Source organism: Meles meles, chromosome 5 (genome assembly GCF_922984935.1).
Source record: "Meles meles chromosome 5, mMelMel3.1 paternal haplotype, whole genome shotgun sequence".
In the NCBI taxonomy this organism is placed as follows: Eukaryota; Metazoa; Chordata; class Mammalia; order Carnivora; family Mustelidae; genus Meles; species Meles meles.
In genome coordinates, this window is record NC_060070.1 from 43,916,200 (window position 1) to 43,977,147 (window position 60,948).

The 60,948-nt window shown below is 40.1% G+C and overlaps 1 protein-coding gene across 1 annotated transcript; it reads right to left on the bottom strand.

The window, feature by feature from the left end:
• Nucleotides 1-39,222: 39,222 nt before the first annotated feature.
• On the bottom strand, nucleotides 39,223-60,613 carry C5H6orf163 (chromosome 5 C6orf163 homolog). The gene is made up of 5 exons (XM_046006540.1): nucleotides 59,519-60,613; nucleotides 54,374-54,468; nucleotides 52,685-52,792; nucleotides 46,832-47,034; nucleotides 39,223-39,709 (listed from the first exon to the last, which is right to left on the bottom strand). Exons 1-5 carry the CDS (start codon nucleotides 59,664-59,666, stop codon nucleotides 39,274-39,276), a joined length of 990 nt encoding a protein of 329 aa, XP_045862496.1. The 5' UTR covers nucleotides 59,667-60,613; the 3' UTR covers nucleotides 39,223-39,273.
• Nucleotides 60,614-60,948: the final 335 nt, after the last annotated feature.

Below are 60,948 nucleotides of genomic sequence, written 5' to 3' on the forward strand. Positions count from 1 at the left end.
AAACATGTATACAAGGTTTGGAAGAAAAGGGAACACTTGTGCATTGCTGGTGGGAATGTGAATTGATATACCTACTGTGGAAAATTGTATACAGGCTTCTTTGAAAATTAAAAACAGAAATACCATATGATCATGTAATGCTACTCGTGAATATTTACTCAAAAAAAGTGAAAACACTAATTTAAAAAGATACATGCATGCCTATGTTTATTGCACCTTATTTACAAAAGCAAGATATGGAAGTAACACAAGAATCCATGGATAGATGAACGGATGAAGATGTGGTATATATATACAATGGACTATTACTCAGCCATAAAAAAGAATGACATCATGCCGTTTGCAATCACATAGATCAACCTAGATGGTATTACACTAAGTGAAAAAAGTCCAACAGAGAAAGATAAACACTGTATGATTTCACTTCCATGTGGAATCTAGAAAACAATAGTTGAACAAATAAAACAAAATAGAAATAGATTCATAGATACAGAGAACAAACTGGTGGTTGTCATAGGGGAGATTGGTGGAGGGATGGGTGAAGTGGGTAAAGGGAACTAAGAGGTACAAATTTCCAGTTAGAAAATAAATAAGTCACAAGTATGCAGGTATGCAAAGTATAGGCTAGGAAATATAGCCAATAATATATGATGACAAATGATGACAGATGATAACTGCATTTAGCTTGGTAAGCATTTCATGAGGTATATCAATGTCTAATCATTATGACATACACATGAAACTAATATTGCATGTCAACTATACATCCTACAAACAAACAGAATTATTTTTAAAAATCTACATTTCTTTATGATTATTAACTATCTCTAAAGGTAAAAAATGATGGGCAAAAACATTTATTCTTTGTTTCCCCTCTTTTTCTCCACCACATGAAGCAGCCAGTAGAGAAACAAAAAACCTTAGGATCAGATTTTCACCTCCTTAAATCAGGGAGAAATTGAACTCTCAGTATGAACGGCCTAAATGCTCCCATAAAAAGGCACAGGGTTGCAGACTGGATAAAACCACAGGATCTGTCCATATGCTGTCTACAAGAAACACACTTTGAACCTAAAGATACATCCAGACTGAAAGTGAAGGGATGGAGAAGCATCTTACATGCAAATGGGCCTCAAAAGAAAGCTGGGGTAGTGAGTCTCATATCAGATAAATTAGCTTTTTAAGCTAAAGACTATAGTCAGAGATAAAGAAGGACACTACATCCTCCTTAAAGGGTCTATCCACCAAGAAGATCTAACAATTGTAAATATTTGTGCCCCCAACATGGGAGCAGCCAACTACATGAGCCAACTGTTAAACAAAATGAAGAGTCATATTGATATGAATACATTAGTTGTAGGAGATCTGAACATGCCACTCTCAGTAATAGACAGATCATCCAAGCAGAAAATCAATAAAGAAACTAGAGCTTTGGGGGCGCCTGGGTGGCTCAGTGGATTAAGCCACTGCCTTCGGCTCAGGTCATGATCTCAGGGTCCTGGGATCGAGTCCCGCATCGGGCTCTCTACTCGGCAGTGAGCCTGCTTCCCTCTCTCTCTCTCTGCCTGCCTCTCTGTACACTTGTGGTCTCTCTCTGTCAAATAAATAAATAAATAAAAATCTTGAAAGAAAGGAAGAAAGAAAGAAACTAGAGCTTTGAATGACACATTGGACCAAATGTACCTCATAGATATATACACAGAACATTCCACCCTAAAACAAGAGAATACTCATTCTCCTTGAGCACACATGGAACTTTCTCCAGAATAGATCACATACTGGGTCACAAATCAGGACTCAACCTATATCAAAAGACTGAGATTATTCCCTGCATATTCTCAGACCACAATGCTTTGAAACTGGGATTCAATCACAAGAAAAACTTTAGAAGGAATTTGAACACTTGGAAGCTAAAGACCATCCTGCTCAAGAATGTTTGGATAACCAGGAAATCAGAGAAAAACTGAAACAATTCATGGAAACCAATGAGAATGAAGACAAATTGGTACAAAACCTATGGGATACAGCAAAGGCAGTCCTAAGGAGGAAATACATAGCCATCCAAACCTCACTCAAAAAAATTGAAAATTCCAGAATACACCAACTCTCTTTACACCTTAAAGTACTAGAAAATCAACAACAAATTAAACCAACCCCACACACAAGAAGGGAAATAATTAAGATTAGAGCAGAGATCAATGAGATAGAAACTAGAGATACGGAAGAACACATCAACAAAACTATAAGCTGGTTCTTTGAAAGAATCAACAAGATTGATAAACCAAATTAATCCAAAAGAAAAGAGAGAGGACCCAAATTAATAAAATTATGAATGAAAAGGGAGAGATCACAACTAACACCAAGGAAATAGAAACAATCATCAGAAATTATTATCAACAGTTATATGCCAGTAAGTTAGGCAACCTAGAAGAAGTGGATATATTCCTGAAAAGCTATAAACGTCCAAGACTTAAAGAGAAAGAAATTGACAGCCTGAATAGACCAATATCTAATAACAAGATTAAAACAGTGATCAAAAACCTCCCAAAAAAACAAGACCCCAGGACCTGATGGATTCCCTCAGGAATTCTGCCAACCATTCAAAGAAGAAATAATACCTATTCTCCTGAAGCTGTTTCAAAAAATAGAAACAGAAACAAAACTTCCAGACTCTTCTTTATGAAGCCAGCATTACCCTGATCCCCAAACCAGGCAAAGACCCCACCGAAAAGGAGAATTTCAGACCAATATCTCTGATGAATATGGATGCCAAGATTCTCAACAAGATCCTAGCTAACAGGATCCAACAGTACATTAAAAAGATTATCCACCATGACCAGGATTTATCCATGGGATGCAAGGGTAGTTCAACATTTGCAAATCAAGCAATTAATGTGATAGAACAAATCAATAAGAGAAGAGAGAAGAACCACATGGTCCTCTCAATTGATCCAGAAAAAGCATTTGACAAGATACAGCATCCATTCCTGATTAAAACTCTTCAAAGTATAAGGATAGAGGGGACATTCCTCAAACTCATAAAATCTATGAAAAACCCACAGTGAAAATCATCCTCAATGGCAAAAACTGACAGCCTTCCCACTGAGATCAGGAGCACAACAAGGATGCCCACTCTTGCCACTGTTGTTTAACATAGTACTAGAAGTCCTAGCAACAGCAATCAGACAAAAAGAAATAAAATGTATTCAAATTGGCAAAGAAGAAGTCAAACTCCCTCTCTTCTCAAATGATATGATACTTTATATGGAAAACCCAAAAGACTTCACCCCCAAGAACTCTTATAGCAATTCAGTAATGTGGCAGGATATAAAATCAATGTACAGAAATCAGTTTCTTTCTTATACACTAACAATGAAAATATAGAAAGGGAAATTAGAGAATCGATTCCGTTTACTATAGCACCAAGAACCAGAAGATACCTGGGAATAAACCTAACCAAAGAGGTAAAGGATCTGTACTCGAGGAACTACAGAACACTCATGAAAGAAATTGAAGAAGACAAAAAAATATGGAAGACCATTCCATGCTCATGGATTGGAAGAATAAACATTGTTAAAATGTCTATACTGCCTAGAGCAATCTATACTTTCAATGCCATCCCAATAAAAATTCCACTGACATTTCTCAAAGTGCTAGAACAAACAATCCCAAAATTTGTATGGAATCAGAAAAGACCCCAAATCACTAAGGAAATGTTCAAAAAGAAAAACGAAGCTGGGGGCATCATATTCCCTGATTTCAAGCTTTACTACAAATCTGTGATCACCAAGACAGCATGGTACTGGCACAAAAACAGACACATAGACCATGGAACAGAGTGGAGAGCCCAGATATGGACTCTCAACTCTATGGTTAAATAATCTTCGACAAAGCAGGAAAAAAAAAATCCAGTGGAAAAAAGCCAGTCTCTTCAACAAATGGCGCTGGGAAAATTGGACAGCTACGTGCAGAAGAATGAAACTCAACCATTCTCTTGCACCATACACAAAGATAAACTCGAAATGGATAAAAGACCTCAATGTGAGGCAGGAATCTATCAAAATCCTAGTGGAGAACATAGGCAGTAACCTCTTCAACATTGGCCACAGCAACTTCTTTCAAGACATGTCTCCAAAAGCAAAGGAAACAAAAGTGAAAATGAACTTTTGGGACTTCATCAAGATGAAAAGCTTCTGTACAACAAAGGAAAGAGGGGCGCCTGGGTGGCTCAGTGGGTTAAAGCCTCTGCCTTCGGCTCAGGTCATGATCCCAGGGTCCTGGGATCGAGCCCCGCATTGGGCTCTCTGCTCAGCAGGGAGCCTGCTTCCTCCTCTCTCTGCCTGCCTCTGCCTATTTGTGGTCTCTGTCTGTCAAATAAGTAAATAAAATCTTTAAAAAAAACAACAACAACAAAGGAAAGAGCCAACAAAACTAAGAGGCAACCCATGGAATGGGAGAAGACATTCAGAAATGACACTACAGACAAAGGGCTGATATCCAAGATCTATAAAGAACTCCTCAAACTCAACACCCAAAAAACAGATAATCATGTTAGAAAATGGGCAGAAGACATGAACAGACACTTCTCCAAAGAAGACATAAAAATGGCTAACAGGGGGCACCTGGGTGGCTCAGTGGGTTAAGGCCTCTGCCTTCAGCTCGGGTCATGATCTCAGGGTCCTGGGATCAAGCCCCGAATCTGGCTTTCTGCTCAGCGGGGAGCCTGTTTCCCCCTCTCTCTCTGCCTGCCTCTCTGCCTACTTGTGATCTCTGTCAAATAAACAAATAAAATATTTTTTAAAAATGGCTAACAGACACATGAGAAAATGTTCATCATCACTAGCCATCAGGGAAATTCAAATCAAAACCACACTGAGATACTACCTTACACCAGTTAGAATGGCCAAAACCAACAGGATAGCCAACAACAAGTGTTAGAGAGGATGTGGAGAGTCTCTTACGCTGTTGGTGGGAATGCAAGTTGGTGCAGCCACTTTGGAAAACAGTGTGGAGAGTCCTCAAAAAATTAAAAATAGAGCTTCCCTATGACCCTGCAATTGCACTAATGGATGTTTACCCCAAAGATACAGATGTAGTGAAAAAAAGGGTCATATGTACCCCAATGTTCATAGCAGCAATGGCCACGGTCGCCAAACTGTGGAAAGAACCAAAATACCCTTGAAGAGACGGATGGATAAAGAAGATGTGGTCCATATATACAATGGAGTATTATGCCTCCATCAGAAAGGATGAATACCCAACTTTTGTATCAGCATGGATGGGACTGAAGGAGATTATGCTGAGTGAAATAAGTCAAGCAGAGAGGGTCAAATATCTTATGGTTTCACTTACTTGTGAAGCATGAGGAATAACATGGAGGACATTAGGAGAAGGAAAGGAAAAGTGAACTGATGGAAACGGTGGGGGGGAGATGAAACATGAGAGACTGTGGACTCTGAGAAACAAACTGAGGGTTTTGGAAGAGAGGGGGATGAGTGGTTAGGTGAGCCTGGTGGTAGGTATTAAGGAGGGCACGTATTGCATGGAGCACTGGGTGTGGTGCATAAACAATGAATCTTGGAACACTGAAAAAAATTAAATTAAGATGTAAAAAAAAAAAATCAGGGAGAATTTGAAACTTTTACTGCAGACACCCAAACATGAGGTTCTGTGCTTTCATGTATTGCAAAAGAATCAATATTATAAAAACATAAAATGAATAAAAATTAAGTCAGTGAATTCTATTATAATCAAATTAAAGCCTCTATAAAATAAGTGGAGGCCGCCCATGGTTCTTTCTTATGGTAGACCGTAAGTTCTCATTTTTGTGAGGAGGGAATCTTTTGGACCCCCTTCCAGGATTGCTGAAATTATAAAAGAGCTACATTCTACTTTAAGCAGCTGTCTTCTTATGACCAAATAAAGGGCTAAGAGCCATCAGATTATTTCACTTCGTTAGTTTCTCTGATGGGGAAGGCTGGCCTGCCAGTTCCTCTGGGCCCACTGCAAGTAGTTCTGTATCACCTGGATTTCTCACTCCACACCAAGCTCATTAGCTCTGACACCAATCTGCTCTCCAAATCAGCCCCTCTCTCTGCATTCTTTATTGGGATGAATTGCCTTTGACTTCATAGCAGGCCCAGTGATTTAAACAGTCCCAAACCTGCTTTGGGTAACCCTGCTTCTCCCTCCCCCTAGCGCTTCACATTCATATCTGTCCTAAACCTTATCCATTCTACCTTTTTTTCTTTTTTCTTTCCTTTTTTTTTTTTTTAAGCACATCTCATATTCATTCTACTACTATGTTCTGAGGCCTGTTACTAGAATCTCTTAAAGGTTTCCTCTGCTTCCAGCCTGCTCCGCTCCCAGAGGCAAAGCTGATCCTATAAATCCCTATGTAAAATCCCTACGTATATCCCCTTGAAGACTTCCCATTACTTACAGAAGAAAATTCAACTCCCCTTGCGTGGGATGCAAGTTCCTCCTTGATCTTGCCTCTTTTTCACTAGACCTGCGCTTTTCAGTATGGTAGTCACCAACCACATGAGTCTGTTTACATTTGTTTTAAAGATTTTATTTATGTATTTGAGAAACAGTGAGAGAGAGAATGAGCTGGGGGAGAGGCAGACGGAGAAGGAAAGGCAGACTCCCCTACTGAGCATGGAGACTGAGTCGGGACTTGATCCCAAGACCCATGGATCATGACCTGAACTGAAGGCAAACACTTAACCAATGGAGCCACCATGGTGCCCCATGAAGGTAGACCTTTTGAAAAGAACAATATTAGGTTTACAGAAAAATTTAGCATAGAGTTCTCATTTATTCTCTTACCCTTCTCCCCAGGTTCTTCAACCCTTGCATTAGTGTGGTACATTTGTTACAACTGATGAGTCTATATGATACAATATTATTAATTAAAGTCCATAGTTTATATTAGGGTTCATTGGGTTGTATATTCTGTTTTTGACAAATATATAATGATAGGTATCCACCATTACAGTATCATACAGAATAGTTTGACTGCTCTTAAACTCCCAAGTGTTCCGCCTATACATCCTCCTCCTCCTCCTCCCCCAGTTCCTTCCTCCTCCCCCCAACCCTTAGCAAACGCCGACCTTTTTCTGTCTCCATAGTATTAGATTTACAAGAATGTCTTATGGTATGCAGGTTTTTCAGACAGGCTTCTTTCATTTAACAATATGCATTTGAGTTTCCTCCATGTCTTTTCCTGGTTTGATAGCTTGATTTCTTTTTAGTATTGAATAAAATTTCATTGCTTGGATGTGTCACAGTTTATTAATTCATCCATTGAAGGACATCTTGGTTGCTTCCACGTTTTGGAAATTGTGAATAAAGCTGCAGGTTTTTGTGTGCACATAAGTTTTCCACTCCTTTGGATAAATACTACTAAAGAGTGCAATTACCGAGTCATATTATAGGAGTAGGTTTAACTTTCTAAAACACTGTTCAACTATCTTCCAAGGTGGCTACCTCATTTTACATTCTCTCCAGCAACAGTGAGAGTTCCGTGTGCTTCAAATCCTTATCTGCATTTGATACTGTCAGCATTTTGGATCTTTGCCATTCTAATAGGTGTGTAGTCGTATCTCATTGTTTTAATTTTGCAACTCCCTAATGACATGTGATGTTAAACATCTTTTCAAATGCTGCTTGTTATCTGTATATCTGCTTTGGTGAGGAGTCTGTTCGTATTTTTTGCCCATTTAAAAAATCAAGTTGTTTGTTTTCTTGCTGTTGGGTTTCAAGAGTTCTTTGGATATTTTGAGAAATAGTCCTTTATCAGATAATGTGTTTTGCCAAGATTCTTCCAGTCTCTGGTTTGTCTTTTCATTCTCTTAACCAGCTCTTTTGCAGAACAGAGTTTTTAATTTTGATGAAGCCCAACTTAACCAATATTTTTCTTTCATGGTTGCGCTTTTGGTGCTTTATTTAAAAAGTTATTGCCAAACACAGAGCACCTGGATGGTCAGTCAGTAGAGCGTGTGTCTCTCAATCTCGGGTTCATGAGTTTAAGCCCCACATTGGGAGTGGCATCTACTCAAAAGACAAAGTTAAATTAAAAAATAAGAAGTTATCACCAAACCAAGAGCACTTAGGTTTTTTCCAGTGTTATCTTCCAGGAGGTCTTACAGTTTTGTATGGTCCATTTTGAGTTCATTATTGTGACAGGTTTAAGGTTTGTGTTTATTCATTTGTTTTTCTGTTCCCGATGTCTGGTTATTGCAGAATATTTTTTGAAAATATTATCCTGGGCTCCTGGGTGGCTCAGTGGGTTAAGCCTCTGCCTTCGGCTCAGGTCATGATCTGGGGGTCCTGGAATCGAGTTCCGCATCGGGCTTTCTGCTCAGCAGGGAGCGTGCTTCCTCCTCTCTCTCTGCTTGCCTCTCTGCCTACTTGTGATCTCTGTCTGTCAAATAAATAAATAAAATCTAAAAAAAAAAAGGAAATATTATCCTTTCTCCTTCGAATTGCCTTGGCTCCTTTGGTCAAAGATCGGTTTCCTGTAATTGTGTGGTCTCTCTAGTCTATTCCACAGCTCTGCTTGTTTATTCTGTGACCAGTACCACACTATCTTGTCTGCAGTAGCCCTGTAGCAAGTCCGAAAGTCAGGGACTGTCAGTTGTTCCATTTACTTTTCATGTCTTTTCATCTCTTGGTATGCGAATTCGGACTTCTGGTTAGATGTCGAATAGTAGTAATGGTAATACTGAGCTCCATTATTTTCAGAGAAATGCTTTATTTTGACATTAATCATAGTACTTCCTGAAAATAAATACCTTTTTGGGGGGTAGGGGGAGGGCTTAAGAAAGTTCCCTGCTATTCCTTAATGGGGATTTGCATTTTTGGGGGAAAGTAATAAAACTACTTAATTTTGTAGAAAATATTTGCAATGCATTGTTATTAACAAAATTGTGTTCTTAGATACATTTTAATTTTTTTAACACTTTAAAATTTAAATTCAATTAATTAACTCACAATGTATTATTGGTTTCAGAAGTACAGGTCTGTGATTCACCAGTCTTATATAATACCAGTGCTCTTTACATCACCTAGTTACCCCATCCCTCCACCCCGCCCCACCCCTTCAGTAACCCTCAGTTTGTTTCCCAGGATTAAGAGTCTCTAATGATTTGTCTCCCTCTCTGTTTTTGTCTTGTTTTATTTTTTCTCTCCTCCCCTATGATCCTGTTTTGTTTCTTAAATTCCACATTTTAATAAACGTTCCAAGTTATTCTAGTTCAAGTTGTCCAGAGACACACGCTTTGAAAAAAAAAATTACTATGAAAGAATTACCATGTCTGGCAAGGAATTGTCCATCTTTTCAGCACCATATATAAATTCCATCTTTGATTCTGATGGGTCATGATACACTTGTATATCAGACACTTTAAAAAATAGATTAGCCCTGTTGATGACTGAATAAGAAACATGACTTAAAATACCAAAAATGTTGTCATAATTTATTGATACTTACCTTTTTTTTTTACTAGTATTAGAATTGCTGAAGACTTCTAGTACAATAAACTGCATATAACTGCATATAAACACAATCAAGATAATGACCCTCCCGTCCCAAGGTAATCTCTTCTTGTCATTCCTCCCTTATGCTCCAGTCTTAGGCAACCCACTCATCTGCTTTTTGTCTCAATATATTAGTTTGCATTTTCTAGATTTTTATATGAAGGGAATCAGATGACATGTATTTTTTGCTTGTCTCGCTTCTTCAGATTGCATAACTGTTTTGTGATTCATCCATGTTTTGTGTATCAATGGTTCATTCCCATTTATTACTGATGAGTATTTCATTGTATGGATAGACCATGATTTTCTTATTACTAGTAAATCCAAGTTTTTAACATGGTAAAAATAGGTCCTTCCATATAAAACTTAAAATCATTTTCTTACTTTTCACGAAAGTATTTGTCCGGTTTTTGTTGGTGTCTACAGATGAATTAGAATCTATAGATTAATTTTTAACATCTTTATAATAGTGGGTCTTTCAATCCATGAACTTGGCGTATTTTTCGGTTTACTTAGTTCTTTAATTGCTCTCAATAATATTTTGTCATTTCCTATGTAAACGTGTAGTATATCTTTTGTTAATTTGAGGACCATTGGAAAAGTACTGGTGCTCAAGCCCCTCTCCCAGAGATTCTGAATCAGTTGGGCTGGTGTAGGGTCTGGGCATTGATAGTTCTCCAAGATGCCCAGGTGTTAAAGTGTGCAGCCACAGTTGAGAAGCACTGCTTTGGAAACCTCTCTCAAGACTGACAGTAATCTATTATCAGTATTCTTGAGGTGTTGTCATTCACCCAGTTAGAAACTGTTTACATATATTATCATCCAGCCTTGGCCCTTTATCTCTAGAACCTATCAATGTTATCTTATTTGGAAAGAGTTTTTGCAGGTGTAATTAAGTTAAGGATCTTGAGATGAGAAGATTACCCCAGATTATCCCGGTGGGGCCCTAAACACCATTCCAAGCGTCCTTATAAGAGAGAGAGGCAAAAGAAGATAACAGACACACTGAAGACACTGTGAAGACAGAGAGGTAGCTACAAGCCAATGGATGCCAATGACCTCCAGAAGCTGGAACAGGCAAGGAACAGATTTTCCCCTAAAGCTTCCAGAGGGAATATGGCCTGATAAGTTATTTTAGCTGTGAGAGAATAAATTTTTGTTGTTTTAAGTCACTTCATTCATGTTAAGTTGTTACTCTACCCCTAAGGAAATCAATACACAGCCTTTTCAGATAACATCTGCTCTTCTAAACCTACACACATTGAGTATTCCCGAAAAGAAACACATAAACTGATTGAATAAATTGATTGAGGCTTTGGACATGAACAGCTGTGTGAGCTTGGAAAAGTTACTAAAACCTCACGAGTCTTACTTTTCTAATCTGGGCAATAATACCTACCCACTGTATGTTTCTTGTGACGATTAAATTATTTAACGTACAGAAAGCCCTTGGGAGAGATCGTGGAACAAGGCTATAGAAATTAAGAAGTGTGAACAGTGGGGTGCCTGGGTAGCTCAGTCGGTTAAGCATATCACTCTCGCTTTGGGCTCAGATCGTGATCTCAGGGTGGTGGGGTAGAGCCCCACTTTGGGCTCTGCACTCAGTGGGGAATCTGCTTAAGGATTTTCTCTTTCTGTCCCTCCCCCCACTCATATGCACATGCTCAGTTGTGCACTCTCTCAAATAAATAAATAAATCTTAAAAAAAAAGAGGAAGTGCTAAACAGTTATTGTAGGGAAAAAACTCATAAAGAGAAAGAATGTGATATAGCAGATAGAGTGGTGGGTATTTTTTGTTTGTTTTGTTTTTGTTTTTTGAGGAGAAGTATTTCTTTTTCTAAGGCAGAGTTTTAATCAGAGGCACATAGGGAGCTTCTAAGGCTGTGTGACCCTGATACTATCTTCAAAGTGCTGTGCCCATGGGCATTTTTTTTTTTTCTGGAGAGAGGGGTCATGGTTATATCAGATCCTCAAAGAGTTTTATGATTATATAAAGGCTAAGGACTGAAAAGGCTGAAAGGGTGAGAATAGAGCGTGCCGTGGAGAGGACACGCCTGCTTCCCGACACTCCAGCCTCACTTTCTCCATCTTCTCATCGAAACAAACTTTACAGTTATCATGTTGGGCAGGGAGGCTGAGCAGCACAGCACGGTAGTGGAACCAAGGACTGGCTTGGGGACAATAGCACTAGATTCCTCTTACTTCCCCCCAAAATGCATCTAAGTAGACAGAGCAGTGTGATTTGTGGATACGGCTTCGAGACAAGTCCTCAGCTCCTTCCAGTGTGTTGCTGCCCTGGCCTAGCTTACATAGAACATTCTGGGTGCAGGCATCAGAATAAACAAGATAGTCAACAGTGCATGTGCCGGGAAGGGAGACTTAAGCTGGCCTACGGAGGCAAAGGTGGAATTGAAAGGCCAGGTAACCTTTCTTGTTTTGGAAGCGTTTTAGAAAACCATAAAAGGAGGAGTTGGAAGCAGAGGAGTCCTAGGTAATCTCCCAACACTATAATCCTGTTATTTTAAATCTGCAACGACCCAGATGTGCTCCATTTGCATACCTTCTCCAGCAGTACCCCGAGCAGAGGACACTAGCAAAGGTCAGACTGATTGGGAGAAATGGTATGGGAAAATGTGCCAAGCTGGCCAGGTTGGGGCGGAGTTTACCAAGCATGGATTTCAGGAGGTCCACTGGGCAGAAAAAGAGACTAGTTCTAATACTTCTGCTATGGAGTAAGATGCAGCTAAAGTCTGTGGAGTCTAAGATCAAGAAAGGGTGAAATGAAAACTTCCTGATGTCTGACCAGGGCTGTCGCTAAAACCGTACTCCCTGTTGGAATGGTTGGAAGCCCCAGTTTGTGCTGTCTACAGTGTGTATAAGTGAGGCACTGTTAAGGCTGAACAGCAGCCTCTCTGAGGGAATTATTAAGGGAGTACGTCCTGCCGAGTGTGTGACTGTCATTCCCAGAAAGAACAATAACCAGGGTGTGACCCTCAGAGGTGAGCATAGTTCTAAGAAGGAGGCTCCTCTGCTGCATTAATATCATCTTTCACACAAAAAAATCAATGCAAAGGATTATTTCCCAACTCAGTCCCCATGATATACGATATGTGGCAGCCACAAGAAGGACTGAAATGATTCCTACCACAGTGCTTCTTTCCTTACCTGTATGTAAGGGAGCCATCTGCTGTCAGAATAGGATCCTCCAGATACAAATTCTTCCATTTCCCTCTCTGGCTACGTACAGGGTAAGCAAGCTCCCTGCTAGCTTGAATTCTGTAGAATTCAAGAAACTGACATGAGATCACTGTCAGGGAGAAGTCACTCACAGTCCCCTGTCTCTTTTGCAAGTCCAAAAATATTCAGTAAGTGCTTAAATCCTTTTATGACACATTGCAATTCTCAAAGGGGTTCTGTCATGCTGAAATTAATAAGGTAGTCTGTAATAACAAATGTCCCTGCCAATTTCCTTCTTAGTGTTTTTGGTAATACAATTCCTTCCTGAACTTTTCTTTGTCTGTCCCCACCCTACCCAACCCACAACCTCAGCTCCTGTCTTATTTCTTTCGTGAAGGTTCTGTTATTGTTCAGCACATGGTGGCCTCTCCTGGGACCTCTGCTCTGTCTCCATGTCCCCACTCCTGTCTACACTTCATCATCCATACACTGCCTCACGATAACATACACTAACAGCCAGCATTTACCATATGTCTACACTGTTTTTTATTTTATTAACTTAGTTCTCATAACAACCCTATGAGGTGGTTACTATTATAATCTCCATTTTGCAAAAGAGGAAATTGAGGTCTAGCAAGGCTAAAAAAACTTTTGCCCAACATCATCAAGCCTATTACACAGCGTGGCCACCATTAAACCCACATCAGCTTTTCGGATGTGTTTGTAAGCACCCAGAGGACAAGAACCCTGTAAAATGATTTGGGAATTCTCACAGTGCCTAACCTAGCACTGGAATCTTACGGGCAGACATCCAGAGTTTTACTACAGTTTACAAATTTTACAGGAAGTCAGAAGATCCAAGAAAGAAGATAATTTTGTTCCATTAGTCAGGCTGATCAAAAAACTAGTCTGGCAAGATACTATAGTAACAACAGAAACTTGTACCGAGGATGAGCTATAAGCCCGGTGCTGTGGCAGGTATGTTTATATACTAACCTATTTCATCTCTGTATATGTCATTTCAGAGGGGTAGAGTTATATATATTTGATTGAGGAAGCTGAAGCACAGAGAGGTCAAGTAACTTGCTTGAGGTCACTAACGCCAGCCCATTGCCTAGTCCCCACGCTATCATGCTCATCTGTGAAGGAGTTTAGAAATACTGAAGACTATCCAATGAGGAAGATGGACTTCCCCATAGAATCCCAACTCCCCGTATGCAGGAACAGTGCAGGAGGGAGGCTCTCCGCATAGGCATTGCACAGTCCCGAAGTGGGGTCACTGGTTACTGCTGCCAGCCTGAGCTGGCCTCAGGGGGGCACTGCTCTCCTTTCAACACCTTGGTTCTACACTTTTCCTTTCAAAACTCACAGTGATCCTAAACCAAGGCTGGAACATTTTTGCTAGAATTTACAAAAGCCCAGAGTAATAAAACAAAGAAAGAAAGGGCAGAGCTAAGACCATAATGTGCTTACAAGATGTGTCCAGCTCTCCAAGGCTTAAACAAAATGGGTTCTTGACCTGCCTTCTGGCTGAGGCTCTGTTCTTGTGTTTACCCCACAGAAGCACTCACCTGGCACCTCTCCTCTAAGTCAGGCCCTTAGAGGGCTGGGTCCAGGACAAGTCAGACTTTTCCGTGGGGTGACACAGAACTCAGATTCCTGTTTCCTCCATAGACGATGGACACTGGCATTGACCACTTTCTTGGGGAGATGATTTCTGTCTAGCCACTCCCTCCAGGAATGAGACCTGTGTTTTATTTTTTGATTTTTAATTAAAAAAATTTTTTTAAAAGATTTTATTTATTTATTTGACAGAGAAAGAGACGAGAGAGGGAACACAAACAGGGGGAGTGGGAGAGGGAGAAGCAGGCTCTCCACTGAGCAGGGAGCCCCACATGGGGCTCAATCCCAGGACCCGGGGACCATGATCTGAGCCAAAGGCAGACACTTAACAACTGAGCCACCCAGGCTCCCTTTTAATTTTTAAATTTTTATCTATTTATTTTTGAGAACTGTTCTTAAACCTCAACAGGACATCCTAAATCTAATGTCTGTATAAGATGTTTATGTTTATAAGTAGGGGGACACAAACCAACTCTTTTCTTCAGGGTATCAAACAGTGAAGAGAACTCTCACAACAGAATGATTAAAGAAAGCAACAGTATGAATGCCCTCCAGCCAGGAACACATCTGACAAAACAGTACTTGCCTGTGCACGTGAGTTTTTGCACATGCATGGATTAGGGGGTGGTGGCGGACATTGTTTCTAGATACTGTAATTTGAGGTGCTAATGACTGGGAGATGGCCCAGAAGACTACACGTGGAGATAAAATCGAGGATGGGACTTTCACAATCACTTCTACTGAGGCTGCCTCCAAATCTGTCGTCCTTGACAGGAGCCTGATGACCTTGAGAACCCCAGACCCATAACTGTAGATGTTTAAAAAGCTATCCATAATTTTATTAAATGCCTGTTTAACGCTTTTATTTTTAAAAACCAACTCTTTCTGAATTTAGCAACATTGTTTTCTTTACCTAGAAGTTCCTCCCCCCCGCACCCCACCACCCTGGGCTTGCCATTGGGATAGCTTCTAAGATATGGACCCTTGTGTGTTCCAGCATGTCCTTCTAACATAGCACCTGTCACAAGTATAAGACACTGCAGAGTCCACAGTTATTGATGAGAACAGATGAAACAGTTTCTTCCACTCAAAAAATACTTCTTTCTGGTCATTTACAAATAATATTATCCATCATGTCTAATTTATAGATGTACCTGTTTTCTAAGAAGATCTTCTGCGGACATAGATATCTTTACATGAAGTAAAGATCTGCAAATTTGGCCAGCCAGCCAAATTCATCCCCCTGTCTGTTTTTGAATGACTTGCAAGCTAAGAATAATTTTTATATTCTTAAGTAGTTGGAAAAAAACCACAAAGAACAATAATATTTTGTGACACGTGAAAGTGATATGAAAGTCAGTTCTCCGAGTCCATAATAAAGTGGGACTGGAACGCAGCTGTGCTCATTGTCCATTGGTCTTGGCTGACTTCGCTCTATAGCGGCCGACCTGAGTTGTCACAGCAGAGATGGTGTGGCCTGAAAAGCCAAAAATATTTTGTATCTGGTCCTTTACAGAAGAAGTTCAGTAACCCTGACATTGTGTAACAGACTACTGTCTTTGGTGCATAAGCTCTATCTTCATTCTTTTTCAAATCGTTGTAGCGATTTTACAGATAAGGAAATAAGAGACCCAAAGAGGTTATTGTTTGAGCCCTAGAGAGCCTGAACTAAAACCCTTGGCCAAATCACTGAAGCTCCCCAAACCTTAGTTACATCACTTACTAAAAATTGTGCTGACCTCACACAGTCGTGGTGACGGGGAGAGGAAATGACATGTGCCAGGGGTCTAACACTGTGGCTGGTGGAAGGGTTGACTAAACATAGCTATTTTTATTAGCTAATAATATCATTAATATTATTAAAATTCAGAACTTCTAATTTAGCCCAGTACCCTTTTCACTGTAATAAACTGGACACCCCTCCAAAAAAACCCCAGAAATATGTTCTATAATCATTGATTGTTTTATCAAAACTTGAGATAGTTTCCACTCACTCTCCAGACATCTGACCCTCTCTTATCCTCAAGTTTCTACCAATGTGACATCATAATGGCCACAGATGGTCTTTGGGGAGATGGATACCACTTACTCAGGAAGGCCTTACGACCATTTCTCCTCTTCCGATCTGTCCAGGGAGAATGAGGATGCTCCTTGTGTGTAACTGGAAGCTCACAGGAGGCAGACATGAAGGTGCTTTGAAAACTGAAATGTCTTCACAGTAAAATCATACATCTACAAAGCCTTTTGCAAAAGGAGGTGATTCCTAAGCCTGCATTCTGTTTATAGGCTATTGAGAGTCTGGTCATCAGGTGAACTATGACCTTAATTGAACCCGGAGGTTCTCTTTACTCCTTGACTTGGAGAGGAGCAAGTACTTAGCTCAGAAGCTTGGAGGGAGTGCCAGTGATGGAAGAAGAGAAGTTGTTAGCAGAGGAAAGTAAACAAGTGAGGGATCTTCTGAATCCCTGCCTGCTGTGCACCTAACCACTACCCACCCCGTGTCTCTCTCAACGGACCCTGTCGACCTCCATCCCTCTGCCTTCCTTTCTCCCCCATCTTCCTCTCTCCTTCTGTCTTCCCTGCTCCCTTCTATCTCCATCCCTGGGTGCCATTCTGTCTCTCTTCCTCTCTTACTTTGTCCTCAAGATGTCAAAATTAGTTTTTTTTTAAACTTTTTTTTTAAAAAGATTTTATTTATTTATTTGACAGAGAGAGAGATCACAAGTAGGCAGAGAGGCAGGCAGAGAGAGGAGGAAGCAGGCTCCCTGCGGAGCAGAGAGCCCGATGCGGGGCTCGATCCCAGGACCCTGAGATCATGACCTGAGCCGAAGGCAGCGGCTTAATCCACTGAGCCACCCAGGCGCCCCTCAAAATTAGTTTTTATACAATAAAATACTTCTATTCCATGTTCTTAATGTTATATTATCCTTCTGCTCATGTAAATTGTTGTTTCATGTTACTTGAGATGAAGGAGATAAATAGGACTTCATTGCGCTTGCCAAGATGAGCACTGGGTGATATACAGAATCACTATATGGCACATCAGAAACTAATAGAACACTGTATGGTGACTACTGGAATTTTAAAAATAAGCACGGAAAACAGGACTTTATTGTTTACAAAGTTCTTCCACATGCATTACTTTGTTAATCCTTGGGTCGTCTCAAAACCCCACTAGAAAACAATCTCCAAATTAAAAAAAAAAAAATGATGATAGCAAAAAGCTTTCATCTATTTTTTTTTTTTTTTCTAAACAGGGAAGTGTCTCTTGACTGAGCAAAAGAGCTTCCTGCATCATGAATTTGGAGCATCACTTGGTTGATTTAGCTCTTTGTTTTCTGATTTTACTATGAATATCTTTCTCTGATCCATTTTGAAGATATTCATGATTATGATACTATCAAGTAAACTCCTAATTCTGTAGCATGGTATTGGAGGGCCTCCCTGATTACCCGTGACCACTCCTCTCTGTGTACCACATGGTTTACATTTTCCTGACTGTGTCTTTCCTCATAAATTCCTCTCTGTTTAGATTACCCTACCTTCTTCTCACCAAATCTGCCAATGGAGACTGCACTAGTCCTTCAAGGCCCTGATCACAACGAGCCTTTACATCTCTCTCAACTCCCAGAGCCCTTTGTTCATGCCTCCCCTGAAGCCCTCCCTCGATCTGGCATTGCGCTGTTATTATTATTGTTTATCAACCCATCATCTCCCGCTACTCTCTGATAGATCTCTGTAATCCCTGCAAATTTAGTACAATGACTGGATACAACAGGTTTTCCACAAATGCTTAGTGAACGACCAAATCTACCACCTCCAGACTAAATTCTCAACACAAGATAGGAAAAAAATTCCATTTTTAAGGTTTTCATTACATTGTAGGTAATGAAATCACTTTCCTCATTTAGTACCAGAGTTCCTCATTTAGTACCAGACTTCACCTCAGCATTTTTGACATGAAGTTCGCTATGCCACTGCTAGGTGTTTTTCCATCTAAAATCAGAGTTCTGGGAAAAATGGAAACCATCTGCCATAGACAGTTATTCAAGCACGGCAATCACACAAGGATGAGGCAAACATGACTCCGAATCTGATGCTGACCTTTAGGATGGATTTAGGTTTTGCAAAAACTATTACAGGACCTCAAACCTAGCTTTACTTTTAGATTCCATAATCCAGAAACACTCCAAATTATTTATTTCTCTACAATGGGTCATAAAATATGACAGCATCCTGGAAAAAAATTATATTTGAATCCATTTATAATTGAAAGAGAATATATTTGATGATATTTTTTGGAAGCATCCCCTCTACAGAGAAAGGAATAGGTTATATAATCATTTATTTTAAAATGTTAATGGTGTTTTATTAAGACTCAAGATATCTGATCCACTAATGTCTTCAAGTTTCTGCCAAGGTGACATCATAATGACCACAATGGTCCTTTGGGAGATCGATATCACTTAGTCAGGAAGAAAATACAGTATATTTTCAGCTCAGATTTCTTAACAACATGAGGTATTAATTTTGTTAAAATCAAAAGCCATTTCCTCTAAAAGCTGCTTTTCCCCCCTTTTCAAGTTCAGCAATTCCCCCCAACACCCAGACTTTTTCATGTTTCCTTTTAAAGATATAACCTATCCTCATGATTTTCTATAAACAGACACTCCCTTTTTTCTGTTGTAAGGTTTTTTATGTTTATGCAGTTTTGTTTTTTTTTTAAGTAAACTTTACACCTAGTGTGGGGCTCAAACTTACAACCCTGCGATCAAGAGCCACATGCTCCACCGACTGAGACAGCAAGGCACTCCAAAGCTTTTTATGTTTAAATAGAAACAAATACTAAATTGAGTTTAGATAAAACTGGAGCCAGGAAAGCAAGCTAGGTGGCTTGGCCCTTGGATTATGCAGGGAAATACGTGCAGATGTGTCCATGAGGAGACACATAGGAGAATGGCGTCACTTTTCCCAGCTTCTCAATCTCTGTCTCTCCCTGCAGAAAAGTTCAGGGTCCCTGACAGCTTGCCTAGAGTCTGTTGGAGCGCAAATGCGAGCATTCCTAAAATGGACCCTAGTGCTATCCTTTGAGATGAAATGGGGGCTAAGTACTCAATAATATTCCTCAAGCTGAGTTCCTGGTCCCCCCAAAGGGATAAACTGTAGGTTAAATCTTTAGAAATACAGCTTGTGGGTAAAAGCTGGTTGATTTGTTATTGATTAAAAACCATGCCAGAGGTCTTCCTTCTCGTCTTCATGGGCAGACTCTCAGTAACACCCCAAACCCTCCCCAGCTCTCTCTCAACTCTTCCCCTGCTCCCGGCACAAGTAAATAGCTAAGTGCACATTTAAGTTTAATCATAGAGCAGCATTTTGGGTGAAAACCATATATTTGAAGCAATTTAGAAACTCATCTTGGGCAGTTTGCCAGAGAGTTAAAACATTAAACTCTTCCTTCTAGGTGCTCCATATCATCACTCACTTTTTTTTTAATCGAGGAAGTAGATTTGGGTTTGCAAGGCTGGCCATTTTCTCTGAGGCACTCTGCGTATAACTCCTGTAGTTATACCCCAGGTAATGCGGCCTGAGAGAGAACACAGGTTCACGGGTTTTTAATTCTTAATGCAGAAGTTCTTAAACTTATTCAGTTCCTGACAAGGTTAGTGTCTCAATAATTTTTTCATGGCATCCCTAGGCCCAAAGAAGTGGTTAACTATTCCAGACCTAGGCCATAACAGGCACCTAATAGACCTAAACAACTCAATAATAGTAGCTTGTGTGGGGCTGACAAATGTCATTGCGTTTCCCTTGAAATTCAAAAATACCCTGCTTCACCCCTGTGAGTTTGCTACCATGCCCTAGCGTGACTTGGCACACAGTTGGGGCATGCGGTCTTAATGTTTTAGGGCATTTAACAAATAATCCAATTCCAATTCATATACCGTTTCCTTATGAAAAAAATAAAAATAAAAACTGCTATAATTTTACATTCTCTCTGGATAATAAAATGGTGATGTGTCAGTATGGATAGATCTCAAAAACATAATGGGAGAGGAGAAAGGCATAATGTGAGGTGAAAATGTGTCGAAAGAATGTATACAAAATAAGAGCATCTGTTGAAAGCTTCTCTCAAGTATGAATACGGAAGTGTAGTAAAATGAGGACCGGAAGGGCGTCACTCAGGAGAGTGGTTATCTCTGAGGAGGGGAGAAGATGGGACTGCAAAGAGAGTAAAGAAGACCCACATTTTATCTGTGCTATTTTATATGTGTCATTAGAATAAATAATGCAAATACGACCTTGTTATGGACTGAATGTGCTCCCCCAAATTCATACATTGAGAGTCTAGTCCCCAGAGTGGTGGTGTTATCTGGGGGTGGGGAGTTCCAGGTAGTAGGGTCATGAGGATGGAACCCTCATGGATGCAGCTGGTGCCCTCATCAAGGAGACACAGACTTTGCTTTCTCCCTCTGCTCCCTGCCATGGGAGGACACAATGAGCAAGACAGCCACCCACAAGCCAGGAAGCAGGCTCTCACTAAACACTGGATCTGCTAGGGCCTTGATTCTGGACTTCCCAGCCTCTGGACAGTGAGAAATAAATGTTTGTTGTTCAAGCCACCCAATCTATGGCAATTTGTTATAGCACCTTGAGCTGATGAAGACAATGACCAAAAGTTGACACTTGTTAATTCTGGGGAGTGGACTACCTATAGGTATTACTTATGATTCTCTGTACTTTCCTTTTTAAAACAACACACAAAACAATCTCAGAAACCAGAAAGTACTGAGCAAGAAATATAAGAATAGATCAGGCACTATTTTTTTCCTATGTATGATCAACTCTTATCTTCAGCTATTTCATTTAGTTTTGGATCATAAAATAATTCTGAATCTTTTCTGAGGGTCAGAATAGCTATATGATACCTACTTACTCTATTGTATTCAGAAACCACAGCAGCTGTGCTTTATAAAATTAGCTGCTTATTAATCCTAATAAGGTGTAACTTTTTCTACTAATTAGTTCCAGGAGACAGATTTACATTCAAATTTAATACATTATTGTATTAAAGAAGAGACCAGGGGTGCCTGCGTGGCTCAATAGGTCAAGCATCTGATTCTTGGTTTTGGCTCAGGTTATGATCTTAGGGCTGTGAGATTGAGCCTTGTGACAGGCTCCCCACTTAGACACTGGTGGGGGCGATGGCACATGTCGGCTTGAAGAGTCTCTCCTTCTGCCCTCCCCTGCAAGCAGGCGTGTTGTCTCTCTCAAATAAATAAATAATTTTTTAAAAGATTTTATTTATTTATTTGATAGAGAGAGAGACGGTGAAAGCAGGAACACAAGCAGGGGGTGTGGGAGAGGGAGAAGCAGGCTTCCCACAGAGAGGGAGTCCAATGTGGGGCTTGATCCCAGGACCCTGGGATCATGACCTGAGCCGAAGGCAGATGCTTAACTATCTGAGCCACCCAGGTGCCCCAATAAATAAATCTTTTAAAAAATAAATCAGGTGACAACATAGCAAAATATGAATGAATGAATGAATGAATAAATAAATAAATAAAGGAAGTCAGTCAGAGAAAGAAAAATACCATGAATTCACTCACATGTGGAATTTAACGGAAAAAAAAAAAAAACCCCAAATGAATGTAGGGGAAGGGGGAAAAAGCGGGAAAGAGACATAAGAGACTGTTAGCTATAGAGAAAAAGCTGAGGGTTGCTGGAGGGGAGGTGGGCAGGGGAGGGGCTAGATGGGTGATGGGGATTAAGGAGGGCACTTGTGCCAAGCACAATCTTGTGTTATATGTAATGATGAATCACTAAATTCTACTCCTGAATCCAACATTACACTATATGTTAACTAACTAGAATTTAATTAAAAACTTGAAACAAACAAATATCTAGATAGATAGATAGATAGATAGATAAATAGATAAATCAGGGACGCCTGGGTGGCTCAGTCAGTTAAGTGTTAAGTGTCTGCCTTCAGCTCAGATCATGATCCCAGAGTCCTGGGATCCAGCCCCACATCAGGCTCCATGCTCATTGGGAAGCCTGCTTCTCCCCCCTCCACCATGCTTGCTTGTCCTCTCTCTCTCTTGCTCTCAAATAAATAAATAAATCTTTAAAAAAATAAATAAATCAAAGGACATAGAAGCCATATCTGGATAATTTTTTTAAAATTTCAGTATCTTATATTATGGTAAATGTTCAATAAATATCTTTGGAATCTGTGAAACTAATTTGTCCTTTTCTCAACATTAAAAAAAATTAGCAATGAGAAGGAAATTTCTAAACACAGAAATGTAGCAGTTTGATAATGTGGCCTGTAGTTTTTATTATTTTTTAAATGCGATACATTCAGATGGTTCAAAATTAAAGCTTTAAACTGATACACAATGAAAACGAATGCTCCATTCAAAGCTTGATCCCCAGCCACTCAGTTCTCTCCTAATAGGCAACCCAAATGACCAGTTTTTGTGCATATGTCTGGAAAAGAGATATTTTATACGTGTATAAGCAAATGGATATATATCCTTTTTTTCTCTGTTTATACAAATAGTAACATACTCATATTCATGGCTCAAAATACCATCTACAGATGACATTGTTTAGGTGGTCATTTGAATGTCTAATAAATATTTCAAATTCAACACATGCAAACTGAGTTCCTGATCTTTCCTCCAAGCAGGCTCTGTCAGCCATTTCCCATTCAGTCCATGGTACCCCCAGCCTTGGGGTCGCTCAGCCGTCCTTGACTCTTCTTGTTCACATACAACATCCAGTCTGTCAGGAAAGCCTGTTGGCTACTAGGAAAACATTTCCACAATCTGATCACTGCCTACCACCTCCTCTGCTATCCCCCTGGAGATTGGCACCAGCATCTCTCATGAGATGAGGGACCCCGCCTGAGCTCTCTCTGCCTCCACTGCTGCCTCCCACAGGCAGTTCTCCACAGACCACCAGACAAAGGCTTTTAAATCTGAAGTCATACAGTGTCACTTAGAGCCTCAGATCCCGACAGGGCTCCTTGTTTCTCAGAATGAAAGTCAACCTCCTTACACAGCCCTGCACTGATCTGTCTCCCACTGTCTTCTTCACCTTCTTCCTACGACTCTTTCCAGATCCCTCTCTGCTCAGCCTGGTCAGCCTGCTTCCACACCAGCAGACATATTCCCACCCTAGGGCTTTTCCTCTAGCTCCCACTCCTGGAACTCTTCTCTTAGACACTCTTAGGGCAGATGCCCTCACCTCCTTCAAGCCTTTGTTCAAATCTTGCCTAATAAGATTTGACCATGACCATGGCATTTTTAACAGTACACATTATCTTCTTCTCCACCCCCAGCCCCCTGGATCTCCCATACTCTTCTCTACTCTTTCTTTCATGCCCAGAACTCCCCATTCCTGATACACTTCTATATAATGTTCACGTTTGTGGTTTACCGAATGTCTCCTTTAACAGAATGTAAGTTCCACTACAGTTAAGATCTTTGTCTATTTTGTCTATTTGTAATATCCCAAGTGTCTAGTGTGATGCCTGACACATAGCAGATGCTCAAATGTATTTGATGAATACATGAATGTATAAATAGATTATACTATGCATATCATTTGCACCTTGACTTTTTCACTAAATGACATACTCATTCATTCAACAAATACATTTTGAAATCCTGGGAATTTTTAATCAGCACGTACATTCTTTCCTTCATTTTTTTTTTTTTACAGAAGCTTATTATTTCATTGGAATTATGTCATTAGAAAAAGGGTCATAATTTACATAATTCATATAACTGGTTCTATTTAGATTGATTCTAGTCTTTTATTTTTGCAGAAGAATACTGTAATGACAATCTGGTTTGTGTGTTATTTTATATGCATAAGAGTATCTGTAGGGTAAACTGCTAGAAGTGAAACTGCTGGGTCAAAGGGTATATGCTTTTTAATTTTAGAAGGTACTAAAAACTTGTACCAAATTACGTTCCCTCCAGCAATTTATGAGAAAGTTTGTTTGCTCACACCATCATCAAAGCAGCTTATAATCTTACTATCTTTGCCAGTCTGATAAGTAGACAATTCTCAATGTAGCTTTCATTTGCATGCCTCCTATCTTGAGTGATTGAAACACTTTTCCATAGGTATAAACGTTGTTTGATTCTTTTCTATTTATACGGGGTTGTTGATCTATTTCTTACAGCTTCCTAGGAGTCCTTTGTATAGCAGAGCATTAGCCCTTTGTCCATGAGAGGAAGTGCAAATATTTTTCTCTGATTTGTTGTTTGTCTTTGGGCCTTCTTATGACTTTTGGCCTAGAAGATTTAAAGAAAATGTTTTTATGAAGTTGAATGCACCATGTTTACGCATGCTTTTTTCTTCTGGGTTTTGCCTCAGACCATCTGAGTTATTGAAACATTCTTAAAGGGCTTCTTCTAATACTTTCACGGTTTCATTTTTACTTTTGAACCTTTGATCCACTTGAAATATCTCTCGATGGGCTGAGACAGGAAAAGATAACTTCGCTATCCATACCCACTTACCCCCAAGCCATCAATTGAATAGGCCTTTTTTTTTTTAACTACTTCAAAGTGTCATCTTTGCACTAAGCTACGCTAAATTAATAAGTGAAATTAAGGAGATTGAAAATGAAATATTCTGTCATTTGGGACAACATCCCTAAATTTTTCCTATACACATATCTTATTCTTTAAAAAAAAAAAAAAAGATTTGCTTATTAATGAGAGAGAGAGAGAGAGAGCGCGCACCTTGGGGGAGAAGCAGACAGAGAGGGACAAGCAGATTCTGTGCTAAGCACAGAGCCCATCACAGGGCTCCATTCCACAACCCTGGGATAATGACCTGAGCCGAAATCAAGAGTCGGACACCCAACCGACTGAGCCACCCAGGCACCCCATACTGTATTCTTAAATTCTGTTCTGTGCCATTGAGTCTTGTGTCTCTTCATGCCTCAGGACTACTGTTTCATTTTCTCATGGTATACAGTGAAAAGACAAGTACCCATCATCATAAGTACTCTCAGAATTTCTCTAAATACTCTTGCTGCTTATTTTTCCACCTGAAATTTAGAAACAACTTGTCTACTGCCTCTCAGAACAGTGCCAGGACCGAGCCCAAGATCAACAACAAAAGCAAAAACAACAACCGTGTGGTATCTCTCTGGGTTTCTATTACATTCATGTTCTCCGGTTCTGATCTTCACTATTGCCGTTAGCATATTGAAATCCCTGGAAAACAGTGTTTTCCTGTTCTGTCTCTGAGCTAATTCTTACTGGAGTTTTGGTTGCAGACACAAGCATAGTTTCATCTCCATAATCGCCTTAGGCTGTTGTTCTGGGCTCAAGCCAGCAATCCTGACATCCTTCTATTCATTTTTTCCTTATCAGTTCATGCTATAGCATAATTTAAAGTGGTTTGTTCAAAATCATAATTATAAGGGACTTATCATAATACACCTTTTATTAACTTCTTTTAGACAGAAGTCTTATAATCCTGAAACAATCTTGTAGTCATTCCAATTCAAACTGCATGTTATGACTCTGTCCTTTAAATTTGTAAGAATATTTTCCACTTGAGTTCTTAAAGGTTCAGAGACACGACTGGTTTCTATGCAACCACTCAGGGGAAGGACATACTCTCTCTTGCTGCTTTCCATTCCTTAGTGAAGTGCTTAACATCTGTAGTCAATAAACATACTCAACAGGATGAAAGAGAAAAAAAGAATTGGGTAAAAGAATTTTAAAATAGCTGTCAGCAGGCTTTTCATAAGATTGTTTTTAAAAGCTAAAATAAAAAAGTTCTACCATCATCGACTAAATACACTTTAAAATCTGAAAGCAGTAGATAGACTATAATTCACACACACAAACACATAGAAGGACTGAGGAAATAAAATATAATGAAATCAGTACATCCTACAATTTAGGATAAATGGTTTTGAGATCTGCATGAGAAATGAAGAACCATATGTGTCTTGTGGACTCATTTTTATAGGGATGAAAAATAACCAACATTTGGAGTACTTCCTTTCTCTTAGGAACCATGCTAAACATTCTATTGAACCCTCTCCAAGACCCTACTGTCCAGGTTCAATTATTATCTATACTTTGTGGGGGGAAACTCTGAGCTTTAGTATGCAATTTGTCTAAAGCCTTCCAGTTACCAGCTGGTAAATTGAGATTTACTCCTAGGAAGCTGGACCCCAGATCTCTATCCTGTTACGAGGCACAAACAAGATGTTAGAACAGAAGCATTTGCAGAGTTCTTCCTAAATTGGGTAATTATAAGTGATTTTTAAAAATAAGCTTTATAGAAGTTTAATATATATAATAAGATTCACTAGTTGTGTGCATAATTAGATACATGCTAAAAAATGTATTCAGCGATGTTATCATCACCAAAATGATAATATTGAACATTTCCATTACCCTCCAAAACTCCCCCCTCTGCCTTTAGAGTTGACAATTTTACCCCATACTCCCTGGTTCCTGGCAATCCCACTGGTGTCCTTTCTGTCATGAGAGTTTTGCCTCTTCTAAAATTTCAAATAAATTAAATCATATAGTAGTTGTCTTTGAGGGTGAATTTTTATTTATTTATTTATTTATTTATTTATTTATTGAGAGAGAGCAAGAGCACGGTGGGGAGTGAAGGAGAGGGAGAGAGAGAATCTTAAGCAGGCTCCATGCCCCGCAACAAAGCCTGACGCATGGCTCGATCTCACAACCCTGAGTTCATGACCTGAGTTGATATCACGAATTGGACTCTTAACTGACTGCCCAGGCGCCCCATGAGGATGAATTTTTAAATGTATCGTAATGCATTTAAGACTCATTATGTTGGGGTGCCTGGGTGGCTCAGTGGTTTAAGCCTCTGCCTTCGGCTCAGGTCATGATCTCGGGGTCCTGGGATCGAGTCCCGCATCGGGCTCTCTGCTCGGCGGGGGGCCTGCTTCCCTCTCACTCTCTCTGCCTGCCTCTCTGCCTACTTGTATCTCTCTCTGTCAAATAAATAAATAAAATCTTTAAAAAAAAAAAAGACTCATTATGTTGTTGTATGTATCAGTAAGTTATTACTTTTTATTGTGTAGTGATATTCTATTGCAGGGGTATGCCACAATTTGTTTATTCACCATTTGATGGACAACTGGGTTATTTTTGATTTGAGGTAATTATGAAGAAGGCTGCTGTGAACATTTGAATACAAATACTTGTTTCAAGGATATTTTCATTTCTCTTGAGTACGTACTACAAATATGACTTCTAGGTCATATGGTATCATGTAGTCATCTGATAAGTTTCTATTTATCTAAACTTCCAAATAATTTTTCAAAGTGTGTGAACAATTTTGTATTTCCCCAAGCAATGCGTAAATGTTCTAGGGAGTCATATCCTTGTCTACCCTTGGTATTGTCCATATTTAAATTTTAGGTGTGTGTGTGTGTTTGTGTGTGTGTGTGTGTGTGTAGTGTAGTGGTATTTCATTGTGTTTATTGAAGGCCTATTATTTATCATGCATCGTGCTATCCACGGGGAATAAAATGGTTAGTAATACAGAGTTGATTCCTGCACTTATAGAATTTAAAGACCAGAGGAGAAGACAAATAATCAATTATGACAGAAAATGCTACACAGTATTGTATTCCGATGCCTCTTAACACAAATGTCCGCCAGTTTCTGCCCATCAACTCTTTTTTTCCATAATCAAGACATTTAGATACAAAGTTGCTTGGAGAAATAGAAAAACAAAAGACTTTAGTAGAGGTGATTTTAAATTCCATATCGAATACATTCTTATACATATTAGCTGCTCTGTCAGTATTTACATCCTGAAAATCGGTTTGAAAACACACACTTTTTTAGAACTCTGGCGACTGGTAACCTGATGTTCTTTAGAGCAAAGAACCAAAAATATAACCATAGCCTTATTCCTGATTTGTGCTTCTGGTATCCTACAGAATTAGTTCTTTGCAGGCTGATACTACTTGTGAAGTCTTTGAAAAGACCAGAGAAGTGTGGTCAGTTTTCCAAACACTTTCTGAGGGTACACAAGGAGCTCTATAGCTTTTCTGTCTGGAAGATGAGGAAGACACGCTCTGAGATCAGTCCCTCCCAGCAGTCAGTACAGTGCTACCTGAGCAGAGGTGACTGCAAAGCACAATGTGAACCAAAATAATGGCAGTTCTCCCATGAAGAGAGAGAACTGGGAATGATTTCACAGAAGTGGCATCAAGGTCCTGAGTGATGAATTATTAGGTCCAGAGGTAGGATGGAAGAAGTATCCAGGTAGAATTAGTCGGGTATATGGCTACTTGACCTTTATTAAGACATAGTCTTCCCAGAATAGCAGACCAGTACCCCTTAGGTATCATAGAAAATTATCTGAACTAATAAAATAATGATAAAAATCTGGTATCTAGAAATTACTCCCCTCAAGCAAAGATACCAGAGAAAAGCCCTCCCAGAAAATATGGGCTAGGTATAGCCCCCTATTTTCAGTTTACTAAGGCTGATTTAATCAGTTCTGAACAACTGAGCGGGAAACTAGTCCATTGTTTAGTAGGAAAGAGCGAAAAGATAGCAATCAGTGTGAACAATAGTGTAATTAAGAGCTGTCAACTTGGCAAGGGTAGTTAATTTGACGTTTACAAAGCTCTCCTTCCAATGTGGAAGACTACAAAAGGAAAGAAGGTAAGTTTTTGTCTTGAAGGAAAGGACCCTCGTTAGGAAAGAAAGGGAGAGTAGCCTAATTTGGTAAGGGAACATAAGCTTTAAGCCAATTCTCCTAAAATTTCAATACAATGCATGTTCCATTCCATTAAACTAACATCCACACTTATGAACTGGGACTCACCTGAAAATCCACTGAAATGTCACTCCAAGTACCATTACTTCTTTGTGAAATGGCTTTTCTTTCACTCTTCAGCCTTAGGGAGGTCCCCAGGCTTGGAAGACTAATCGTTCTCGTTTTACAAGTAGATGCTGTGTGAGCATAAGCACTCTAAGAGACGAATTTTCCCCAGCTGTAAAATGCAGCTAGTAATATCTACTTCGTAGGATTCTTGTAAAGTACGTAGAGTTCTTAGTATAAGTTGGCCCCTAATGAAACAAACAAAAATGTATTAATCACCCAGTCTTTCTGGCCAGGGTACTGTAGGCCCATGAACCACAAAAAGATACCCTTTAGCAGTTTGGCTTAACTCAGAAAGCCTGTTCCCCGGAACATGACCTCCATAGAACCATCTTCTCACCAGTAATGTATCTGTGCATCTCAAGATGTCCTGAAGCATTATTTTCTTCTTCAAATAGGGGCTGGGGTCCCTCAAGGTAATTAGAGAAAGAAGGCACATGAGAAGATAGTTTAACTGGGAAAAAAAATTTGCACTATGAACAAAATAAAACACAAAATTCAAATCCTAAGCAGTTCGGGAAAATAATGTTAATGGAATATTCAAAAGAGAACAAACTTGAGTTGCCTATTCGTCCTTTTATGCAAAGGCTGAATCGTGAAGCCACCTAAGACTTCCAGATTTTTCTTTCTTTTTCCTATGTGGTCTCTGGTTGTTCCCATTTCAAAATGGCAGCTGTGGCTTTCCAAGGAAATGTTCAGGAGGGCAGCTGCCTTGGTGGTAGGTCACTAGGATTCCACAACTTTAAAATATGCATACAAAGATTCCAAAAGGGGATGTAGCTGCGAGAGGCCTCCGCTAGCTGTTAGAGGCAGGCATCCATGGATGCATGCTGCTCGACCTCTTAGCCCCAAAGTCAGTGTCTGGTTGTCTTTTTATTTTTTTTTTAATTATTATTATTTTTTAAAGATCTTATTTATTTATTTGACAGAGAGAGAGACCACAAGTAGGCAGAGAGGCAGGCAGAGAGAGAGAGGGGGAAGCAGGCTCCCCACCGAGCAGAAAGCCTGATGCGGAACTCAATCCCAGGACCCTGGGATCATGACCCGAGCCGAAGGCAGAGGCTTTAACCCACTGAGCCACCCAGGTGCCCTTGGCCGTCTTTTTAAAAGAACCCCTCAACAGATGCTCTATTTAATAACTTAGAAAAAGCAAACCACTTGTCATTTAACACAGTCTCAAAGCCTTGATTGCAAATGATGGTGAGATGACCAGCACGGCCAAACTTAACCATATGCTGCAACCAACTTCTCAAAGTGCACCACTCCTTCCCCCACCCTCCAGGGGTTCTGTAACAGAGAAGCTGATGTTGTGTTGGGAACTATCCAGGCCCATCTGGAAGACCCAGGTGACCAGCAGCTCAAGGTCTAAGTGCAGCTGGCAGGTGTGGAGTAGCAAGAGGGTGGAAAGCAGCCAAGGGGGCCAGGGACACATGATAATGGGGCCCCGGAAGAGAGAAGAAGGAGAGAGCAAGAGCCAGAGAGCAGCAGGCTGAGAATGTCACTGTGGTTTTAATTCGCATTTCCCCAATACTAATTTTAAATAGCTTTTCATGTATTTAGTTGTCATTTGCATATCTTCGTTGGCAAATTTTGGCAGGGGAAGATTGTTTGTCTTCCTATTGAACTGTCAATGTTCTTTTTATTTTCTGCACTTATGACTTTAATCAGATATATATTTTCCAAATATTTTTCTTCATTTTGTGGTTTGCTTTTTTAGTTCAAAATATTTTCTAATTTAACTTATGATTTGTTCTCTGATACATGGGTTCTTTAGACATTGTTTAAATTCCAAATATTTAGGGATTTTTCAGATATCTTTCAGTTACTTCTAATTTAATTTAAAGAATGAATTTCAGATACTTTCAATCCCTTTAAGTTTGTTGGGACTTGTTTTTTGGCCCATTTTATGGTCCTTACTTATGAATATTCCATATATATCTGAAATGTTAATTAGCTCAACTTGCCAAGTGTTGTTCATATTTTCTACATCCTTGCTGATTTTCTGTCTTCTTTTTTTTTATCAATTGCCAAGAGAGGATTATTGAAGCTTCCAACTATAATTGAGGATTCATTTATTTTTTTCTTCTAGTCTATCAGTTTTTGTGTCGTATAATTTGAAGCTGTGATATTGGGTAAATACACATTTAGGGTTGTTATGATCTCTTGATCAATCTCTATCATTTTGAAATGTTCCTTTCTTCCCCTGGTAAGACTGCTTGTTCTTAAATCAACTTTGCTGGTTATTAATATAGTCATTCTACTTTTCTTTTGACTAGTGTTTTCATGGTATTGTAATTTTCAATCCTTTCACTTGTAACATGTGTGTCTTTATACCTAACTTGGACTTCTTAGGGGTAGTATATGGTTGAGTCTTACTTTTTATTTTTTAAGATTTTATTTATTTATTTATTTGAGAGAGAGAGAGAAAGAGAGATTGAGCATGAGCAAACAGGGGAAGGGAGAGGGATAAGCAGACTCCATGTGGAGCACAGAGTCTGACTCAGGGCAATCCCAGCACTTCAAGATCATAACCTGAGCCAAAAACCAAGGGCCAGATGCCCAACCCACCGAGCCACCCAGGCTTGCTTTTTTATCCAATCAAACAATCTCTACGTTTTAATTAGAGTGTTTGGACCATTTCCACCGAATATAAGCAAATCTGCCATATTGATATTTGCTTTCTATTAATCTCACCTTGTTTCTTTCTCTCTCATTTTTTGCCTTCTTTGGATTAATTGAATATGTTTTGTGAATATTAATTGAATACATTATTGGCTTAGTTGCCTACACTTATCTGCCTGTCATTTTAGTGGTTGCTCTAGGCTTCACATTGCACATCTTTAACTTATCATGGTCTATCTTCAAATACTAAACCACTTCACAAAGCTGTGTGAGAGCCTCCATCTTCCTCACCCTATTTGTGTAGTTGTCGTCATACATATAACTTCTACATACGTTATAAACCCCACATCACACAATTTTTTTCTCTAGTCAATTATAAAGAGATTAAAATGAGGAAAAATACTTTACCTTTACTCACAGATTTATCACTCCTAGTGTTCCTTGTTCCTTCACATAAATCTTTTTATCTGTTATCACTTTCTACTGCCCAAAGAACTTCCTTTAAATCTTAATTATATTGCAGATGTGCTAACAATAGATTTTCTCAGCTTTCATTTGTCTGAATAAGTTGTCATTTTGCCTTCATTTTGCAGAACTTTTCACTGGGCGTAACTGGTTTTGCTCTTCTCTCAGTAGTTTAAAGATGTTGTTACATTGTTTTCTGGCTTGTTTCTTTTCTGCTGAGAAGCTTGAAGTCCCCTGTCATTCTTTGTTCCTCCAAGGTAAAATGTCTTTTTTCTCTGGTTGCATTTTAGCTTTTTTTCTTTATCACTTTCAACAGTTTGATTTATATGCTTCAGTGTGGATTTCTTTATATACAGGGGTGTGTGTGTGTGTGTGTGTGTGTGTGTGTGTGTGTGTATTTGCTTGGAGTTTATTAAACCTAATAGATCTGTGGCTTCATATTTTCCTCAAATTTGGAAAATGCTCAGCTATCATTTCCTCAAATATTTTTTCTGTACCTCCCACCTTTTTCCCCCTGCAACTCACGTTTTTAATTTATGTTGTTCCACAGGTCTTTGAGGCTCTGTTAATGTTTTCAGTTTGTTTTTTTGTTTTTGTTTTTGTTTGTTTGTGTTTCAATTTGTATCATTTCTATTGCTGTAACTCCAAGTTTATCTTTTCCTCTTATTCCCACCCAGGATATTTTTCATTTCAGATGTTGTATTTTTCATCTCTACATAATTCGTTTGATATACACAGAGAGAGAGAGAGTGAGAGAGAGAGAGAGAGACTGAGGCACTTATACCACACACCACTGTTCGAGAGAAGCCTTAGGTGGTACACTAACATGTCAGCTTAACTGAGTGGATGCTGACCTGCACCACAGGAGATCACGCTGCCATGGCAGGCAGGCACTTAATCCCTGTGTCCGTTTCTCCAGGGTACACCACTACCTCCTCCCCATTGCAACAGACCCTGTTGCTCCTCCTTGGTGCAACCCTGCCCTTTGCACTCACTTCTGTACCCTTCTTCACCCTCTTCCTTAGCCTTCCTGTATCTCCCTCCTCCCCAGTACTCTGCTCTCACCCTCCACTCCCAGGCCATCCTTCTTCAACCCAGGGTACTGTCTCAGTTCCCAGCCTGATGCTTCCGCCAGCCTCATATTTCCTCAACGTACATCACCACCTTTTCACCCTTCTCCCGGCACGAAAAACTCATTCCTCAAGTGCTCACAGCCTCAGTCAAACTTCAGTCCCTTACCCCGGTTCTTCCAAATCAACCTCAAAACCTAGTGGCCACCTAACCTCCAAATTCCATTCATACTTCTATATCCAGCCTAACTTTTCTTCCTCAGGCTGGAATTCACTTTATTGAGGTTCTATACCCATCCCTACCAGATTCCTGCCCACTCTTGTTCTTAGCCCTTGGGGTCATCATTACTTGCTCTGTCTGGCTTTAACACTTCAGCTCTGTTCTGCCAGTCTCTGTGAGGCCATGATGCTTCCTATCTTCTTTCTTCCCAAAGCATGATGTTTACTTAAGTAAAAAGTTATTTAAATCAAATATCAGGTAAATAAGACAAAAAAGAGTTCTTAAATCTGGGGAAATTATGATGATGATATGTAATCATTGTCTTTGTTAGTTGATCCAAGGAGCTTACAAAACCATATGAATACAAAGGGGTATCTTTTATTTTCACTTAAGGACTTCGATAATAACCTCCTTTATTTCTTTCACCTCTTCACTTGGAAAGGAAGATACTAAGTTGCTTTTACTAATTATTCAGAAATTTAAGGATAAAATGCAAAACAAAATGAGTGATAATTCTGACATTTCCTTAACAATATATTGTGCATATTGTTATGTTGCAAAGTGAAGGTGAGTCATGAAGATCAGAAACACACTTCAAGTAAACTGAATTACTAAATCCTAACTGTTTGCTGAGAAGTCTTCTCAGGGTGTTGGTGTCCTTATGGAGGCAAATAAGGGCCTAGAGATGAGACACAGGGGTAACTTGGACATACCCCTTGGAGACTGGCTTGCCTAAATTCCTCAGCAATAAAACAGTGGGGTTTAGTCTCACAACTCATCCATTGAGTTTTCTTTTTAAAATATTTTTATTTATTTAAAACAAAATATTTTTACCATTTGAAAGAGAGAGAAAAAGAGAATGTATTAGCAGGGGCTGCGGGGCTCCAGTCCAGGACCCCAAGATCATGGCCTGAGCTGAAGACATGCTTAACCAACTGAGCCACCCAGATGCCCCACAATTCACCCATTATATTTGGGATGTTCCCTGGCTAAAGTCCACTGAGTATATCTGTGAGACCAGAAAGCATGAAACCAGACTGAGCCTCTGGGACTGCAACCACAGTTGCAGAACTTTCTTTTGTATATTCCTGAGGCCTTCCCAGAGGCTGCGATTCTCCTTGGATTTCAGAGATCCCAGAGATTATATTTCATCAGATAGGAATCTGGTGGCCTGAACCAACAGAGGAAACAACCATCTACTCTTGGCCACCTGACAGCTTTGAGAAGACAAAACAATGGGAGAACTAGGAAAATTTATCCTTTGGATTGTAGAAGTCACTTTACTAGGAAAAAAATTTGCACCAAGCCATTCCTTCACTAATGTGGACAGGACTTAGCACTAAGCAAGAACATCAGTTAGGTAGAAGGCAACTCGGGGTAAATATTAACACCTGCCAGTATGGCACAACATGAATTAGGAAATGGTGCTATGAGCACATTATTGTTGCTTCTGTAGCCCTTGACAACATTGTAACACATGTATTCACCATCTTTCTATTCATGTGGCTGACCTCTCCAAGATTAAAGACTACCACCTAAGTCATGGACCAAGAACACAAGCATCTAACATAGTACCTGGCATCTAGTAGGTTGCTTCCTGATGGATGCTGAATAAACAAAGTAATAATTAATATCCCATTGTCTCTATATGTATCCCATAAGTTTCTAGAGATTATAGTCTCTACATTATAGAGATTCTAAAAATATGATATTTTTAATTGAGATCCATAACTCTGTAATTCTATTATGTAATTAAGTGATATTCCTTCAAATGCACAAGTGATAAAATAGCCCTGCTTGGGAACCTGGAGTTGGGAGTGACGGGACAAGAAATACTGGTGCAGTATAAAGTGACAGGTCAAGGATACTGCTTGGCTCTGGAGTTTGTTATGGGTCCTCAGCAGAGTCCTCTATGGTCTTTAGTCCAGCGGTGGGAAATAGACACCCAAATAGGTAAGAAGGAAATAGAGCTATGAGAAATGGGAAATATCATATATTGTTAAGAATTTTTAAAAAGCAGAGTGACAGACTTGGACCCTCAGAAATTTTAAGACCTAACAGGCAGTTGCTATACACAAAGGGGTAATTTTAACTTCATTCAACTCAATAGTAAAGTGCTCATATTGGAAACTAACTAGAGTAAAACCCACTTACTTTCATTCTTGCAATTTGGAATCAGATGCAATTGGTTGAATGCATCCCAACTTCTCAAATAGGGTGACTTTATACAGAATGCCTAACCTCAAAGTGCCTGAAATTCTTCATTCGGTTGCTGTGAGGTAGAAGTGGAATAATGCAGATGAAACACTCACTCACTGCCTGACTTCTGATAACCGGACAACAGATGGTGATGTTTCCTCTTCTTTCCTCATCTGAGTGATCTCAGCCAAGCAAGAAGAGTTCGGTCAAACTCCTCTGATCTGTAAGTGAACCTAAGTTTTGCCAAATAGTGTCTACCTGGTGTCCATGTAAATCAGGCCCCCCAAACTAAATACATTTAAACAAGCTTTAAATAGGTCAAGTGGAATCCAAGTTAGAGTGACTTCTTTGTAACATCAAGGTCCACTGATGACTAACTAGACCAGCTCCTATGCTTTGTGACTAAGTTGACTGGGGGTTTCTCCACCTCTCCTAGGGGTATTGTCCCTCTGTTTTCCAGCCTACGGATCTATTTTCTCCAAAAGCAAGATTTGTTTTTTTTTTTTGTTTTTTTTTTTTTGGTGAAATGACTTTTAGAAAATTAAACTGAAGTTATTTCTTAGGATCCCCAGATTAAGTTCCCAGATGGCCTCCAGGAATTAATATATCTTCCTAAATAGCAGAGAACATGGGAACTGCATGCACTTCTATTGTACAGGTAACATCTAAGACAACTAAGAAAAATGCACTCTTTAATTTCTCCTTAAAAGAATTCTCCAGCATTGGGGCGCCTGGGTGGCTCAGTGGGTTAAAGCCTCTGCCTTCGGTTCAGGTCATGACCCCAGGGTCCTGGGATCGAGCCCCACATCTGGCTCTCTGCTCCTCGGAGAGCCTGCTTCCTCCTCTCTCTGTCTGCCTCCCTGCCTACCTGTGATCTGTCTCTCTCTCTCTCTGTCAAATAAATAAATAAAAAATCTTTTTAAAAAATTAAAAAAAAAAAAAGAATTCTCCAGCACTTTTACAATTTCAATAACTTAAATGGGGCTTAGTATCTGAAGTCTATAATGGTCTCTTTAGGGATTGTACTCTAAGTAAATGATACGAGGAGAGTTAAGTGTTCTCAAGTTAAGTTATGCTAAAAAAAAATAGTTCAAAGAATCTTTCTTTTTGAAAATAACCCAATTTAGTCTCAATCAAGTTTCCCTAGAAGACCTTGGAGTAAGACTCCCACTGAGATTTCAAAAACACATCTCACTTCTGATTTTCACTTGACTTGTAGAGTCTCACCTTTGGGCTACAGGCAATTGATCCTTGTCCAGAACCTTAAGGGGAATCTGTCCTTCTTGACTTTGGATTGGTGGGAGGGAGTATGCCCCTCCATAAATTCACCCTTGAGGCTTAGTTATCTAGGAAAGCTCATTGAGCAATTTTGGGGGAAGTTGTCCAGTTCTGCTCCCCTTCACTCTTGGCTCCCAAGCATGGCCACTGGAATAGTCAGGGTTCTGCACAATAATTCAGAATTGCCCTGCTACAATTCAATGTATTTTGAAAGCAACGCATGACTGGTGGCTGCTCAGTGTTTCCACAGGCACTAAATTAGGTTGATGTGCTGTAATTGTGAAAAACACATGGGCTTGCCGTCAAACAATTCTGTGATCTTCAGCAAGTGACTTTGCTTCTCTGAGTCACAGGTTCCTCATTTTCAAAACTGGGGTCCTCGTAGGTATCTAACAGAGTTGCTGTGAGATTTCAATAAGACAATGTTTAGTAAGGAGCCTAGTGCACTCTGATGCACAGCGCATGCTCAGAAATGGCTACTGCTTTATTTTCCATTGTGTCACTTTTTAATCCATCAGGATCATCCTTATCAGTGTCATAGAAACAAGAGACTACTGAGGGGTCCCACTGAATGTGGCACTGGAAATATGAGTTACATCTCATTTTTAGTCTGCCATCAGCCTTTCCTTCTTTTTAGGGGAAATTATGCAACCACTTGAACTCTAATTCTCAGGGCTATATTATCTGGGAAACATTCAAACCTGGAAGAACTATGGGTTGAGCTGATCAAATCAGGTGAAAGATTTAGGGAAGAGCAAAGATGATGTTCCTCCAGTGTGACTCTGGGAGAGGTAAAGCTGAGTGAGAACAAGGGAAGTGAAAGAAGATCCTCCTGCCATGGTTGGTGCTGACTCCAGACTCTAAAGTAAGTGGCAAATGGGGGCCTGGGATCAGGCAGTCTGTCCTGATAGGATCCCCTGTGACTACTCCTATGACAGAAGGATGATTAGCACTTTGAGGAGTGGAGAGATAAGTTCTCTGGTGGATCCAAATTGCCTTAAAAACTCTAAGGAAGCTGTTGTTTGGGATTGGGGTAGGAGAAGGGACAGCAAGATTGACAAGGAAAATACTAAAAACACAGCTAATTTAATGTCTTACAATCTGGTTGAAGACTGAGAAAGTAGGTTCCTTTTTTCAAACCAAAAATACATTGTCTGCTTTCTTTTCATGTTACTCACTATATGTCACTGATGCCAAAGTTGTCATGCTGAACTGTGGCTGAAAAGTGAATCCCTTCAGAAGACAGTTTCCTTCTGTTCCCCTATGGTATGCACTCAGATTTGAATCTGGTGGGTGACTCCAATAACTCAGATACCACAATCAGGTATAACATCCTTCGACTTCCAGGACACAAAAATGATGCCGGACAGAGAGAACAGATCACGTTCTTCTTGTCCTCATCATAGAATCCACCCAGACACATACAGGCACCATACAGCACCAACCAGGCACGAAGGCCTTGATGTTCAGGCTGAACAAAATAATGACTAAAAGTATGGACTGAAGACCCATGCTCTCTGGTTGTGATCATTACAAGCTGTGTGACTTTGAGAAAGTGACTTAAACTATCTGTGACTGCGTTACTAGTTTGTAGCTTTTACATACTGCTGTGAAAATGAGTGAAGTCCTCTTGTGTGTACCATGTTCAGCATGCCAGCCCTCTCTTAATTCGCTTGCATAAGGTTCCCAGAATTTAAATTTTATCCTATTGAATTTGAAGGAAATTGCTTTTTTTCCTACAATGCTATTGCACTTCACCAAATAACGGTCTTTACTGGAAATTAGCACAACTCTCCACAATAGGAACAAGCTAAAAACATATCCCTTGTTTTTAACTGCAACAAACACTAAAATAGCTACATGTCTGATGTAGGCAAGAATAAAGCCAGTTATAGAAATTTGTTTGGACTTCTTCCAAGAAACTTTCCCCCTTCTAATTAGTTTTGATCTCTCTTACTGTTTTCTCTCCTCAAAAATACTTAGAACTCACTGTAGCCTGGCGTGTGCTTTTCGAGTATTTTGGTTTTCCATTAAAATGCCAGCAGCCCAATGGTACCCTGCATATAACTGGGGATCAATAAGTGGTTTTTTAGTTGATTTATTTAGTCTTTGGAACATTGACTTTTGTAGTGAGATTTCAGTCAAAGACTTCTAATCGAGAGTTGTTCCATTCTCCTGAATAACAAGACTGGAAGGTGTTTTCTTTCTTTCTGGTAGAATAAAATCTGCATGTCCTGGCGAAAGCTTAGGAAATGTATAATTGATGTATTTTTGAAATGCTTCCCTTGTTTCCTGTAATTCCTCTTCCAGGAAATCTTTCCAGTTTGTCATAATGCCTAGTTGTTTCGCTATGGACAGCAGCTCCCCCTGAGTGTCAACAAGTTTATCCATCACATTTCCAAGCGTGGTCTTATGTGTCTTCTCTGCTTCTTGAAGCACTTCCTGGACCTCTTCTTGCTTCTGTCTCTGAGCCATGCAATAGTACACGTTCATCTCATGTTCTTTTTCCTTTATCATTTGGTTCAGACTCTTGCTCTGATCCTTTATAGCTGTTATACCAGTATTCAAAATTTCCTCCATGGCTTTTCTACAAAAGATAGGGATTTAGAAGTTAGATGGGTTAGCCACTAAAAACAAAATGATGTTGTCTTTTGCTTCAGATGTATGAGAAATTGTGGTAGTGTTTAGATGAGCCATCAGTCTGAGACAGGTGGGTAGAGATGAGCTTTTGGATTACACTAGCTGTTAGCATCCAAAAACATTTTTTACGAAGGGCTGGCTGTCTTCCCTGCCACAGACTAGGGTGAGGCCTAGTATCCTAGTGTCTGATGGTGATTTTAGGGACCTGAGTCCTCTGTGGCCAGAAAAACATGAATGTAATGTGATTAAAAATGAAGAAATTGGGTCAGAGTTCTAAACCACTAGAGAAAGTATTTCTATCAATCCAACTACTTCCTTTTAGCCAAAAGGGAGGAAACTATACTCGCAGTTTTATCTGAACAAATCTCTATGATAGCCACCTCAGACCTTTTGGTCTCAAAACCTTTTCCACTCTTAAAATGACCAAGGAACCCAAACAACTTTTGTTTGTATGGGTGATATCTAGTGCAACTGACAGTACTAGAATTAAAAGTGAGACATTAAAATATTTATAATTTATGTAAGGTATGATTAAATCTATTAAATGTTAAATATAATTAATTTATCTTTTTATGAAAAATATATTTTCCAAATTTAAAAAATTTTGGTGAGAAAAGTGGCATAATTTCATATTTTTTGCAAAACTCTGCTTGTCTGGCTTAATAGAAAAAAAGATGGATTTTTCATATTGTTTCAATCTGTTGTTACATCACTTGTCATGAAATCCTGGAAAATGCCACTCTGTACTCATGAGCTAATGAGAGTGAAAAGGCAAATAATATCTTTGTATTATTAAGAAAATAGCTTTGACCTCAGGGACCCCCTGGTAGGGTCTCAGGGACACTGAGCATTCTTTGGACCACACTTGGAGAACCACCACTAAATGAGTTCACAGGCCTCTGGTTGTAATGTACGTAACTATATGTAATTTATAGCAGCCAACTGTGTTGAATTCTTATCATGTCCCAAGCAAGTAAGTGGATGAGCAACCCATGCATACATTAGCTCATTTCCTCAAAATGAATCCATGAGGTGGGTCTAGATTCCGCCTATCTTACTGATGAGGAGACTGAGGCTCACAAAGATTAAGTGACCAGCCCTATTTCACTTTATCAGTACAAGTGGCAAAATGAGCAACCCAGGCAGTCTAAGTCCAGGTCAAAAGCTTTTAGCCATTGCATACACTTTTGGTGGACATCTTTGCTTAACCTAGTTTCAGAACTAGGCTGAACTGTGGCTGAAAAGTGGTTCAGAAGAGGTTCAGAAGAACCTCCCAAGATTTGAGAATAAAATAACTTACAAATGTTGATTCGAATATGTATGATTATTCCTGAAAATCCTCACCCTCTGCCTCTGAGTCTAATACAATCTTCCCAAGACTTAGCACCTTCCCTATCTTCTAACTTCTAACCTCCAAAATGCAATTCTCTCATTGTCTCTGATTCTTTCCACTTGACTTTCAAACATACAGACTTCCCCAATTGTGAGGTAAATATCAGTTGTCCTCAGCCTTTGTGGCTGCTATGCAATATTTCTCTCCTCCCTTTTCCCATCAGTTAGGCTACATCTATGATTAATAACAAGGGTTAACATTTACTGACTATTTACTGTGTCCAAGGGACTGTGTTAAGCATTTGACATCCATTACATCTCTTAATTTTCATAATAACTGAAGATTGTACAATTTTTATTTATTGCCTCTTATTATTCCCATGTAAGAGGGGAGGAAATTGAGGCTTAGGGAGATTTAGTTATTGTTCAGTGATGTAACTGAGCAAGTGGGAGAGCTCCCGCCCTTAACCATGACCTGCTGCAATAGTGTGAGAGAGAATTATAAATTTTTTATCAGGAGGACAACACAAGGAAAGTAGCATTTTAGAATTATTTTCTGGTAATAGTGTTTAAACTGAAAAGTAATGGGGTGAAGTAGAGAGATGAACTGGTACTATATTTTGCAACATTCTGGGTGTGCAATGATTAGGGTCTGAATTAATGATAAAAAAGAAAGGGACAGGAAGAGGAAGAGAAAAGGATAAGTCTAAGAAATATTACAAAGCTGTAAATGTCAGAGTTTGTGTTGGCTAGGATACAGGGGAGGCAGAAAGAAGAAAAATCCAGAAGAACTTCCCGATTCTCAGCCTGGGTCACAGGAGAATGGAGGGGCCATCGGAAGTAGTCACACTGTGGCCAGAGCCAGGAAGGAGTGTCTACACACACTCTGATGATTTAGTCTGATGTTTCATACAATCTTCAGGATATTGGAGAGGCTATAAAGGTGGCGACTGGGGACCCTGGGGCTATGATTAGGAGGGACTGGTAGGAAGCTTCCTTGAGCCAGGCTCAAATCTCCACAGAGGAAGAGGTACTCCTTCTTGGGAACCACAGCTCTGTCCCATGCAGGTCTGAGCTTCCTGCTGGCTTTGCCTGGTTTTCTCCCGGCCCACACAGAGGATGTGTTCATCTATGAGGCCAACTAGAAGGCGCCACCAGAGCTGGTCCTAGGTAAAACTGCTCAAATAAAGTGTATCTTAGATGACTCCAGCTCCCACCCTCCATAGTACGCACCCCACCCCACCCTACCCTACCCCACCCCCGCCACCCTGGCCTAAAACACCTTGCTCTAGAGATCTCTTCTCACTAAAAGGATCTGGTATTTTTTGAAATGTCCCTTCCATCTTCTCTCAGCTTACGTCAGAGCTTGAATTTCTGATCCTGTGGGAGTCACTCCTTTGGGTTTAAGGTCTGAGTATCTCTGATCTGTATTCTGATAATTTCCTTGAAATCATGGAATTGAAGCCAGGAGGAAAGTGGGTGCAGGGCATGGAGAGATGGTCTGGAGCACCCATTCAGCTTTCTATCTCCCCTGTCTGGCATGGTGTCTGGTGTGTATACAACAGGTAACCAGTAAATGAGTGAAAGAATGGGTAGTATAGATGTAGTTCTCCCCAAAACATATTTTATGCCAAACAATTAATTTAAAAACAGCTAAATTAGAGCATTATTAAAGCATGAAATAATTCATGCTTAAAAATGTTTCTTAGCATAAGTAAAATATTCATCATAAAAAGTCAATTCTTGTGGTTTATCTAAAATACTTTTTGATTTATACAAATTACCCACAACATTTGTTTTTTTGTGTTTTTTTTTTCTCAAAAGAGGGCCTAGAAGTCATATCATATGGGGAAGGAATAAAGGAACTGGCTTAGTACTTTTTTTTTTTCTTTTCTCCTCCAAATGAATGCTTGGACAGTCTCTCTCTCTTCTTAAATATCTGGAGGATATTTAAGAATATCTTAAATATCTTTTAAGATATTTAACTCTGCCTCTGGGGAGAGGCAGAGTTAGAAGCCAAGCGTGGATGTGAGGATGAGACCCAGCACATTCTGGATCCACATTAGGAAGCACATGACAAGTAAGGCATTCAGCATTTTAATCAACCACTTGAACCAACTGTAAAATTCCTGGGACAAAAGGAATCAGGAGGCTCACCAGTGCCTGGTAGGCATCCAGCAGAAGGAATGACAGGTTCAACTGGATGACCTCTAATGACCCTCCTGACCTGACATGAACATTTATCCTTCTTTCTCTAAGTGGTGAGGTCTATCTGCCTTCTTTCACTTTATAAGGTTCTAATCTGGGATTTCAAAATGACACACAGTATTTACATGCAGTGCTGGCTAGAAACTGAATAATTTTTGAATAATTTTAGTGTGTGTTCATATATATCTATAGAATTCGGTCTGATATTTTATAAAATGGGTTCTCAGAGAAGAAAACTAGATTACTAAATAAAAATAGAATCTAATATGTAATATCCAACCTCATTAGACTCTTGAGGAAAAAATAAAGCATGGGAAAAACCATACTAGCAGCTGATTTGTGCTTTGCTCTATTTAGGGACTCTCTTAGCGTTCTCTCTGTGTGTTTGGGAGGTTATTGAAATGGTACAAGATATATTGCTCACAAGTTTAAAGAATAATATCGGGCTGTTCCTTCCCTTCTACCTATTAAGTGAAGTTTTCATTTTCCCTATATGTTGCTAAAAGCACACTTTTCAATCTCCTCTCTATGTCCATCAGTAAAAGTCTTGGTTCTTAGGACAATAAGAACCAATACTTCATTTCTCCATTTCTTCAATTCCTAAATTATAAAGGGATTTGTTCCCAAAATTCATTTGTATATCAAGTATTTAGAGTGATACTGAACATTTGCCTGATGAACCCACAACAAACTATTAACCCATTTTTTCACTTGAACTATAGCACTGTTAGCACTATTTTAATCAGTTAAAACCACGTGTTTTAAGGAAAATATATTCTAACTTTCCACAGGCATTGCATAGTTTGGGGGGGGGCATCTCCAGAGGCCACCGCTTAGTGGCACATCTATATCTCAGGGTTATTCACATTCTTAACCTTCTGTTGGTTCTGCCTCATTATACTATCTACCTTCCTTCTACATGTTTGTTTGTGCTGCTCTCACTCTTTCCAGTCTTTCACAAATGAGATCTCCTTCCTCTTTCTAAGGCCCAACCCAAGACTGACTGCCTCCAACAAACCCAGCTTACCACATAGCCAACACACTTGATCTTTTCAGGACTTTCCCAGCATTTATGTGTTCTTTCTACCCATCCATCTAGCCTTGGTCTATGGGGTAGCCATGCTTTAGTTAATACACATTTTGAGGAAACACCCTTATTTCCTTGCAGCAGAACTCAGGACCACATCCACAGAAGGCACTTTATAAGCTCTGGGGAAATGAGCAGCGCAGTGTAATGGAAGGTCATAAACTTTGGTATGGGATAGACCAGAGTTTGCAACGGGCCCCGTCACCTCTTTTCTATTGACATTTGGCAGGTTGCTCACTCACTCTCTTAAGACTCAGGGACTTCATCTGAAGATATGGAGGATGACAGAATGCCTTGGGAAGGGATATGAGAATTCAGTGAGAAGCACACAAAGGGCCTTGCATATGCTGCATGTTAACTAAGGGTAGCTACCATTAGCAATTACAGACATGAACACAAAAATTCCTGAGCAGTCACTTCATTCATGCCTTTGTCCTGGGCTAGAAAACACTTAGAACCTTTCTAAGCAAAAGTTCCCTGCTTGCTCTCTTTTCTCCCTCCCCCTCTCCTTCCTTCCGTCTTTCCTTCCTTCCTTGATAATCTATTTAGAATCTAATCATCGCAGTCCACAAAAAAGTTTTCTGTGAATTTAGCATATTTATCATAATATGTAAATGTTCTGAATCCTTAATTCTTCAGTGGAAGTTTATAGTCAAATAAAAGATCTACAGTCAAATTCTAAACAGTGGTCCTTCTCCATATATTCATTTCTGCAAATGCTCTAAAGAACACTGGAATCCAACAATGTCTAGAAATAAGATCTGATGTGCTGCAGAGTGGGTTCAGCTAATTGGAACAAATTCAAAGCTTTGTTTAATAAATATTCAATGCATGCATACCATGTGCCAGGCTCTCTTCCAGGCATTTGAAATACATCAATGGAAAAAATGGACATTCTAGTTGGATATTCTTAAACAACAGACATGGGCATTCCCTAATTTTAGTCAACTTATTTAATAAAAGGCAGCCATTGAAAATCTTCTATTCAACCCTCACAGAGAAAAGGGCCAGAGGTTGGCAGGGTGGGGGGGGGGTGGTGGGTAGTGAAAGCAGCAGAGTGGAAGGAGCAGACACCGCAGGTGTGTGAGGAGTAGACCCAGGAGGAGTAGACCCCAGAAGGAGTAGACCTTCTTCTACAGGAGAGACAGAGTTCCTGCAGATGGAGGGTGGGGAGAAGGGAGAGGAGGATACAATCTTTCACTGCACTGGACCACAACTCATTTGGGCATCACCACCTTCTCTAACTTTCTCCCAGAATCCTCTTTCACCTTCGTTTTCCATCTCAACAATGATTTATAGCCTGTGCATGAAGGAAGGTACCACTGAAACAGTCACAGCTGCAGCCTTCACTCTTATTTATCTGCAAAATAAACATTCTATAGGATTTGACCTTTGACCCTGTTCTAAACAGTTCTAACAAAGAAGATTTTACCCATTAATCACAGATAGATTTGTTCCTTAAGTCAAAGAGCAAAGCAAAACAGACAAGTCCTAGAATACAAGGCCAAACACAGAGATTTCAGTCTTGGTTCTGCTGCTGAAGCTGCATGATCTTAGGCAGGTCACTTAGTAGCTGGAAACTGTGGTTTTTCTCTTGGTCCCAATAATCACTAGGGATCCTGACTGCTGTTCTGTTAAAAGTGGCCAATTCCATTAAACGTTCGTTGCACACATAAAAATGGTTACTTTGTTACTTTGTCTTCTTTAAAAAAAGTGATCTGATTTATGTGGAAATTATTTCTGATTATGTACAAATATAAAGACGTAATGTCAAAAGGGCACAGAAAGACATGGGCCCCATTATTTAAAATGAATGTCCCTGGGAGACAGGGAGTGTAGGAAAGCAGTGAGTCAGGACTTAGCACATTTTGCCCTATATATTTCCAAGTGTCAATTCCATTTACAGCACGTATTACTTGTGTAGTAAGGAAAAGACCAAAAGTAACACAACACATGCTGGCACATGATATCAGCTAACAAATGTAAAGATTGACTTTTCTGTGTTTATGGGGAAATATTTCTTGATTCCTCTCCTCGGCCTCTTAAAACTGGAGATACAGAATGCAAAGCACATTATTTAGGATGGTAGTTATCTCTTGAGTGGGGGGAGAGGAAGGAAATATGATTGAGGAAGAACACATGGGAGCGCCAGAAGTGTTTGCAATTTTCAGTCTCTTCAGAGGAGTGGTATGTCCTTGAATATTCATGCTATTTTTCTTTAAACTACACACACAGGCATACACATTCTACAATATATTACATATTGTTCTCTATGTTTGAATATAATGTTTGAATATATGTTTGAATATAAACTCCATAATATAAATGTAAAAACACGGAACCTGGGAAATATCCACCTATGTGCCTCAACCGTATAGCCCTTTCTCCAAGCTGTTTTGGCCGGAGTAAGATACTGATTTGCAAATGTGTTCTCTGGAATACCTTTTCTGGGCCTGCATTGCTTCCTGGGCCATCTGTCTCTCTTCAGCCCTAGCCTTCTCCACAGCCTGGACCTTCTCCCTGTGGCACTCCATCATAATCCTCTGGATTCTATGCACCATGCGTTGTTCCGCAGCCAAGTGTTCTCTCTGGAGTGCATCTTCCATGTTTTGGTGCATCTCTATCTTGGTTTTGGCTGCCATTTCCTTAAGCAACAGTTAAATAGGTTGAGATGTTACAGCTTTGATTTATTTTTATTTTTTCTTATGTTTTTAAATATAAATTTTTGGTTTGGTTTTAAGTGGGCTCCACAAGAGCCCAGTGTGGGGCTTGAACTTATAACCCTGAGATCAAGGTTCAGATGCTTAACTGACTGAGCCATCCAGGTGTCCCTAAAGCTTTGATGTTTAAAAATGCACACTAGGGGCGCCTGGGTGGCTCAGTGGGTTAAAGCCTCTGCCTTCGGCTCAGGTCATGATCTCAGAGTCCTGGGATCGAGCCCCGCATCAGGCTCTCCACTCAGCAGGGAGCCTGCTTCCCTTCCTCTCTCTCTCTGCCTGCCTCTCTGCCTACTTGTGATCTCTGTCAAATAAATAAAGTCTTTAAAAAAAATTAAAAAAAAATAAAAATGCACACTAAAAGCTTATTCAAATCATAGTTCATCAACTTGATGGAATGTGCGCCTGTGAACACTGATTATTTAAAAGACTGCAGGGGCACCTGGGTGGTTCAGTCGGCTAAGTGTCCAACTTTTGATTTCAGCTCAGGTCATGATCGCTGGGTCATGAGATCGAGCCCCGCCTTGGGGTCCATGTTGGGCACAGAGCCTGCTTAAGACTCTCTCTCTCTCCCTCATGCTTTCTCTCACTCTCAAATAAATAAACAGAAGACTGCGTATAATATGGAAACTTTCATTTACACAATGTTAATACCAGAAATGTTGCAAACCATAAAACATAAATATTTATATAGGTAATATTGGAATATTCCCTAATATGCAAAAAGGAAAATAGGTCTTTTTTTTCTTTGATTGTCCAAATATTCTATAATGTCATGTTAGAGATATATAATATGATTCTCCTTTAGGAAGTCAATCCTGGAAAATGACAGAAATAATTACTATGTCTCCCAAGTGTCTCCTGGGAATGAGGGAACCTGAAGCTTAGGCAGCTAACAGTTACTCATTACTGTAGTCACAGAAGCTTGTCTGCTAGTCCTCTTGCCATCTGAGCATTCTAGCTCATTAGCATTGAGGGGCTCTTTCTCCTTCACCAAGGGGACAGGAATAAGAGCTTCATTGTGCCAGAGTAGAAGGACCTGTGGATGCCTTTGGCCAAGTAAAGAGAGGAAGCACTAGTCAAACCAGGACTCAAGAAAAACAGATTCTTAAGGAAAACCCTGTAACCGTTTTGGAAATGGCTACTAACTCTACTGTGTGCCAGGCACTGTGCTAGGCCCATGTAGTACAAACACAAGAAGACTGGGATCCTCCTCCTCAAGGCCTCTGTATCTAATGCAGATCTAGAGGAAACCAGCAACTTAATCATGCAGAGTGTTTTAGTAAAAATGTAAGAAAGGAGGAGCAATGAATTCTGTCTAGAGTTTTCAAACTTTCATTTAAAAGTAAAATTTTATCTCTATTTTAAGGATAACAAGAGGGCATAAAGAAGTTATTTCACAGAACTAGGAACAGAAACAGGATTCTCAATCTTGCTTTATTGCTGGCTGTGATGCTAGGGTCTTCCAAGAGATTCATCAATTTATTTTCATTCCAGAAACCCTATACAATCTTCTAATCACAGTGAGGATGTCTGCTTGCTTTCTCTCTTTCTTTTGAACTCTGTGTCTCAATGGAACCTGAAAACTACTTTAGTTTTTTAGAAAAAAGTGTTTCAACAATTAAAATATTTGTTAGATTTTTTTTTTTTTAAAGATTTCACTTTATTTGACAGAGATACAGCGAGAGAGGGAACATAAGCAGGGGGAGCGGGAGAGGGAGAAGCAGGTTTCCCATGAGCCAAGAGCCCAATCCAGAGCTCTACCGCTCCCAGGACCCTGGGATCATGACCTGAGCCGAAGGTAGTCGCTTAACCAACTGAGCCACCCAGGCACCGCAAGACTTCAGTTTTTTCAAGAGAAGGAACGTTTTCAACTTCCCACTTTGGCTACTCCAAGGGTGACAATTTTAAAAAAGGAATAAAACAACAAAACAATTTTAAGAATCTCTCCAAAGTGGCCTCAGTTCATGTATTTACAAAGAAATGTTAAGGAAAACATTGGCTGTTTAGAAATGCCAGCTAGGTTTTCCATATGCAGAAGGCTTTGTCTCTGAGAAGATTAGAACTTTTTGATGATAAAACATTTTACGTGGAAATACTTCTAAATGTCTTAAACATTTATCTTACTTCATAAAAAAGAGTACAGTGAACATATTTTAGCCCTTCTTGATGATCCAGGCTGGTAGATAAAAGAGAACAATTGTATTGAGCTAAATACTTTATACTATACTTTGTAATTGTTCAGTTATTGGGCTACTTGTCTCTGTTAGAAATGATCTCAGACTGCTTTGCTTTTTGGGATCTGATATCCGATTTTTAAAATTTTTTCTTATTCTTCACATGCTATTGTGCTGAGGACCCTCTGTTTTCACTGCTGTCTGTGAGCTCCTTTTTGTCATTTCCAGTTTTAATCTATTTTGGATTTGTGACACTAAGCAGCCACATCTGTTGGGTTCAGGCTGTCTAGTAAGTGTAAATAACCTTTGAGTGGGGAATAGAGAGGTACTGCTATGAGTAATAAGCCCGAGTTTCTGTCTTGTAGTCAGAGGCTTTATTTAAATTCCTCAGGGATATTTTAAATTATTTCTGGGTTTTCAAGTATATTCTCAGTAATTGAGATTGCTGAATGGTTGAGTTTTAGATAGATGAAGGAGTATCCTAAAATATTTCTATTTGAATCACAGAATTTAAAAATGACACTCCAGCCCTTAATTTTGGCTAGGTTCTGAACTGGGATTCAAAGAATTAAACGAATCCTTCTTTTATGTAATGATGTATTAAAAGCAAAATCATTTTACTGCCTCACAAAGTATGTGGAATATATATTTAAGGTTACAAAAATAATTCAGTGACTGACTGTTTGGCAGTGTTCATATTCAATGGAAAGTCTCCCAGTTAAATTACTTTTACTGAAATGCATTTTGAGTAAATCAGCACATATATTGAGATATTGTAAGAAACAGCTTCATGAAATCCATCATATTTACTGCGCTGTTGTGTGACAGACATTTATGACACGATGTCTCCCTTAGAAGAAATTTCTCTCAGCTATCACGTGTAGGAATATCTGGGCCTCTCTGAGTATCTGATTTGGTTTTGCCTAATGGACATGGTGATTCATGGCATTTTCCTCTTTGCACTGACTGCCAGAAAGCTCAAGGCCCAAATAGTGATAATTGCACAGGAACTGCTGCATATACACAATTTTAAGTTTTTAATTCACTCCTGACTTCATTATATTTTCTAGTCTAAATTTCCCTTAGCTTCCATGTTATCATTTCATTTTCAACATCATTGTATTTGGAAAAAGTTAATATAAACATCTTTGCAAAGTACAACTTACCTGTCATCCATTGGATAAAATCCTGAAATCTTAACAGCAAGCACTGAGACTTACACCAAATTCTTTTTTTTTTTTTTTTAAGATTTTATTTATTTATTTGTCAGAGAGAGTGAGCACAGGCAAACAGAGTGGCAGGCAGAGGCAGAAGGAGAAGCAGCCTCCCTGCTGAGCAAGGAGCCTGATGTGGGACTCGATCCCAGGATGCTGGGATCATGACCTAAGCCAAGGCATCCACTTAGCCAACTGAGCCACCCAGGCATCCCAAATTCTTAATATCATAAAAGAGTAATACCTGGTGAGATCTACATATCTGAATTTAATGGTATTTGGTTTTAGAATAGCTTGGTTTTCTGCTCTTCATATTGGTGATCTCAAACTGTAATACATGTGAGAATCAATGGGCTGCTGGTTAAAAACCTAGTCCCTGACTGTGTAGGTCAGGTGGGGCCTGGAAATCTGCGTGTTAAGCTCCCAGGTGAGTAGACTCTAAAGTAGGCTGTTCATAGATACCACTTGAGAAACAATAATGATGTGTATGTCTGGGTACCCTAAGTTGAAACAATCCTATAGATCCCTCTAAAGACAAATCACTCCTTCGTTACACTAAAAATATCTGTGGGTGCCCAGATGGCTCAGTTGGTTAAGCATCTGCCTTCAGTTCAGGTCATGATCCCAGGGTCCTTGGATCAAGTGCTATGTCAGGCTTCCTGCTCAGGAGGGAGTCTGCTTCTCCCTCTCCCTTTCCCCCACCCCTACTTGTGTTTGTGCGCACTCTCTCTCTCGCAAATAAATAAATAAAATCTTTAAGAAAATATGTCCCTGAGATGGCAGTATAAATGTGAATTCCCAAACCCCAGATGAATGTTTTAGAAAGGTCAACCTCCTTCTAACTTTTCCCCTTCACATCTTCTTAGGAATTCTACTTCAGCACCAAGTGTATCAACTCCAGGCAAAGGCTATATGGGGTACAATCAACGTGAGTTCCTTGAAACTGGCATCACAGCTTGGTCATCCTTGTATTTTCATAGCCTAATGCCAGGAGTGATATTCAAAATGTATATTCTCTGACAGCAGCACTGGTGCAGGGGCCCGAAGTTCCCCCACTCTTTTAAAGGGTTGCCCCTTCATTGCTGGATTGGGGGAGGTCTTGGAGTCTGAGGGAGCAGCCAGGGAGACTGGGGCAGGGGGGTCGTTATTTATCAACTGATAGAGAAGTATTTAAATACTTAGAGCCATGCCATACCGGCAGATGCCAGTGGTGTCCTGTCCCTCCCATGGCTGCCATATGAAAACAGTTCTATATCCTTTTCCTTTGACCAGATTTTGTAACTGAGGTACTTAACTAAATAATGAATTCCTGGACCTCTGCCTGGAAAGCGGGCCAGTTACCTACAGTTGTGTGCTTGAACAAGATCCAGGTTAGAAAGAGGACCCCTCGTTTTATGCCCTCTGGTGCTGCAGGAAATACTTCAGTAACAGCTTAGTGTCCCTCTAGGCACTGCAATAAATGCAAATTGAGGGAAGAGGAAGCAATCAGAGAGCTTGGGAGAAGGAAGAAAATAGCCTACTTCCTTTGTTTGGCCCCAACTTGAACGCTTGCTAAGTCAAGGCTCTGTGCTAGACACTGGGCTAGAGTAGGAATGAGAGACATACCTACTGGATGCTACTGTCATGTGTGGGGCAGAAGTAATCACGCAGGCTATTTAACTGCAATGTTGACGCGTGAGGACAGCTGTAAAAGGGGAGAAGGTGTCAAGGCAGTGCACAGTGGCAGGGAAGATCTGATCAGGTAAAACTTCCTTCAAGTTTGAGCTAAATCCCATGTTTGAGCTAAATCCCATGAAGTGGGGGAAGAATATTCTGCAAAGACCCTGAGGTGGGAAGGAGGTGGTGCATTCAGGTTTGAGGACCCAAAAAGGGCAGTGAGAGAGAAGGGCTGGGTCAAGAGATGTGGTGGGTAAAGTAGACGGGGTAGCTCCTTTGGGCCTTGAAACCCCATAAAAGTTTGGATTCATCATATCAGAGACCATGGGATTCTCCCACACTCATCCATCACTGCTGCTCTCATCTGTGAGTTCAGGATCTCTTCTGTAAAAATCCTGGGTCTCCCATCCAACCTCCAGGAAACACCCATCGAGGTTTTACATATTTTGTTTTTTCTCTCATTCGTTTGCCAGAGCTTTTTACTAACCTATGTACCCTTAAAAAAGACAACAAATAAGTCATCATAAAAACCTGTAAATCTTTTTGGTGTGCTTCTTTCAGAATCTGAATATCCATTTTGTGTTGGTTATTTGCTTCCTCAAGTGCTTTCTCGATTGCTTGTTTTTGACGTTCATCAGCCTTTGAAAGAAACAGCCCATACGTATTACTATTTATAATATATAAACTTACATTAACACAAATTTTTAATGCTTACTGAAAATTAGCAACCATGATGGGGCCCCTAATTACTTGTTCTGTTCCTATCTCAAAACTCCCACAGCAAACTGGCTGCCTCAGCCAGAGATGCCTTAACACATCCCCCGGTTGATGGCTAACATCACTATTCTGTGAATTGCTAAAGAGAGCTTTACTGTAAGCTGCTGAGCTGTCTTTTCTTTGGCACTGTATTTCTTGCTTGACTATCAAAGGAATGTGTGCTCATTCCAGAAAATCTGGAAAATACAGAGAAGTGTAAAGATGCACAAAGCTAGAACTTGCAGAGAAAGGAGGCTGAGCACCATCCCTGACCTCCATCAGACGTTCAGAAAGAGGTTTATTATTTTATCTGAAGAGAATGCCTAGATCATTAAATATGCTGACAAGCAAACTGGAGATTACTCATAAAAGCATTGCATTGTATTAGGGTGTATAAGTAACAAGTTGCAATTGATTTGAATTTTACTCTTATTGATAAAGAGAGATGACTACTAAGGCTTTTATTCATATTACCCTTTGCACTTGGCTACATTTTGCACTTTCAAAGTACTCTAATACAAAGCTTGTGCTGGCACAGATGCTGGACAATTCTTTTTTTTTTTTCTAAAGATTTTATTTATTTATTTGACAGACAGAGATCACAAGTAGGCAGAGAGGCAGGCAGAGAGAGAGAGAGAGGAGGAAGCAGGCTTCCTGCTAAGCAGAGAGCCCAATGTGGGACTCAATCCCTGGACCCTGAGACAATTACCTAAGCCGAAGGCAGAGACTTAACCCACTGAGCCACCCAGGCGCCCCGATGCTGGACAATTCTAACACTCTTTGTTATGATATCTATGTTATAAAGAAACTGAGAATTAAGGTTCCAAGCACTGTGGTTTGTTCTGGTCTCACAGAGATTCTCTTTGGGAAGTTGTTTGTTATTCTGTCTATGACTGGAAGAAGTAGGGGCTGAAGGATTGAGATTTTGCTTCAGTTAAGTGTCTGGGATCTGACTGTGAGTCCCAACACACTCAAATTGCCCCTACAACCCTCAGCAGTCACAGGGACAAGGTATCAAGGACTTTGGAGAGAACAGGGCAAGGAGAGCAGACCATAATGCAGAATTTGGCAAAACTAGGCACTTGGTCAGGGGTGTTACACACCATACAAATAGGAAACAATAATAAGAAATTATCAACAAGGATTTGTTTTTTTATGTTTTAATCCAGTGAGATTAAAGCAAGCAGGAGTCATCCACACAGAGGGGCAATTTAGAAGGAAGGAAGCTCCTAACGGTGTCTGCTTCTCAGTAAACAGAACATTATTTCATTGAACTCTGTCAACAATCCTATAGAATCTTACTGTTCCTCTTTTACATGTGAAGAAGCTGAGGCTGCAGAGTTGAAGAACTCGCCCAAGGTCCCACAGATAACCAGGATTCAGTCAGTTCTGCCTATGGTTTCAGACAAATCCAGAGAGTTAAAGAACCATAAACAAGCATTTAGGTTATCCAGCTTCTTTTACCTGAACCCATACATCGGCTTCTGCTTTTGCAATAAGTTCTTTGAGTGCTGCCTCTTGAAATTGCTCTTCTTTACTCAGAATATCTGCCCCGATATCTGTGTATTTGAGGAAAAACAATCACAAGAATCCACAGGCTGTTTTTTCCTTTTCACTATCACCTAGTTATGAGTGTTCTCTAAAAGATATACCTTTTAGATGTCAATCTTTTCTTTAAAGATACCGATGAAAAGGGTAGGTTTTTCCCTAATTAATGAGGAGGGAGCTCACAGCATCGTTGGGTCTGGAGACAGTCTGTTCCCTTCCTCACACTGAGACCACACAATAAGCAACTGGGGAAGTAAAGTGACAGAAAACTGCACATTGTGGTCCCAAAGCAGAGCAGTGAGAGAGTATTAGAGTGATACTAGCATGCTATCCTGCTCCCCTCTCTCTGCCCTGATCTGGGTGCTGGTGTTACCTCCCTCAGACAAGTGGTAGCACAATGCTCTCTTCACTCTGTTCCAGGTCTTTCTTCATGTGTAGGTCTTCATGGTTTAGCTCCTTCCATTGTGGAGTGACTAAGTGGGTAGCTGTTTAGTAATTCTTGGTCAATTACCTCATTTAAAGTCCACATGATAATATTCCCATAATAATAGCTTCTCTACTTAGACAAGAAAATAAAAGCCAAAGGGGTTAGAGGATGACATGGTACCAGGTAGCTAGGGACAGAGCTAGACCTGCAGCTGAGCTCCCTCTTCGCCTGCCAGAGCAGACCGTCAGGTGGCTCAGGACCTGCGTGCAGGCGACCAGCCTTCTCAGTGCTCAAGTCACACACACTGTCATCTTTTCCTGTGTAAACTCTTATCATTCCACTTAACTCTCACATCTTAGATTTATTGAATTATTAACTTTTCATGTGTTTAGGTCTTGATGATCAACTTCTGAAAATCACAAAACATATATTACCGTGTCTCTCTCCCGATGCCTGGCTTGGTAATAAGTACAGAGAAGGCATTGTGACTTTATGTTCACAGTCACTGTGAACATATGTGTTTGCCCAACATCTCTGCTCTCCCTCTGGTAACAGGACCCATTTCCCTCAAGAATGTTCCTCTCTCAACGTCAGGTTGTTCGGGGGGGGACTGCAATTCACAGCAGCCAACCTACTTGGCCCATTATATTGTCACCATCTTCCAGGCCACACAGTTGGCCCAGGGTTGGGCACACACTCCAGCCTGGACAACCAGGTTCCTCTTCAGGATTTTATGTAAGGATGTGAGGAGAACATAGCTTTTTCCTGAGATTTCTAAGCTGGAGGTAATAGGCACTCAGAGCAGTTTGGGACACTTCTACTCTTTTCCCAGCTGCTGGAATAAGTCTGGCTGGTAGTAAATAATAAGGCCAACTCATTGAGAGCAAGTGTAGATAGACTGAAAGCCCTGGTACTGGATCCTTCTTGGGTTTCCCTGTTAAAGGGTCAAGGAATTCTCTTTTATGCATAGTCTGAGTTGTGTTTTTGTCACCTGCAACTGAAAATCCATGTTTGATGGCATTAAGAGTCTTTGCCATTAGATTAGTGAATTTAAGCACATAGGGCGGTGACTACTATGGTAGAGATGGGCATATATTACATAGGCTCAACACGGTGTAGGTATGATAAAGATAGATCTAGGGAGAAAGGTGACTAAGCATGGACCATCAACGTACTAAAACTTCATAAAGATGTGATACACTGTGGGCTATTACTTTTTAATGCTTAAGTTTCATTATTTTATATTAATTGTTCTCAACCCTGATTGTACAACAGGATTCCCACATAGCTTAAAAAAAAAAAATACTTGGAAAGGAAGACTACTAATACAAAGAACAACTTGGATGGATCTCAAGGGCATAACGCTGAGTGAAAAAAGTCAATTTCAAAGATTTACATACTATATCATTCTATTTATATAACATTCTCAAAGGGATAAGATTATAGTGATGGAGAACAGATTAGTGGTTGCCAGTGGCTCAGGGTAGGGTGTGTTAAGGGGTAACACAAGGGAGTTATTTGTGGTGACAGAGCAGTTCTCTGTCCTGATTGTGGTGATGGTTACATGCGATACGTGTTACATGATGGTTACGTGTGATACCTACACGTGATAAATTTCATAAACTATACCAAGAAAAAAAATGAATATAAGGTCTGCACCTGATTTAACAGTATTGTTCCCATACCAATTTCCTGGTTTTGACAATATACTAGCGTTATGTAAGATACCTATGAGAGAAACTGGAGTACAAGGGAACTTTGTTACTTTTTTTTTATTTTTTATTTTTTAAAGATTTTATTTATTTATTTGACAGAGAGAGAGATCACAAGTAGATAGAGAGGCAGGCAGAGAGAGAGGGAAGCAGGCTCCCTGCTGAGCAGAGAGCCTGACGCGGGACTTGATCCAGGACCCCGGGATCATGACCTGAGCCGAAGGCAGCAGCTTAACCCACTGAGCCACCCAGGTGCCCCTTTGTTCTGTTTTTAAAACTTGTGAATCTCAATTTCCAAATGAAAAGCTATTAAAATATAAAACAAATATAAAAAAATAAAAACCAAGGGCTCCTGGGTGGCTCAGTGGGTGAAGCCTCTGCCTTTGGCTCAGGTCACGATCTCAGGGTCCTGGGATAGAGCCCTGCGTCAGGCTCTCTGCTCAGCAGGGAGCCTGCATCCCCCCGCCCCCTCTGCCTGCCTCTCTGCCTACTTGTGATCTCTGTCAAATAAATAAATAAAAATCTTTATTAAAAAAATCATTAAAATAAATAAACAACACATGCTGAAGCCTGATTCTGAAGGTTCTAATTTAGTGGGTCTGTATTAGATTAAGTCCTATGACTCTGTATTAAGATATCTGTAGTAAAAACAAATGTTAAAGGCTATGTGAACCGGGGCACTGGGGTAGTTCAGTTAAGCATCTGACTCTTGATCTCAGCTCAGGTCTTGATCTCAGGGTTGTGAGTTCAAGCCCCATGTCAGGCTCCATGTTGGGTACGGAGCCTACTTAAACACACGGGGCATCTGGGTGACTCAGTGGGTTAAGCCTCTGCCTTTGGCTCAGGTCATGATCTCAGGGTCCTGGAATGGAGCCCCATACTGGGTTCTCTGCTCAGCAGGGAGCTTGCTTCCCCCTCTCTCTCTGCCTGCCTCTCTGCCTACTTGCAATCTCTCTCAGTCAAATAAATAAAATCTTTAAAACACACACACACACACACACACACACACACACACACACACACAAACACACACAAGCTGTGTGCACTGCTATGGTTGAGAACTAATGACCTAGGCAATATTTATTTAACATTTATACAGACATTTCTACATGCTCCTGAATTTATTTAAAAAGAACAGAGAATTTTGACTCCTTTGACTTATAATAGTCAATCACAAATAGAGGTCACTGAATATAAAATATTAATTTCTAATTAGTTAGATTTAATTTATCTACTTAATGTTTGGATTCAGATTATCTCAGAAGGCATAAGAAATCGATCTATAAACACACATCTAAGAATGGATATCCACTGGCCTGGGCATAAAAAGTTAAATCATTTTAGACATTATAATTAATGTACTGAAAGTTAAAATCAGTTTTGGTGTTGACATTTGTAGAGGATGATTCCAATCTGATCTCCCCTATAGTGTTTTCAAAAGACTCTCCATTCTTTAGCTTCTCATATTTTCAAAGATCAGGAGTGAAATCGAATCACTAGTTTACCAGGTTACAAGAAGAGAGGATCAGAGAAATATTTTGAGAGCCCTTAGGAAAACATTTTAAGGCTCAAAGTCAGACTCCAAACTCTGATGGGAAGAAGGAGAGAAGCAAACCTGTGAGGACAATCTGATTTGCTTAGACAATAAATAGTCTCAGGTTATTTCCATGTTATCTACATTTATGTAACCAGCTACTAGTAAAGGTTAGAGTGTCACGACCTATTCAGGTGTTACTTAGAGGTATTTCCTCTCCTATGTGTAAGGAAGGTGCCCAAGTATGGACAAGGGCAAAAAGAACTTCCATGTACTATTATGTGTCAACAAATATTTCATCAAAGCCTCATAAGCAACCTACTATAGGGGCTGGTTAGTCAGAGGAACTTACTTATAAACCCCAGATGTAGGGGCAGGCCAGGTCAGCCAGATGGAGACATCCAATCAGTGGGGCATGCATATAATTACTGAGGTGAGTTGCAATCTCATTGGCCACCTGTGTGTGGGCCGGGCTCAACCACCTCTATAAAGGTTAGTCTTGTGGGGGGGGGCGGGGGGAGAAGCAGGAGGAGTTAGAATAGCTGTTGGAGAAGTAGGAGGAGTTAGAATAGTCCTTAGGGTAGTTGTCTGAGTGATAGTCCTCATCGGGAGCAGCACCACCCAGAGCAGCACCGCAGCCGCCAGTGGCGACCAACCTCGCCACCGCCAGCGGCCTCGCTGCCCCAGCCACAACCCCGCCACCAGTGGCCTTGCCTTCCCGAGCCGCAGCCCCGCTGGGACCGGCCTCGCCGCCCTGAGCCGCGGTGTCATTCCTGGGAGCGGCCTCGTCGGTGTGCGGCCTCCTCCAGAGCGGCCTCGTCTGGGGAGTGGCCTGGTCTGCGAGCGGCCTGTCTGGAGTGGCCTCGTCCAGAGCAGCCTCATCTGGGGAACGGCCTTGTCGGAGTGGCGTCATGGGGAGCAGAGTCATGGGGAGCAGAGTCTGTGTCGTCGGGGTTGTCGTCCTTGTCGTCATTGCCTCTTTGTCGTCAGGAGCAGCATCCTCGTTGTCGTCGCCTCTTCGTAAGAGATGGCCCCGACTGGTTAGTTTTTCAATGCTTGGCATGAAATAAAGCTTTGCTTGATTTTTGCTTTGTGTCAGTCTTGTTCCTTTGATCATGGACCCTAACACTACAAATAGGTATTAAGATCCCTATCTAATATAGGATCCCTAACATCCCTATAACACAGACTGAGAGGCTAAGTGTACTGTCTAAGGCACACAACTGGTCAGTGGAGAAGCTAGTTTTCAACCTATACTCTTCTCCTGCCAAACAGACACCCCTGTAAGACAAGCAACTTTCAGAAGACCTGGTAAAAGTCTATACAGCAGCAAGAATGATACATAATGCTATCAAATATTAGAACAAAGTAAAAGAGCATTCACTTACCCAGTATATCTTTGTGAGTGTAAAAGCGGGTCTTAAATGGCTTGTATTCACGGATCCGTTTGAAGGTTTCCCCAAAAGGGGCTGGTGGAATTATTTTATTACAAACAGCACAGCAAACAAAGCTTGTGTAATTTGCGTTTCTGATCATAATTAAATTTTAGATGTCTTTTACTATGTGCAGTTAAAGTACTCTTATGATATGACAAAAAAAGTTTTAAGAAAAGCTAGAAGTTTAAGAAAGCTGTTAGAGGTTCAGGGTTTTAGGACACTGTTAGAGGCTGGTAAGAATAAAATGATTTGCCATGATTAGGTAGTGGTTATGTGCCTAACGGCAAAGAATGGTTCTGAAAGTCTTTGCCACATAAGGTATGGGCACTGGATTTGGGAAGATTTAAGCAGTGGCTCTCTTCCAGACTCTAGCATTAAACTGTTAATTTACTTAGCAACTGTTGCTAGGTAAGACAAGCTTTGCTCATAAAAGCAACTAGAAATAATGACCAAAGGAGCATGGTATAGCATTCATTTCCCAGATACTCTGTACGAGTTTCCTTTTGCTGCTGTAACAAATTACCATAAATTTAGTGATTTAAAACCACACAAATTTATCCTCTTGCAGTTCTGGAGGTCAGAAATCCAAAATGAATCTTACGAGGCTAAAATCAAGGTATTAACAGGGTTGTTTCCTTCTGGAGGATTTAGGGGAGAGTCTTTCCTTGCCTTTTTCACCTTCTGAGGCAACCAAATTCCTTCGCTCATTATCTCACATCATGTAGCCTTTTCTACCTGTGTGCGTGATGACATTCTTTCTTCCTCTGATCTTCAGCTCCTACTTACAAGGATCTCTGTACCTATATCAGGCCCATATCGATAACAAATGATAATTTCATCTCAAAATCCCTACCTTGATCATATCTGCCAAGTCCCTTCTGCCATATAAGGTAACATATTCACAGGTTCTAGGAATTAGGATCTGACCATCTTTGGGGGTGGGGTGGGACAGGGGAATCATTATTCAGCCAACCATGCTTTCTTTGTTCTTTTTTCCCTTTCCTTCCTTCTCTCCTTCCTTCCTTTTATACTTTCTTTTAAATGGTTTATTTAGGGGCGCCTGGGTGGCTCAGTGGGTTAAAGCCTCTGCCTTCGGCTCAGGTCATGACCCGGGGTCCTGGGATCAAGCCCTGCATTGGGCCTCTGCTCAGTGGGGAGCCTGCTTCCTCCTCTCTCTCTCTCTGCTTCTCTGCCTATTTGTGAACTCTGTCTGTCAAATAAATAAAAATCTTAAAAAAAAAAAAAAGAAAATTTTAAAAGAAAAGTTTTTAAAAAAATGGTTTACTTAAAGCATTGATTTCTTTTAGGCCAGCAAAGGAGAGAACTTAGTTTTTTTTCAGGTTATCTATAAATGTGATGTTTTGGTGTCATGAAGATAAGAT

Excerpts from the sequence above, each read along its gene's own strand:
- C5H6orf163 (XM_046006540.1), bottom strand. The coding sequence starts at position 59,666 with ATGATCAGAAACGCAAATTACACAAGCTTTGTTTGCTGTGCTGTTTGT. Across the intron at positions 52,793-54,373 it reads AAGCCGATGTATGGGTTCAG|GCTGATGAACGTCAAAAACA; the intron begins GTAAAAGAAGCT and ends TTTCTTTCAAAG. Across the intron at positions 47,035-52,684 it reads CACACCAAAAAGATTTACAG|GAAATGGCAGCCAAAACCAA; the intron begins GTTTTTATGATG and ends CTGTTGCTTAAG.